Here is a 72,089-nt window from a genome sequence, read left to right as displayed (position 1 = left end):
TATGAACTTAATGCAGCATCCAACAGTGTCTGAGATATCCTATTGTGATGGTCCTGGGGACCTGTGGGAGATCTGTGACATTTAGATGGCAGAAAGGAGCATCCGAAATGTCACTAGCCAGCAACAAGTGGGCAATTGAATCAAGCCTTCAAGATATATCACATTTATCATGTGCAAAATAAATGAACAGTAGACTGGAGAGCAGTCTGAGCTTATGCAACATTCAGCTGACTTTGAAAAGAGTGCAGAAAAAAAATTCAAAATGGGCTTATAGTTTAAAGAATTTCATGTAATGCTAAATAATATAGATATTTCTTTTTATTTTTTTTAAATAAAGCAGTAAAATGTCCTTCATGGAACATGTGCCTTTAGGTTGTGATATTTTTTACACTTTAGTGAAAATAATGCACTTTTTGTCATTTGTAAAAAATGGCAATTACTTGTGGTCAGAACAAAAAAAACCCTCAACGAATAGAAAGACATGACATATTTTAAATATGTTCAAAACATGCTTAAAATTGGTTCTGCAAATACAGTTAGTGAAGTGAATATCTGTCAAAGAAATAGACCTGGCCAAAATATCCATCACCAGTGAACTGAAGCAAAGCACAAACCCTGTGCGAGACCTTTGCTGAACAAGCACTGTAGCTATTAACCCCTTTTCAGAAACTTCAGCTTCACTTGTCTTTCATGTCCAGTTTTTTTGCCTGCTGAAGTCAAAAGCAAACTTTATAGCTAGCAAGAAAGTTTATCTACTATGTAAATTGTTACTATGTACTTGTATTCTCTTTTATTCTCAGCAAAGAAAAAAAAATCAATATTGCACTGATAAAATTAATGATGCTTTTTTTTCCCTTTCTAATTTCTTTCAAGAGGTTTTGAAGAAGTGGAGGATATGAATTGATAATAAAGAAACAAAACTTTTAAAATTCTAGCATGGTCTTACATAATAACAGGTTTACCAAAATGCTGAGGAGAAATCAGAGGTTGGAATGGGAAATTTTATATGTTTAAAAATTTTGCAAATATTTAACACTGTAAAATGCTTAATAATTATGTTACTCAACATGTATAAATTCAGTAAGTGCAATTAGTTCCCTAGCCTTAAAATATTTCTTTAGATTTGAATCATAATTGAAAACATTAATCAATCTTCTAATGAATAGTGTTAGAATAAGCATTAGAATTGTTACAAACAGAAATAAATGAAAAGGTGAAATAACGTAATAAAAACATACAGAATATGCATTCCAGCAACATTTGAACACCTTGATGGTTCAAAATGCAACAAAATGAAAACCACATAATGAAAATGTTCAAGAACATTTTGTGGGTTTTTATGTTTGTTTTCTATTTTCTTATTGGTTTGGTTAATATTAACCTGTTCAAGTAAAATTTATATCTTTGTCATTGCAGAGCAGGGACAATAAACTAATTTTAGGAATAATCCAAAGAGCTCTTACTGTTTCAGTATTTCCTGTTAATTGAAGTAAAAATAAATGTTTAAATAGAAGGTTGCAATGTTAATAGGCCATGCTAAGTTCCAGTTATATTCAGAGTGAAGAAACAGGAAATAAAATGTCATTATCCACTGTTTATAGTTTTTTCATGTTCATTTGTTTATTGCTGTTGTTAGCAAGAGTTTGTTTTGAATTTTGTCTTCATGGTTGCACCCTTATCTTATTTGGCAGTCTCTTAACCCAGACATGTTTTTTTCTCTCTGAGCTGTCTGAGATCTGCTTTGTTTATATGGGCCAGCTACTACAGCAATCACATGGTTTACAGGAATCAGTGAAATTCAGCCTTACTGTGCCCCCAGGAGGAGGGGAGGGAGGCACAGGAGGCCACATGAGCCCTGCCATGCCCATGCTGGACTCCAGAGAGCATCAGAAAATCCACTGTGTCCTGCACAGCCAGGCACAGCCTCAGAGAGGTTAGTGCCACCATGTCACAGCAAAGCATGGCACAGACCTACACAGTGCATAGATTTCTCTTGCTTTTCATTAACCATTTCAAAGGTGTCTCCAAGGAGGTAAAAAGTCCCTTTCCACTAATAAATAAAATTCTACATGTCTGTCTTCATTGTTATCTTCCTGATCCTTACTGGGCTCTGTCAGGTTTTGTTCTTCCTTGATTTTACTAGGCATGCAGAGGAAATGAGAAAGGGTATTTGCTATGTAAGCACTCAGACACAAAGGTGTTAAATTCTCCTCTACTCATATATGCAGATATCACTAGAAAATGTGGTACTTACTTGTTCACTCAAAACAGTTTATGCTTATCTAAATCTCTAGGGTCCACTTTTCTTCCTAAAGAATTTCTGAAAACCTTACTCCTGTTTTGTCAGTGTTTACTGTGAGTTTACTGGGAAGCAATGATAGCAAACGGTACAGGAAATTCATTTCAGTACAAGGAATAAAATAGAGAACATAATGATTTTCATTATACAATGTACATGCAGGAGAGTTTTGTTCAGGTGTATATACCTATAAATGGTGTCTACACAGATAAACATTTTTGTGTGCATACAAATATATATGTGTGCACATGTGTGTAATTTTTTTTTAGTAAGAGTATGAACATGAGTTTTGCTGGTGCCAGAGGAAGGTCCCAGAATGTGGCACAGAGAAATTGTAGATGTGTATCACATCATTTCCAGGAAATTATGACATGATGGTTAAAGGTATTTATTTCATTTAAAGGTATTTATTTCATTTTGATACTTGTCCAGCACAAAATATTAAAATTCATGTATGTACAGTACACTTACAGATGTCTATACATATGCATGCATATGTTCAAAACATGTCCTTTCATTTGGTGTTGAAATTAATTATAACTGAAACTAAATAAGTTACATGACGTTAACTAATCATAATGAAAACAGATTCCTTAGATTCTTTGTGATGTTATCACTCTAGTCACTCCTCCAGGCAGAAGACAATGAAAATTTATAAGAAACAAAGCATCTAGACCCATATCTATGTAGCTCTGCTCCCTACTCTATTTCTTGGTAGGTGCAAACTCTGGTGGTTTTTACACCCACTTGGCAGCTGTGGTTGAGTCCAGAAGTGTCAGATCCTTTGCTGCTCTCATTTCATACTTTTTGTTCAATTTTCTTTCTCATATCATGTTCAACTGTATAATACAGATTTTTAGAAGGATAGTGGAATAATTCCAAAGAGTAATTCCAAGGCTAGAAATGACAAAAACAAAAAAGTATTTTTTTGATACAGAATAATATAACTGTATAACAATTCCACTCTCAAACAAGTGAAGGGCAAAAGAAAGGGGAGAATGGGGAGTCAATAAGCCCAGCAAGTAACTCACTGCCTGTGCTGTGAAATGGAAGAGGTCAAGGAATAATCTTTTTATGTAATTTCTTCACAGATAATAGTGCAAGTATTCCAATGATGTTCTGGAGACTCAGTTTTTAGTACTGGGGACACACATATTTTGGCTGTAGCTCTGCCTCACCCTCCTTGAAATTGCTGCTGTGATCTCTCCTCTAAACATTTTGGTCAGACTAAATCAGGTGACTGCTAACAGCTTAAATAACAGTCAAAACCCCTTAATGTAAAGAGGCTTTGTTAGAGGTTTTTTGTCAGAGACCTTTTGCTCCTGTGCAGAGGAGGCAGTGGCAGCAGCACCTGCTGAGCCCCACCAGCACAGGGAACGAAGCTCTGCTGCTTTCACTGCCTGTCCAGTGAGCTGCTTTGCCCCAAAGTGACACATGAAGGCACCTCCCCTTGTACAAGGCTTATGATAAAACCAGAGGGTGGTCTTAAACCAGATGATCTATATCTTTAGTGACTCTTTTGTTAGAGTTTCTTTACCCATTGTGGGCTCCTCAGACAGTCCCTTGGTGACTGAGGGAGAAGACAGTTCCAAGTGTTTACATATCAATTAATATTTCCTGAATTTCAGAATGAGGTTTGTCTAGTTACACTAGAAAAAAGAACCTTAGAAATTAGGTATTTGGATTATGTTTTATGCTGGATATTTTAATTCAACTCAATCATGCAACATTAAGTTTTAAGATGCATTTTGGTACTGAAAAACACATTTTTCCCACCCTAGTTGCATAGTAGCAACAGTTGATGCCTAACCAAAATGAGGTTAACACCCTATCTGCATATTAAACACAGTTGCTGAAAGCATTAATCCTCTTATTTTATTAAATGTCCATTAAATTGGAATGTTTGATGTGTAATTGTTGAAAAAGCGCAATGGCTAAGACACACACTGTATGTAATTATTCTTTGGGGGTTTTTGTGTAGATTGTCACAACAAAAAAAAAACAAACTAAAAAAAAAATTAAAGCTCCACAAACTCCTAACATGCATGCAGATTCTGTATAAAGGGCTTCATGGATTATTTTTATTCAGTCATTTTCATAATAATGTACTATGCTTTGTGATTTCCATAAAATTACTTCAAACTACAGTGATTGTCCCGCGTGAGTCAGAAGGCTTCTTTGAGGTATGCCTATTGCTCTTTCATTTCATAAAAAAAGCAGGCTGATGCAAAAGAAGGTTAATTTTCTTATTTTGAAAGCTCTGATGCTCTGCCTTCACAATTGTTGTGATCTGAAATTCTGTATAATATGCAGAAAAAATATTGCTTTTTAATTATTACTCTCAAGAAAGCTCGTTGGTCTGATCACTGAGACAAATTTGTCTCTTTAGCATTTTTCATAATGAAGAGACAATTAGATTAATGTCCACTTACATAACATGATTAATGGCATGATCAGAAGTAGCTCATGTTGGAACAGAATGAGTGCAAACCACCTAATCAAACAAAATGATTGGGGGTTTTAATTGTTTATAGCAGTATAAGGTCATACGAAGTCCCTTCTAGTAACTCATCTTTCTCTTCCTGTATTTTAGTTCTCCTTTTCTGTCCCTGAGAATGATGATTAGTTACAATTAAAGGAAAGCAAAGCAGTTAGCTTGACAAGCTCAGGATTTGGGAATTATTACAGTCATTAAAGGACCATCTGATAACCATATTAAACTTCATCATTCACATTCTGTCAGGTTTCTCTCTGTCATACACAATGCAAAGTACATCAAGTACAGCAGTGTTTCAAGAGAGTGGAGCAAATGTATCACCTGATTTAACTTCACTGAAGTGAGAGGAGATAGACTCCAGATTAATTTTGTCCTGTGAATGCTCAATATTAAGATACTTAAGAATGAGACCAAACTGCCTGACTTAGAGGGGTTCTTTGCATTCTTGCCATTGTTAGTGTGTGGTAATCTCATATGACAACCTTAAATGCACCCTTAGAGTTGATTCATTGTTCAGTCTCATGTTCTACTTGGACTTTCTCAGCAGAAAGTTTATAGAAATCTAATTTCAAGGGCCTGTTGCCCTTTTGATGCCACCTGAGTCCCTGGAATTAATTTTTATTTCTTATACCATTTTAGGATCACATCCTAGTCAGGATGAAACATAAATAACTTTTTGAAAAATGAGTAAACATATTCTTGAATCCATATTCATATGTGGGTAATTGTATTTTGTAACATTTCATGATTTTTACTTTTAAAGCTTGCCAATGAAAAGAAATTGTGGCTAAGGCACAAGGAGTAAGTGACCTATTCAGGAACAGTATCTTAACCCTACAAACCCAGGGAGAGACAAAAATTGTTCTTCCTAATACAGCTCTGAACCCCTGACCCAGAAGAGCATAATGCACTATTTTAGCAGATCAATCACACAGCACAGTGTCACTTCACACAGAGCACAGTGGTGGCCTTCAGCATTTGCTTACCTGCGAGCACTCACAGCAGTGGTCAAAGGTTACCAGCAAGATGATTAAAAATGTGCCTGCTAGACATCTTTCAATATGTCACAACATGTCATTTTGTGCTATGCATTTCAGAATGAAGTAGCTTTCTCCTTTTAAGACATTGTCATTTGCTCTGTCAGTTTGCTTTAGACTGCAGAAGCAACCAATTCCTTTTGAAAACAGCTGCCCAAAATGCAGCCATTCTGGAAGCAGACAAAAAAAAATCCTATTTTTTTCATATATTTTCTCTACATCTAAGAATAGTCATTCTGTGAGATTAAAAAACCCAGTATTTTTGGCTTTTAAAAAATATTTAATCAGATATAGTAAGAGTGAACTACAAACACAAATGATACAGTATTTTATTTCTCCTGCTACACAGTAGCACACTACACACTTTCCAAGTACATAATAGAAGGAAAATAAGAGAATGTGATTGTGGCTGTTCAGTCTCAGCTGGAGGTGTCAGGCTAGATTTTGTGTCATTTGTTCATTTTATATAAGGCACTTCCTCCAGATCTGGTTTATGTGTGTGAATTCTGCAGTGTTATGGAGAAAATTCAGGGTTTTTTTGAACTGGATTTTTCTCCCTACAATTTAATCTCAGATGGTTTTTTTTTTTCCTTGCAGCATAATACACTATTTTGGCCTTTCTTGCATCTCCTTTTTCAAAGACCTAATGTTAGGGAAACCTTCTAGATAGCAGTAGGAATTAGAGTCTCTTTCTGGAAGCAGATAAGCCACATAACAAAAGTGCCACATTTTTTTTAACTAGAAGAATTCCTATCAAATTCAATAGGATCTGAAGCCATCCAAACCAGAATTAATCTAGAGAAGCCTGCAAAAAAATTTAAACAAAATAATGGTTCCTTTCCACAGAGAAATGGGAGGGAGACACCTACAGACTCATTAACCCACTAGCTAATGACTGGTATGAAGATTTATAGCCCTTATTAGGTGTGTTACTTCACTTTCCTTGCTGTGCTAGCAAGAGGTTTTCAGGGCTGAGTTTCTGAGGTGGTGACTGGTTTTTGTTTTTCTGTTTGTTTGTTTGCTTTTAATGACTTTGCTTCCTAAGTTTACACACGTGTAAATAGCTGTACACACCTTCATTAGAAGAGCATGGAAGGAAACCTGCATAAAATGTGCACCAGGGAAGGCATTTCAAACCAGAACCACAAAAGGACTTGGGTACTCCCTGTTTGACTTTCAAAATCCATCTCGGGCACCATCTACCCTTTCATAGTAAATGTTTCCTCTTTTCACAGTGGAAGTGTTTTGGATGAAGTGGTTGGAGCCAACAGCTTTGATGTAACCATTCATTCCAAATACAAATGAGCACAGTGGAATTATTCCTGTAATGGGGTGCAATTCACCAGTACAATTTAGCCAGAAATTAGTTTTGTATCATTGACATCAGTGTGAAACAGCAGATGACTAATGAAACAAATGACACAAAACTAATGAAGTAGCATGGTAAATTAATATGCAGACCTTTCTATTTCTATAAGCAGCTAAAAAATACCTCTAATGGCTTTCATTTGTGATTATCTATAGCCAGTATTTTTTAAAGAATCATTGATCATATTCAAGCAAATAAGAACTGAACCCCACTAATGCCTACAAAAGTCTGCCTTGCATCCTAGCATTTGACAAATTGAACATGCCAATTGCCAGTTATGCTAATTTTTAGTGGTAATCTACTGTGCTGTTTATTACTGAACTGTCCAATTTCTTTTTATTAATTTTCTCACTTCATTTTAAAGTGGTAACATTCTCATGTTCTTTGTCTTTGGTCTTATTTATTTCACATGAAGCACATGGAAATTAAGCCTTTTAATTTTTTTTCCCTCTGCTCTATAATGTGAGATGATATTCAAACACCAATATGATCTTTCTTACATTTGTAAGGGTTTGAGAGATAAACTGTCCTGCACAGGGAGTTTTGTTCAGCATTCAACCTGAAGGAAAATTAGTAAACTCATATAACAATGTCAGTGACACAAAATATAGGGCTAAAAATCTTCATAGAGAATGATTTTACCACCATCAAGACAATAAAATTATCTTATAATGTAGCAGCACTTCGTGTACTACCCTGTATTTTTCAGGAAGCTTTTTCACATTTCCTTGAAATACTTAGTAGATGTCCTTGGAATCCTAGAATTTTGAGTATATTAAACTGTCTGACTTGCACTGAATAAATTTCAATGAAACACTTGTGACCTTAAATCAATGAGCTTTGTGGAAGCTTTCTTATGCTGAATTTTTACAAGAAATGTTAATGTGAACTGGAGAAACAAAGAGAAATGAAAGAAACCTTTGATTTTCAGAGCTTTGCAACAAGTACTTTTACATAGATCCTATTCTTAGGGAGAAGGGTTTTTTCATTTCTTCCAAGAAAGCCCATCTAGAAAGTTCTACATTTTTTATATATACTGTATAGATTATTGCATTTGATGCTTTTCTTTATATGTGTTTCAGTATTTCCAAATCCAACCTTTCCAAAAAAAAGAATTACGGAGTTACAAAATCAAAACAGAAAGTCAGCTGTTTTCTTTTTCACATTAAAATAAGGTCTAGGTCTTGGTCAAAAGTCTTCATGGAAGAATTCAAGGGTTTTTTTCTTTCAGTTAACACAGCTCAGATTTACTGACACACAATCTTCACATACATTTGAACATAATTATTCCAGTTCCTCTTGCCTCAATTTGCAGCACTGTCAGAAACACCAAATACGCCATTGTCATCTCGTTGGACTCTATAACTTTTTCATAAATACCTCTTTGTTTCAGAAATGTTTCTTGTAATCCAGACACTAAGTAATCTAGATCATGAGATATCTTCAGCAAGATTAGAAATGTGCAATCCTTGGGGAATGACTTTACTGTGAAATGCTGACATCTGCCAACATAAGCCAGACAGCCTCACAATGACATATAGTGTATTTAATAACCTAAAATTGCAAACAAAAGTAAGACATATTATGGATTAGTTTCTACCTGACACAAGAATAATATGGAATGACTTTAAATAGTAGTCCAAGCAGGTTTTATGCAAATATCCAGCTGGAATTATCCATGATTTTTAGAAAATCATGAAATCATAGAATGTTAAGAGGTAGGAATGGATGTTAAAGAACATCTATTTCTAAACTCTCCTGCCATGTGTAGTGATACCTTCCACTAGATGAGGTTGCTCGTGGCCTTGTCTAACCTGGTATTCCTGGCAAAGAATCCCTCTCCAGCTCCCCAGAAAGTCTTCTTCAGCTACTGGAGAGTTGAAATTACATCTCCATGCAACTCTCTCTTCTCCAGGCTTTACCAGCCTGTCTTCATAGAGGAGGTGCTCTAGTCTCTTACCAGCTTCATGGCCCTCCTCTGGACTTACTCCAAGAGTCTCAAGTACTTCTCATGTTGGGGGCATCAGAACTGTACTCCATACTTCAGGTAGGGTCTCAAAAGGGTAGAGGGGCAGGGTCCCACCCCTGCTGGTCACGGTCCTTTTGAAGCAGCCCAGGATTCCATTGGTTTTCTGGACTGTGAGCACACACCACTGGCTCACATTCAGTTTTTCATCAACCATCACCCCCAAGTTTTTTCTCCACAGGGCTGCTATCAATCACTTTTTTACCCATCCTGTTGATGTGTCTGCGATTGCCACAACCCAGGTGTAAGGCCTTGCTCTTGGCTTTGTTGAACTTCATGAGATTTGCATGGGCCCACTTCTCCATCGTGTCCAGGTCTGTCTGGGTGACATCCCTTCTCTCCAGAGTGTTCACTGCACCACACAGCTCGTTCTTGTCAGCAAACTTGCACTCAGTGCCACTGCCCATGTTACTGATAAGGATGAACAGTATCAGCCCCAGTACTGACCCGAGGAGCCCCACTCATCACTGCTCTCCAGACAGACCCTCTGTGTGCCACTTCCTTATCCACAGAGCTGTCCATTCACCAAATCCACGTCTCTCCAGTTTGGAGACAAGGCAATCATGCAGGACAGTGTCAAACACTTTGCTCGAGTCCAGGTAGATATGTCAGCTGCTCTGGTCCCATCCACCAGTGCTGTAGCCCTGTCACAGGAGGTCACCACGTTTGTCAGGCATGATTTCCCCTCTGTAAAGTCATGCTGGCTGTTGCAAATCACCTCTTTGTTTTCCTTGTTTTGGCATGTTTCCAGGAGGTTCTGCTCCATGGTCTTGCCTGGCACAGAAGTGAGACTGAGTTGTCTGTATTTCCCTGTGACTTCCACTTTCACCTGTTAAATATATTATTCAACAAATTAATTGAGCTTAATAAAACACACCACAAATATTTACATGACTTAAATACAACATGGTACCATCTCATTAATCATTGATGCAGGTATCACAGTCACAGAGCAAAACAATTCTCACCATAACTAAGAACTTACAAATTTCTAATATTTTTTCCCATTTTTCCAAATTTTCTTTCTACATTCTTCTCCTGGGGAATAAAGATACCCAGAAAGCAAACACTGATTCTATCCACCCTTCCTCTGTGAGTAACCCACCTTGTACCAAAAATTTTATTTCGATTTATTTCAGACGAGTGGTGACCTTAGGCATACAAGTAAACTATAATAGACAAGGGAGAGAAGACTTGAACATAGTAAACCCTTCCTGTGAAGCCCATTTCTGGATGAAAAATATCATAGAAAAGACTAGCAGCATGATCCAAAAAGCACAATGAGCTGTAGTAAATGTTGAACTGTTACCAGGAATAAAAATTCAGATTCCTTTAGCTGACCATGAACTGGTAAGATGAAAGATTAAAGATTCACTGTCTCAGAAGAAACAGAAAACAACATCCACAGGGTAAACTTTGACTTCTGCAATACAAAGGAACAGGAATGTAACCCCACAGCTTCTAATTCTGTACTTATACTGAAAGTCTACTCTCAAGAGCAGTAATGAGAAAAATGGTGAAAATGGTTAATTACCTAAAGATTCCTAGCAGCTTCTTTGTAAAAGAGGGATTAAGAAAACATTCAAGGCAAAACATTCACCTTATTTTTTGACACTCTTTGCATCTTAAGGCTTTGTTCTCTTCCAGACATCTGGAATTTCACATTTCTTAATGATTATCCAAAAATTGGTGGTTCGATATTCTGGCTGCTCTGGGCTCTCTTTTCTGTTCTGTTTGTCTCTTAAGAATACAGCTGTCTCAAGCAGAAATAGCAAAGCTGCTTCTGAATTGAAAATTCACTACTCATGTCAGCACAGCATTCCTTATAAGTTAATTCATATTCAGGTGTGGATCTTGTTTATGCATTTACAAATTTGTGATTCCTTTTGTACTGAAATAATAATAAAATAAGCCTAGTCTGGGAATTCTATGCAGTGTTCTGTCTCTGATTACAAATGAAGCTCTTCTGTGTTCTCTGCCACCCCTCTAATCAGGAGTAAATTTATATAATTTTCAGAAATTAGCAATAATTTTTCAGAAACCATACATGTAGAGTCCTATGTCTGAAGACATGCAAGTGATACAGAATTCTAGTCTCATGATTAGCTGTAAAAGTGATAATAATGCTTAAGATCCCATCGCCTTCGAAGTTAGATCAAGGCCAGACATATTTAGACACATTCTTGTTTGAGAGTGATTCCAGTGAATCTTTTAAAAAGATTTGAAGCATTTCATATCCTCATGTGATGAATCTAGTTCAAGAGACCTTAGGGCAGACCTCACAAATGACTGCAGCAGGATGTAGCTATTATAATGCTTAGCTGTAATCTTAGGTTTCTACATCTTAATAATTCCAGCTTGAAACCTGCAATTCCTATTTTTGACCTTTTTCAAAACACAGGGTATTTGTAGAAAAGTGTAAATGCTAGCTTGGGAATACCTAGACTGACATTCATAGATGCTGATAGAACAGAAATGACTAAGCTAGAAGAGAGATATCAACTAGATTTACTAATCTTATAGTTATAAATATGAATTTTGCACCACCACCACCCCAATTCAATTTGAACATACATTGTCTTTTGGTGAAAGTTACAGCATGAGCTTCAGTATTTTTCTAAAATGTATTTCCAGGCAAAGCAGTATCTAACCAGAATATTATCTTGCTTCTTTTCTTCTCTCACTTAAAAATCTTCAAAGATTTTTTTTTTAAATATCAGATACAATGACAGTGATAACAGATCCAGGGCCCTGAAAAATTCACATAAATAAACAGACTCACACTCAAAAATATTTCCATCTCACTTTAATAGATGGTCCAATAAATTGGACCAAATACCACATTCCTGGACTAATGCATTTTGTGTATGAAGTGGAATCATATAACTGATCACTAAATGACAACTTTACTGTAGATATATCAATGGCTCAATGAGCACTTCACTAGGGGCTTGTTATTGTTGGGTTTTTTTGGTTGTTTTCTTAAGGGAAGAAGTCTGATCACGTCAACACATTCCTAACCAAAACTGAGCTTCTGCCTGATGGGCTTGTGCTGAGGATGATTATAGTTTATGGATGGGTACTTTCCACTCAGCAAATCACAGATGGTGGAAAGATAGGCTGAGGGGAAAAAAAATTTTAAAAAAGCAAAACCAAACAATAACAACAAAAGAAAATCACATACTTCACACTGACTACCAAAAGATATTCTGCATGGCTTGAATATATCTAAGAACAGGATAAAAATAAAAATCATTAATACCTTCATTAATATTCTAATTGCCTCAGCATCTATCAAAAGTATAAGTATTAAATAATTCTCAAGAGCATACAAGGCAGAGCTGAGAGAAACCTTTAAAAATCCAGTCTGTAACTGCCCTTCCCCCAGGAACCAAATTATATCTCATGAGAAATGCCTTCCAAATGCAATGCTGATTCTTACCTGGAAGGGTGCCACTTACGTACTCTGGCATATTTAAGGGCAAAACACATTTCAAAAGGAGAAGTTCAGTGCTATCAGAAAAGGAGAGGCTCTGGCAAAGCAATTTACTACAAATGGGTATGCTGGAAAAGATCTTACATTAGAGGGAACGAAAGTGAGCAGAGCAAACTACCAGCAAGCCAGGAGTTTGGGGGTACTATTCCAATATTGCACAGTTTGAACTTCTTTTGCATAACCATTTCTGTAAGATGTTAAAGTTTCTGCCAAGGTCACCTTTATGACAATTAAGTGTAATTTTCACAAGAGGATGTTTGCATAACCCTTGTCTTTCTGTTAGGACTCGCAATACTTTTGGACAAATAAATTCACAGCTAGAAGTGAATTAAAAACCTCTCACCTATGAAAAAAAGACAAACAGATTTTTAGACATGAGAAGCTGATGAAGGACTTCCCTAATGCTCTAGGGTGTTTTGAATGGTATCACAGAAGGATACACTGAGTACAGCTGAAGCTGGTACACAGATCCCTTATTTTGAAGTAACAAGGGATCAAAAATGAAACGATGGTCATTAACAGCAGTTTCAGTGAAATAAGATAAGGTTCTTTCATGATACAAGAAACTGACTCATCTTGTACTTTGCCACAACACCTATTTCCTGACAGAAGTACAGATAGCAAAGGTATTTTTTACATGGTCTGCCCCAGAGACAATTCCTTCTGGAAGGAAATCATCATTCAGTCTCCCGTTCTCAGCTGGACTCACCAGCCTGGCTGTAGCACACAGCAATTTGATCATCTGAAGTGCCACAGACACAACAGGTTCCTAAAGACACTCTGAGAAACTTGTCATTTGTGCATGGAAACGAGTCAGCCCTGGAGCACTCTTTTGGGAGCTGCCATTTCAGAGTCTGTGCCTTACTGGAACTTTGCCTGCTGTGAATTCCCCTGGAAAAAGAGCATTCAAGTTCTTCAGAGTGCAGGATGACAGTTGAGTGGCACCATATGGCAATATTATCTGATAATGACATTTTCCAGGTACAGATAAAGTTTTCTTAACTTCATTGATTTCAGGAGTTGTGATATATGCAAAAGAAGACAAAATCAGTAGTGGAGGGAACATCACTGTATGCAACACCTAATGCAATATAAGCAGAGCTCAGAGAAAGGAGATATCACACATTCTTATTCTAGTACTATACCATTAAATGCAAATGCATTTTGTGTTACCAGAGCAGATGTCATTTTGCATTTCAGTTCAAAAAGAGAATACAGCCAAGGAGGTCACTGTGCTCCCATTTTCTAGTAGAGATTTCAGTTTTGTTTCTTTTTTTTTAATTCTGAAATAAGCTCTTCAAGCAAGAGAAACACACTATTCAGAGAGACAGCGGTAGTGAAAATATCATCACTTCTTACTGGAAAAGCCTTAATATGGAAGACATAGATACCTCTATATACATACATATGTGAGAAGCTATGCTTACAGTGTTCATAGTTTAGTAGATTACATAAATTGTGTTAAAATGCACTTTCTTGAGTCCTTTCTAAGATTTTAATACTGTAATCTTTATCAAAAATTCTAATGAGGGTAAATAATTGAGATTATTAAGGGGAAAATAATCCACACTAACAACAGTAATGGTCATAGTTCTTAAATAATCTAAGATGAGACTGTTTTACTAAACTCTGCACCTATATTTTCTCTGTGCAATGATAATTTCCTCTTTTTCCTCTAAGTAGTAAAAGATTTTTTGAAATAAGATATATATATATATATATATATATATATATATAGCCCTGTCTGCATTTTATTGACTCAACTATTTCAGTCTTATGGCCTTTATGTGTAGGAAGTACATGTTGGCCTTTGTTACTGATCAGTTTTTCCATGCATAAACTAGGGAATATCTTATTTGTATTTCTGACAGAAATTCTACAGTTTGATTTAATGTACTTTGGGCTGTACTCTAAAATCCTAAGTTCATTAAGATCTGGCAAAGTCCACACAGTGTTACTCAGGATTGTGCTGCTCTAAGGATGGGCCAAGGCTTCTTGCACCTCCTGGGATAGCCTATGGAGACATTACACCATGAGGAAAACAGCCAATTTTATAGCATTCCAGGCTTGTGAATGTGTTTGAACTAGTGCAAATGTGACTGAGGCACAGAGCTGCAGTGAAATACAGCACGTTAGGAATGTCACATCAACGAGGAGTCTTCATGATATTTGCCGTTAAATAAATCCAGACGCGTTTTTCGTGTATGAGAAACAAAAATAATTTTCAAGTTTGCTTTCCTTTAAAGCCTGCCAGATTTCAAAGGCTTTGGAAGAAGTGCTGGAAATTTCAGTGATCTTTAAATGAAAGACATCTAGGAGGCGTGTAGACAGAGCTGCTGCTTGTTCTGCTCTGTTATAGAAAAGGATGAAAGGGGGAACTTTCTAGAAGGAGACCAGGCATTGTGCAGCAGATGAATGCTGTATCCAAAATTCTCATTTATCCTGAACAAGAAGGGTTTCCTTTTGACCATGTCATAAACCCTGTTGAATAAAACTGTCCAAAGAAGAATATTTCCTCATAGGAAATCTGAAGATGAACTGTAATCCCAAAAGGATGCTTTAGATTCTGACTTCTTTTTGTATCTAAAAGAAAGTCAATATTTAAGCAATTCTAAAGATTTTCCCCAGCTTTGTGAAAGGTTCCCCCAGACTATGGTGAAAGAAAGTAAGGGAAAGAGATTCTTTAATTTAACTTATCTGATACACATTCACAGTGGAGAGTTTGGTGTGCAATCAAATGCAATTTTCTATTAGTCTATTTAGATTTCCAGTCTTCATAATATTTGAACCATTTACAACCACTGCTCTGTTACTGGGCAGAAAAGCAGATGTTCTTGTTTTTATGATATGGAACACGAGCATGGAGCAGCTCAGAACCAAGTTTTTAGACACTGGGATTTCCAAATTTCATGGATTTTGAAAATGGTGATGAGCCATAAATATTGTCAGGCCTGTGCTGCTTTGGATTCTTGATGACTACATGCCTCCAGTTGTCCCACACTGTATCCAACAGTCCTTCTGCATTGTGTTCATTACTTCAAGGACTCACAAAGTGTCTGGGTGCAGCAGTGTCTGGGACATGCTGGTTTGCAATGTCAATATATTGTATCTGTTGTCAGAATTTAAGCATCATCTAGTTTAGCTGCTTTTACGAATTCAGAACTGTGTATCTCCTGCTCAGCTGTGTATAAATCCATTGACTAATGTATTATCAGATTTTCCAGTTATTGCAATGTGCTCCTGTTTCGTGGAAGAACATTGAAAATTGTGTAGTTTATAAACAGTGTTTATAGTCTCAGGAGCAATGAATATACCAGGTTTCTGTTTTATTTTTTTTCCTTCTCCTGAGTGACTGCAAATGATGGTTTATCAGAAGCTGTTTGTTTTTACCAGAATTTTATATAATCCATTTGCAAATTGGGAAATAAAATATTTTCTCATATCTCTAATAATAATTAGCTTGACACTCAAGGCAATAAAACAAAATCATTTAGATAATTGGAAGCATCTAAGTAACCAATTGTTTGATGATGTCTTTGTGGCTTAAGGAGAACAAATAAGAAAGTAGTTCCCAAGTGAATATCCAGTGCACAGTCTCTGCTAATGTTTCCCATGCAGGCACTATTATGGATGTGTCACTTGCAGTTACTTGCAGAACATTGTCATTTCACATCTGATGATGATGTGGTGAAACAGTGTGCTTCTGCAATGCCATGAGAGGAATGCAGAGCACATGTCTGAAACACCTCTGAAAGTCCCTTCCAGATTCTGGGTCCTGTTGTGACATTCTGCTGAATTCTCAATTGTACCAGCTTCCAAAATTGTCAGGGGATTCACAAAGGCACCAAATGCCCTGCTCTACTGGTCTCCACTGGAACAACAAAAACAAAGTGATATTTTTCCAACTATCTCTCTCTTCAAGTTGGCTTAATTTCACATAAAAAGGTGTAAACAAGTAGAAAAACATTCAGTGATGATTCACTGAATACTTTTGGCTAGGGAGTAACAGGGGTTGTTAACCACTTATTATGCCTCGTAGGCTGTGCCTCAATGAAGCCAATAAATTGTACTTTTCTGAGAACACCCAGCCCTAAATTACACAAATAGTTACTCATATGCTCTGCCAACAGCCCAGCACTCAGGTCAGTAGAATACTGGAATTCATTTTGTGTAGCTTGGCACTTTTCACAGGGATCGATCTTTCTTTCTTCCTTGGCAAAGCTCTCTTCTCGGGGTGATTAACAATAACAACAACAACAAAAAAGCATTATAATCTTCCTGCAAAGGCAGGGTTTTAGCTTCCTGCTGCAGGGTAGTGTCAATTGTCAGCATCTTGTTCGGTTTGTTTAGCTGGCTTTTATTTTTCTCTGACATTTAGAGATTATGTGTTTTCCTTTTCCTCCTCCTCATTGCTGGAGCCATCTGTGGGCCTTTACACAGACACATCCATTAGGAATATCAGATAGACAAAGCTAATGTGCACTGGAGTAAGATGACAAGCTCCTTTTCTTAATTAATGCCATCACTGCTGCTCAAGTGAGGACTGCAAGTTTCTGAAGTAGTCTGAAAATGAATTGTTCTTAATTTCCATGAGCATTTTTCTACATTTAGACTCTTCCATAAATTAAACTGTGAGGGGTCTTGCGATCCTGATCTCCTTAGCCCACCTCTCTCCCTGTGCACTAAGAGTCCTCTGGGATCAATCCTGGGTGCTGGACCCTTGCGGTCTGCCCAGTGCGGCCGTCAGGAGCACACCTGTCGGGCAGTCAGTCTGCTGTGAGTGGTCAGTCTGCAGTGAGCGGTCACTCTGCAGTGTGTGGTCAGTCTGCTGTGAGTGTTCACTCTGCAGTGTGTGGTCACTCTGCAGTGTGTGGTCACTCTGCAGTGAGCGGTCAGTCTGCAGTCAGTGGTCAGTCTGCAGTCAGTGGTCAGTCTGCAGTGAGTGGTCACTGCAGTGAGTGGTCACTGCAGTGAGTGGTCAGTCTGCAGTGAGTGGTCACTGCAGTGAGTGGTCACTGCAGTGAGCGGTCAGTCTGCAGTCAGCGGTCAGTCTGCAGTCAGTGGTCAGTCTGCAGTGAGTGGTCACTGCAGTGAGTGGTCACTGCAGTGAGTGGTCAGTCTGCAGTGAGTGGTCAGTCTGCAGTCAGCGGTCAGTCTGCAGTGAGTGGTCAGTCTGCAGTGAGTGCTCAGTCTGCAGGCGGTGGTCAGTCTGCAGTCAGTGGTCAGTCTGCAGTCAGTGGTCAGTCTGCAGGCGGTGGTCAGTCTGCAGTGAGCAGTCAGTCTGCAGTGAGCGGTCAGTCTGCAGTGAGCGGTCAGTCTGCAGTGAGCAGTCAGTCAGCTGTGAGCGGACACTGCAGTGAGCGGTCAGTCTGCAGTGAGTGGTCAGTCTGCAGTGAGTGGTCAGTCAGCTGTGAGCGGACACTGCAGTGAGCGGTCAGTCTGCAGTGAGTGGTCAGTCTGCAGTGAGTGGTCAGTCAGCTGTGAGCGGACACTGCAGTGAGCGGTCAGTCTGCAGTGAGTTGTCAGTCTGCAGTGAGTTGTCAGTCTGCAGTGAGCGGTCAGTCTGCAGTGAGCGGTCAGTCTGCAGTGAGCGGTCAGTCAGCTGTGAGTGGTCACTGCAGTGAGCGGTCAGTCTGCAGTGAGCGGTCAGTCTGCAGTGAGTGGTCACTGCAGTGAGCGGTCAGTCTGCAGTGAGCGATCAGTCTGCAGTGAGTGGTCACTGCAGTGAGTGCTCACTCTGCAGTGAGCAGTCAGTCAGCTGTGAGTGGTCAGTCTGCAGTGAGTGGTCACTGCAGTGAGTGCTCACTCTGCAGTGAGCAGTCAGTCAGCTGTGAGTGGTCAGTCTGCAGTGAGTGGTCACTCTGCAGCGAGCGGTCAGTCCACCATGGTCACTCCGCCACGCCACCCCGAGGGCCCTGCTCAGGACCTGGCAAGGCCCCTCTGGTCACAAACACTGCGTGAGATCGCTCAGCTCTGGACCGTGAGGGCGCTTGTTGGGGTGTGTGTGACTGCCCAGTGGAGGGATGCCTTGGAACAGCCCTTACTCCATTCATTCCATGCCCTGAGCTTCCTGCTGTGCCAGCTGTAATCAAAGAGGAGTTTAATCCAAGCATGGCAAACTGACTCCAATAAACACTCAGGACCCAGCTGGAACAGGTACCAGAGCCGTGGCCTGGGAATGCTTCACAGCTGCAAATGATCTATGTGTAGCTGAAAGAAGGAGTATGAACATTGAGCACATGGACCCCACATCCCCATCATGTTAAAACCCTTCTGCAGATAGCAGAGATGGGAAAGGGGCTAGTCTGCCTCCATTCCATCTTTATATGGCAGCATTTTCAGCATGAATTAGTGAAGTTGCCAACACCATCTGATGGCTGCATCTCATCATTATTATTAGCAAATATAATTTCAATCAGAGAAACTGAGAATACTTTTTCGTATTCAAATTTTCCTGAATGTTTCCTTACTCCTACCTCCTACTTCCATGCCATTTCAGCTACACTAAATCTTAAAATAAGGTCCTTATAATTTCCTTTCATACCTTGTTTCATTTTTGTATGCAAAGTCTGCTTTTCTCATGTGTATTCTGTCAAAAAATATTTGGAATGTATGATCATTTCTCTTCATCAGCTATCATGTAGGTGGCCAAGTTTTGAAACATTTTTGCTCACTTTTAATGGTGTGCTCCAAGATGATTTCTATGTTTATCTTAGTCTTAATTTCATCAGCTATAGATTTTTTCATCTTAACTTTTTCCCACATTGGTGTGTAAATGCCTGTGCAGTATTTGCATAAACATTTTAAATTATTTTAGAAAACAAAACCCATGGAGTTTTACATTTAGAAGATTTGAACTTTTTACTTCAGACAGACATAGCTTTCAGATTCCCTGTTCCCTTGCATGAACTTTCATAATTTTAATATATACAAATACCAGACTTTAAAGTAATTTAGTCATTGAATTTTATTTCACTTTGCAAAGACGCTCTATGTCTTATTATATTGAAAAAGACTTTAATTTATAAAATTTAATTTTAAAATCTCTCTCATATCTACTTATTTCTTATTACATAGAATTGCAGTTTGGTTGATTCCGGGCAAATACATCTAGAAAAGGAAGTTAATCAAAATTGGGAGATTATTGCTTATAATGTTTTGGCTTCTAAAAACTTCAGCCATGAATCAGATCAAAATATTTCCAGGGATGCAGACTAATGGTGAGAAGATGTTAGGATTCTTTTTTACTAGTTGAAAATGTAATGATTTGTTTAGAGTCTGCTAAAAAAAAAGAATGAAAGTATTTCAGCTGTAATTATATCAAACCTATAACTTTTCTTAGTTCAGAATTAATCTACATCACCATAAAAATGTCATTAAGGTGTCATGTTCCTTTAGTAACACCTCTCTGCTGAGATCCCTGACTAACAACTGTGCTTTATAGTGTGCTATGATCTCTGTCTTCTGGCTCAGATGCTGGAGTGTACAGTGATTAAAACACAGCAGGAATGCCTGTTCCTCATTAAAGAAATTACTGAAAGTCATCCAAACTACAGGACTTTGTAGTGGTTCAGGAGACATCACAGCTATGTCCATGCTAGAAAACTGGTGTTGAATGAAGCTATATGACAGATTTGATTTGAAATTTCTGCATTGCCAGGGAGAGAAAATCATCTACTATGCTATGAAACTAGTTTTGAATTTTGGATTAAATATATGCATTTATTTAATATCTTAAATATATTTATTTTAAAATATATATACGTATATATACATATACATTTATTTTTAAATATATATATGTATATATATATTCAGACTGTATGACTATATGCACTATAAATATATTCAATGTCTGTGAACAGGTCTGTGAACACTCTTAACCTTTTGATAAAATAAAGAAGATTAAACTCTTCACATAGCTTTATGTTGGTTTCAAATCCTTTAATCAGTGTTGTGGATTGTCTCTGAGCTGTTTCCTATTTATCAGCACCATTCTTGAAGCATGTATAACAATTCTAGGCACACAACTCCTGAACCAGCAGCATTACCCGCAGTCATAAAGTGCTGCTGCTGTAAGTATTGTCTCACGTGCAAGAGTGTTAGTCCTTTTAGCCATCACAGTCTGGCAGTTTTAGTGGATGACTGATCATTCAGCTCCATCAGACCCCTCTCTCTGTGTAATTGATCTGCTCAGATTGGACCACCTCCAAACCATCTCTAGGCAGAGTTCAGGTGCTGAGCATGGGCAAGAGTCCATTTTAAATAGGCTTCTCTTTTAATGGAAAGCATACTTTGAAGTCTAGGAATCTTTCATTTTCTATATGAACACAATTGTCTACCCAGATGCCTGAGTCCTTTTCAGAGTAGCTCCTTCTTCATGACTCTTTCATCCCACATTGTCCTTGCTTCTACATACATGATTTTGTCACTGTTCAAACCAACATTTTTGTCTCTGTTGGTGTGTAAATCAATCTAGATTGTCCAGCACTACCAGGTGGGTAAGCTTTTTTTTTTGTTCTTTTAACACTCTTTCAACTTTTTTGCATTTGCAGGATTTACTGGAGATTGTCTTAAGCTTTCTAGATCACAGACAAAATAGCATGGGATGAAAAATTAAAATCTCTGAGAATTTTTCAGAAACATCCACTCACTGATGATTAGTCATTTGCAATTTGATGTAGAGTTCCCTTAATTAACAGGTCTTAATCCTTTTAACATGTTGATAGCATATTGTTCAAGTTCTTTAATCAAAAGGGCATGTGATGTGAAATCAAAAGCATAATCGTATTACATGAACACTATTATCTTTATCAGACAAATATTTAATCTCATCAAAAAAGATATTAAGTTGCTTTGACACGATTTATTTTCCTGAACACATGTTGATTGGCATCAATTATATTTTCCTTAATTCTGTGTTAATTAAAGTCCCATAAATCAAGTCCAGTATCAGACATTCTACCACTACTCACTAAAAAAATATCTCTACTCCTTCAGAATGACTGAAACATGAAAGAATGGACTGTGATCAAAAGTGGTGAATGATATAAGAAGGAATAAGGAAATGGTACATGTTTGTTTCTTTAAAAACACTATAACTATAAGCAGTCACCTAAAATCAGCATTTCCCCAGATTTAGGTTCCCAAATAATAACTTCATCATTATCACTAGTAATCCCTAACGATGAACTTGATTGAAGTGAAGGACTTTTAAAATTGTAGAGCAATACCTAAACTTGTGGCAATGAGAAAATTTTAGCTCAAAATACTTCACTGCAGTTGTATTGTTTTTCAAGTGACCTTATATTCAACTATGTGGGAAATCACTGATATTTAAATTCAATTTTTATTTATTTTATATTTTGATTTTTAAATAAAATGACAAACTCTCTTTTTTTTCTGAATATAACTTTATTTTAATCAGTTCATATTATTCATATTTTAGTTCCGTTCATATTACTTTTTAGAAATTTTTTTTTAGCTAGATATGCCAATTTAGAAAGAAAATAAATTTTTCTTATGGAAAGATTTCCTGATATTTTTGGGGATTTCTTTCTTTTTCAATAGACACCAGCTGTTTCATTTCAAATTAGGCTTAGTTAAATTCCATTTTCATTTTGTGAAAGACTGGGCAAATGTAAAATTCTGTTCCTTTGGGCAAAGAATTAGATAAAATAAGAATGGATATCAAACTCCATTATAACCACAACTTTACAGATGATCAAATGTTGACCTGGCACGACAAAGGCTCACAGAGAAATGCTAATTAATGGTGGAGAAAATGTTAGAGCTATGTGCTGGTTTTGGCTGGAATAAAGTAAACTTCCTTCACAGTAGCGGGTCTGGTGCTGTGTTTTGGATTTGTAGCAAAAGCAGCACTGGCAGCAGAGGGATGTGTTAGATATTGCTGAGCAGAGCCTGCACTGTGTCAAGGCCTCTCTGCCTCTCACCCCACCAGCAAGGAGGCTGGGGGGCACGAGGAATTGGGAAGGGACACAGCTGGGAGAGCTGATCCCACCTGTCTGAAGGGGTGTCCCACACCATATGGCATCGTGCTCAGCATTGGAAGGGGAAGAGGGAAGCAGGGGATGTTCAGAGTGATGGGGTTTGACTTCCCAAGTCACCATTGCATGATGGAGTCCTGCTGTCCGGGGCATGGCTGAACATCTGTCTGCCCATGGGAAATAGGAAATGAATTCCTTGGTTTGGTTTGGTTCTGTGCACTGGTTTTGCTTTACCTATAAAAATGCTTTTATCTGAGCCCACAGGTTTTCTCATTTTTACTCTTCTGGTTATGCCCCCCATCCCACTGCAGATGAGTGAGTGAGCAGCTGTGTGGGACTGAGCTGTTTGCTGGGGTTAAACCATGAAGGCTGGGGGAAAATACCAGGTCAGATGTTAAATTCAGTATTTTACACAACGTGTTCTCATTTATTACTTTTATGAAAAGTAGAATTTGATTGATGAAAGTCTTCTCTTTGAATTTTGACATGTCATTATGCTTCAGGACTTCACATCCAAATTGTCAAATTAGATTCCCTAGATCTGATTCACAAGTCCTTCAAATATTATTGAAGAATACATATCCTTTATAAATAGATTTAGGATTTCAGTAGAAGTTAGTGTTAAAGAAAACAGAAGACAATTATCTGATCTTTTTTGCAGTTGCATTGCTTCCTGAAAAACTTGCTTTCAAAATGTAAAGGAAACAAGACTGTATCCTGCTGAAAAATCAGTAGTGTCAGTATTCATATCATGGTGATTCCACTCACAAAGTCATCTGTTCAAATCCCTTCAAAATACCCACACCTTTGAATCTCTAAGGATTGGAATTTAGTGCATTTAGCTTTCAAAATTCAGAGAAGTAGTTACCTAAAAAAAGTCCCCTGCCGTTGACGCAAATCCTTCCATAGACTTCAAAGGATTTTGGAGTAAGTCCTAACATTACAGATGGTGGATAATTCTCAGTAAATGGCACTTCAGACACAAGTGACCCTTTCTCCCTGCAGGAAACATCAATAAGGTCATTCAAATCCAAAATTGTTAATGCTACAATGATTTTTGAATACTTGATTTTGATTTTTGTATGACATCAAAAGGAAATCTTGTCAAAATACATTAACCATTGACTTGCACCTTTTAAAAATACTGAATAAGAGACACATGTGCCTATTATACATAGGATAATGATGGCTCTATCAACCCTTTAAATAATATAATGTAGACAACTGATACCACCTTCCCCTGGTGGTTTGGAATCATTGTATAAAGGCCATGATGTCACCTTTGAGAATCACTGAGCCTCACTAGGAAGCCCTGAACCTGTGAACAGTCACTTTTTGGTGATTGCCTCCACATTCTCTGAGTACCAATTTAATTGATCAAGGATAATAATTCCTTGATCCTGTGAGAAAAACGTGAATCACTCAACTTCAGCAATATGAACACTCAATTTCAGCAAAATTAATCACTGAGGTCGAGTCTCTAGAGAGAGGATAAGGGATGTGAACAATATTAAAGTAGGAAGAGATTTTAAGAAAGGAGATGTTTTCTGATTCAGCTTCCCTGAACTGATTTAGTTATTCATAAATATCTCAAAAATAGAGACAATGTGAAGAAAGTGACAAAGGAACTGACTAACAGTGTTTTTTACAATACACAGAGTCGAGTCTTTGAAGGAAACTCCTATGAAAAGGCTTTGAAATATAAAGGTGTGTGTCTCCAAGCAGCCTATGGAGACAGACAGAGACCTCTGAGACCTATTGGGTGACCTGAATTTGTACAAGGGGAATTCATCCCAGAATTATAGGCCAATAGCCCTTAACTCCTGTAGTCTGATATAAAAGCTTGAGACTTGATAACAATTTTTTCATCTTTTAACACAGAAATGTGAAAATTAACCATCTTTAATACTTTCCTTACAAAATAGTACTGGATGTGTGCCATAGTTATCACATTTATCTTTTCCAAAGAGTTGAACTGCATAAAGAAAGCAGAATTCTAAAATATGTTTAACCTTTCTGAGTTAGTAAATACTGGTTTAGAACTACTTTCATTACTCTTTCCTCCAAAACGGTATTTTGAAACCCTAAGTGTCTTAGACACAAAAAATTGCCAAGTTGAGTGCAGAAAGGTATTAAAATGCAGTGTATTTTGCAGTCATTCCCAGAAGTAGTTCAAACGGCTCCATCTTCTCTCCAGAGCCAGGGATCAAAGAAGAATTGTTTCAAGTGCAGTGAACTTTGAGCCATTTCTTCAGGCAAGTGATCGATACTTCAGTGTGTAGTAAATGTTAACATATTCCAGGGCTAGGAATAGAACCAGAAACATAATTTTACTAGGCATTCTCCAGACTCATGCTACATTTATTTATCTCTTTTAAAGTATAGGTTTTAAAAGGTAGGGAAATTAAAGTCTGTGTCTTAGGGAAGGTAGTCCTCTCAGTGGTATCAATCAAGGGATGGCAGTTGTATGGCTTAGTTAAAACAAAAGAACTTGTATGTAAAAGCAACCAAATTTCACCTTCTTAAAAGTGATTGGAAATAAGGAGAATATTAAAACAGGCATTCAGTGATAGAGTGAAAGCATAGGGGATTGTTTTAAAGATTAATATACTATTAGTGTTCTTGTTTACAGGAAGAAACCTACATAACTTGAAAGAAGACAGTTATAGGAAAGGAGCTTTATAAGCAAGAGGGTGTGTGACCTTTGAAAATCAGAAAAACTTTTAAGCAAAATCTTCTAGGTCCATTTGTGATGCTTGCATGCATTCTCACTGGAGTTCAACAATTTTTGGTAATAAAAATAATTCAAATATAATAATAAATAAAACAAGCTATCACCTAAAGTCAGATTCAACAATCAGAATTCTTTTTGTGCTGGCCTCCAGAGGGCAATGGGACTTTTTCTGTCTGATGTATGTTTTTCTTATACTTTTATAGAAAGAAACAGACCACTTGCCAAATTTCCATGTCATCACAACTCTTGCTTGGTAAATACTTGATCTAGATAAAACTAGCTAACAGTAAGAAAGGATATAAATTCTTGATTAGTACTGTAGAATGTATTTCAAAGACTTTAGCAAATAAACTTCATATTCTGGAGAAATATTTCAGTTGGAATTCTTTGCCATATCTGAACCTCTAAAATGTACAGGTAGTAAACATAAATTTTTCCAACACCAAAAAATATTTAGTGAAGATTGGAGGGTTTTTGACCACAAGATTTAAATAGGTCTTTTTAATGCTCTCTAACCTGCTAGGTTGGTATCATAACCTAATGTTGGTACAAAACCTGTTGTCTAATATCTGAGTTTTCAAAGGCCATCTTGTTCTAATTTATTTTAATGTTGTAAGGAAATTAATTCACTCTTTCTACTATAATTTACTGATATATAGCCTTTTCTTTTGTATACAACTCACCCTACTTTGTCTTCTCTACAATTTCTCTTATGCTCAAAGTCATCCTGAGGGACTTATTTGCCAACAGTGCATGGGGAACATTGAAGGGCACTTCCTATGCTAGAAAGATGTTGGCATAGTCAACAATCAAAGTCAGGACAGTGACAAAGTATTGTAATTTTTTTATTGTATTTTTCTTTCTTTCCAGAATTTGCATCTCTCATGACTGTGATGGTGATTAAATACTATATAGGAGTGAAAGAATTCGCATGATAAAAGTCTCTGGAATAATCACAGAAAAATATTAAATGCAAAGAAAGATTTTGCTGATGCGCTAATCTTTAGTTAGGTTTATAAATGAGACATCAGAATCAGACTTTTTACAATAGTCCTTATTGTTCTTTTGTCTTTTGGCTTTTCAGTTGCTAATCCAGGAAGAATCTGCTTTTACAGTGGACTAAGAAAAAGAACACTGTGAAAAATAAGCTGCAAATCACACCTGATAGTCCAACCAAACAACCACAAAGTACTTTCATCTTATTTTAAATTTGATTGTTCTAGATTGTTTGGATTCATGAAAATGTCTGTTATTTTTAAAATTAAGCATATTCCAAAATAATATGCAAGATAAAACCTCTTCAGCTGATTTGTCATCCAAACAACATACAGTCCATCTTAGATTGCACAGTAAATCAAATTATATTCCTAAATACCACTTTATTAAGCATTCTGGTTGTTTTACTGACCATCTTTCACGACGGTCACTGATTTGTATTTTTATCTGAGCTATTCCAGTTACTAAATTAAAAGAACATGAGAAAATAATACTAAGGATACCTCTTTACTTTGAGATTCTAAACCAGCTTTTGAAAAATGAACAGTATTCATTTTTTTCTAGGAAATAAATACCAGACTCTGTTAAAACTATTGAAATCTGTAAGGTAGTCAGTTCTCTACGTATAAATAATATCACTTCTTACCAGAGCATCTGTTTCCTTCTCAAGAATAACCTTATGGACTAAAAACTGTGCCATGGATCATCAAGAGAAAAAATAAAAAGGTACTGGCACAAGCAAAATTGCATTAAAAATAAATTTTAAAAGCTCCACAGATTTTAGTTTACCTTAGGATTTGCTCCAATTTTATCCTGCAAGATTATCACACTTGCATTTATTTTAAGATTTTTTTCCAGTCTGTGAGCCACAAACCTACTTGATTCAAAATAAGTTCAAAGAATACTCTAAGCTCAAAATATCCATTTAAATGAAATCAGCCTACTCATCATCACAATTCTCTTAATCACTATCATCATCATTACCATCATCTTCTAATTCTCTCTAGCGTATGGATTTCTCCATTAATAAAGTGTCTTTTGAGTGTCAGATGTAATTCCCTCTGTCAGAGCCTGGTGCAGTCTCATTTCAAACAATCTCAAACTCACTCAAATGTGAAACTTCCCTTGACATAAAACCTGGAAGCAAGGTGAGATATTAACTGTTCCAAGACAGAAGTATTTTCTTGATGAGTACGTTTTCTGCAGATCAAGGTGCCAGAAAGCTTGTGCAATGACATTTACAGTATGTGGAGGCTGTGCTCCATGTAGAATCCCCTAGATGACAAGATATGGAAAAATGTGGCTCTGTAGTGAACTCAGACCAAAGCCACTGTGATCTTTGTGCTGACTAAATTTTGGAAAGAGATATTTTCTTTTCTCTCTTCACATGGTTCAATCTCAAATAACCAGCTCCTTCATCTTATCCAGCAAACTCTTTTCCAGGAACTCATTTCAAATGTGGTAAGTCACTTGTTAAATTCCTACTGGGAATTTAAGGAAATACAATAGGAGAAAAAGGAAACAAATGATTAAAACTTGGCAATTCAAAATTCTTTGAATCTCAGATTTGTGAGGTATAATCTTCTTCAGTCTTTACTCTGAAGTCAGGATGGTTCTTGCCTCACTGGCTGAGGATTCCAGTTTCACTTCAATTTTTTATATTTTTTCTTTCATAGCAGGAGTAGATAATGTAATTTAATGTAAACACAGGAACTAAACCTTTCCATTCAAAGAGGAATAGTTTCCCTGATGTCCAATGCAATAAATAGGCTACATCTCTAGGGGAGATTTGTCATAACCTTCCACATGCATACTAAATTTGGGATTAAAATATTGAATGAAAAGGATTGGAAACTTAATAAAGGCATGTCCTTTATTAAATATGTTTGTTTAAGTTTAAGTTAAACTAAAATTTTATTAATTGCATGTTTATATTTCTAATTGTAATACCTTTATGTTGGTTATAACATTTTTTAGAGCTATAAGAGCTAAGTTCCACCATTCAGACCCATCAGGACAAAAGGCATCTGGCTCTTATATACAACGGGAGTTTGATTTTGGCTGATAAATATCACACACAGCTGAGAAGATCCAGTTAACCAACTGTCTTGTCTCTGGGAGTGGCCGTCAGCAGACACTTGTGGAAGGAAAGCAGAACTCTTCCAAAGCATTTTCCATTTTCCACCTTCAAGACCTGCTGAGTCACAGATGGTGTAATTGTACCTAATATTTTCCATCTTTTTTTTTCCTTCAGTCAATTTTTGATTGATTTTCCAACTGATATAAAACTTTTATGTGAACAAAATCACGGCAAAATAAATTCCTCATTTTAATTATGTGTGTAATAAGATTTGTGCTTATTTTAAACCTGATCCATTTAGTGCCTTGGTTCTTTAACTGAAGGCACATAAAAAGCACCCTGCTCACTTGTAGCTATCTCTGCACACAATAAAAAATGAGTTAGCTCACATTAATATCATGTCAGTATCATTACTCCATGCTGCTTTAATATTTTGTGATTTACTCTAAACCCACATGGTTTTCTTAAGTAACACATATTAAATTACCATGAAGCATTTCTGGATTCTGTTATCTTTCTCTGCAGTCCAAACCACATCTTTGCCAATACTCCAGATTCCTTATTAAATATATTTTTATATTATACAGGATAAGAAGGGCTCTTGGAGTTTCATATATTAAACAGGTGGCCTTAATTGACACAGCATGCTGTCTCACACTACACAGTAAGTTTAATATCTCATGCCATGGTTTAGTTTGCTCTTTGCTGCTATAAGGTGTGAAATGTACATTCACTCAGAGGATGGAAAGCCAGTGTGTGTGGAGATGAGAGGGGCAAGGTCCTCTTACAAATGTCCAACTTGGCAAGGGTGTCCTTTCTGCTGTTTATATAGCTCATTCACAAAGCATCCCAATCTGTGTGAACAGAAGATCCAGCTCTTCCTGTAGAATTAAAAGATTCATTCCAAGTTAATTGGGAGGGGGGTTTTGTTGTTGTTTTATGGGTTGATTTGGATAAGTAAGCTGCAGGGATGTGAAACAACAATTTAGTCCCTCATGCCTCAGCTATCAGGAAGAGTGACAGCATCACTGGGGCTCACAGGTGCTCTGGAGTTTGCTCTCAAAATGTTCTCAATATTTGCTCTATTCTCAGGCACCTTGCAGCCATTTTCTGCTCACTGCAGCTGTCTGAAACAGGAGGGATTTCCTTCAAAGTCTCAAAGCTAGTTAAGAGTTGAACCAAAACCTGAACTATTTGTTGACTACATAGATTGACTCTCTAGAGCCGTACAACACCACAAGGAATTGCTTGTCTCACAGCCTGTGCACACCTTCTCAGCACTTCTTCTTTGTTCACCCCTCCCATAAAACAAAAGGACAGTGCAGTTGGCCTGCTTGAACACACTTGACTAGCTTAACATTTTCCCTCAAATGAGCATCCTCACATAAACACCTTAATCAACAAGTAGCCACAGAGGAGCTGAGTCAATGCTACCCATCCCATACCCATGAGTTTTCCTCAGCCCCCTGAAGTTTCCTAGCCTTTACACTCACTCCATATGCTGACTGTAATCAGAAATACAGAAATCTTTTAAAGGGGTCAGCCTAATCCTTTCCTGCAAACTACTGCTGTAATTGAAGTGCCATCACTTAAGGCTCTGAGGTGTTCTATATCTTTTCAAATTTAAAAATTCTAGACAACAGATGCAGCCATTTGCTCACAGCCTCAGCACATTAGCAGGTTTCAAATTTTAAAAAAAAATACTTAACAAAATATACTGTCTCTGATGTATGGCTAAAAGACATGTTGATTTCATCCTTTTCTTTAGTTATACCAATTCCTCGGCATTATTCTTGCAGAAGCAGCAGGGGAAAAAAAATAATGACTGGGTCAAATGCTGAAGGAAGAATTTGCAGCCTTTTTACAGAAATCTGGCTGCACGCAGACTCAGCATGATGAAAACCATTGAATTTTTTCTATGCCTAACTGGTGTTTTCATGACTGCATTTCTATAGCAATGCTTTCCATCTCTACCTTCATACATGCCTACTGTCCCATTTTCATCTAGACAATTCTCATTATTCTTATCTGGTTTTGGCTGTCACATGCTTTATCTGTCTTGTTTTGTTTGCCCATGCACATTACAGCAGCTGAGGCAGTTACCAGCCACACTTCTGAGTGTGGTCTGGATTACTGGAGGGTGCTGGGTTTGGAGCAGGCTGAGTTAACACGAGCACTGTTTAATCTGTTCAGTTTGAAGGTGCAGGGTGGCTAGATCTTCAGTCTTGTGGTTTTTAGCACTGTACTAAAGACAGCTTCAAAGCAAAGTAAAACCTCATGGCATACTCTGTGCACAGCCTTCGTGTAATATAAGTTGAAAAGAAATATTTATGTATTCATACAATGGTACTTCCTTGTTGTATAAAACATCAGAGCCCTTTCTCATATATGACGTTCTGATGCTTAAATCGCAATCAAATCAATCCTTTAAAGCACAAATAAGTACAATCATTTTTTGTGCCCCTTTTTCTTCTTTCAAAAATAAATGCTGATTAAATAGATTTTGGGACAAAAATAAATGAGATGAGAGGCCTGAAAATCTCCTTTGATACCTCTCAGCTCCATTTTTGAAGCCAGATTTTCAAGTGGCTAAGTTAAAGTCCAGTACTTTAATTATCTTCACCTGTTGAACAAATAGCACTTTATGTAATTGCCTTTTTAAATGAGACACAGAGAGAGAGAGAGAGAGGGAGGGAGAAAGAGAATTCCAGATTTCCTGGCACAAATAATCCCATTGATTTTGGGATATAATTTGTGACCTTCCAATGCAATGATATGAGGATTTTTTGATGTTTCTTTCTTCTTTATATGTCCTGCTAAGCAGAGAGATCTGACATGAATAACCAGCCTCAAAGGGTCTGTGTGGATTTCTTGTATGGAATATTAGCAAAAGGATAAAATTAACAACAATAATAATAATAGAGAGACTCTGTTAACTGTTAAATAACCTGATAGGGCTTTCAGTGTCAGGCATCATAGCAAGAGGGTGATTCACACAGCACACATGAATGCTTGTCATCCTTAGGGGCAAACTAGAGCAAGTCCTATTAATGATTCATAGGGTGGAGTTTTGTGGTAGAGCTGCATGTTCCAGCTTAGCAGACTGACTTTAACATTATCACTAGATCAACAGCATTCAAATAAATGCTGAACTCAATCACAGGCAAAAATTCCAAAGGAATACCAGTTAGATGCATGGCACAAATGAAGGGAAGGAATAATTAAAGCCACTGGAAGCAAAAATAAAGGGATCTTAGCTATACTTTCATCATACCCAATATATATTATTGGCATATATGAGACTTATTATATTTATATCTGGTCAAAAACACCAGGAATGTACTGAGACAAAATATTCAAGGGACATAGGCATATGTCCAGCAGCACAAATAGGGCAAAATGGACCAACCCCACATTTTATTTTATATGGATGGTTTTGATGACATCCCATGAAAATGCCAGCTGTTTCCAGTATCAATGTGCCTGCTGTCCTGGCAGGCTGCTGGGACATCATGAACTTACATTTCCTAGTCAGATATGCCAGTCAGATTTACTTTAGCCAACAAACCCCTCCTGGCAAAGGACTGACCTACTGGAAGCAGCCACAGAGCTGATTTCCAGGGACTGAGGACTGTCTCCTCCCCTGGTTGCTCTCCTGGAGCAGGGAGCCTGAAGTGGAAGCTCATACCAGGACAGCTGTGTGGGGTTTGACCCGGGCTGGTGACACAGCTCGGGTCCACTCCAGCAATTGCCACAAATCTGCCAGGACTGCTGCACTCCTGCCCTCTGTTAGATCATCATTTGAGCTTCAGAAGGCTCCCATCAAGACTGTTTCTGGTCCCAAGTTTCTCAGACCAGTTCTATCGTTTTTTCAGGCTTTTTTTTTCTTTTCTGAAGAAGAAAAAGGTGGAATAGGAAATAGAAAGGAAGAAATTAGGTTGCTCTTAAATTAAAACCTTTTTAAAATTCATTTCTGTACAAAATGTCAGGATTTTACTGTTTGTATACCAGCCCAGACTAAAAGCTTTGAAAAATACCAAAATATCCTACACATCACCAAATCAGCATTTGACCTACTCCAGTTATAGTCACATGGAATCATCTTAATGAAAAAGGTCTGTTGCAGAGGGATCTATTATTAGTATGGTTTCCATCTGTCTGCATTTATTCATAATGGAACATGCAGTCGTTTTCAAATATTTTTAGCAATAAAACATATCAGCATTCTGTGAATTAGTGGCATTATGGTGAGGGATATTTTGCTTTTAAGAGATTGATGGCTCAGGAGACCAGCAGATAAACAGACAGATGACTAGAATGCTCCCTGCTCTGAAGTTTACAGCAAAAGCATGTAACTCTACTTGTCTACTTTGAAGCCAGACTTCAAAGTAGTCATGTGTTAAAATGTACACAATATGACTATTTACCATATTAATGAGAGAAGATGGCAATGCTCTCTTATTAGAAAAAAGTATTTGTGTCACTTCTTTTCTTTTGAAGTCAGCTGTTGATTTTAAATCAAGCAGTTAACCTAAGTTTTGTCAGTCCCATTCTGGATGTATGTGGGTCACTGTGTTTGCATTAAGTGTCAGGATGGGGAGCTGCCTTCATGGGAAGCTTTCATGTGCTCAGTTTGAAAGATATTCATCCCTGCATTACTCATGTTTCCTCATTCCATCGGAGAATGATGACATTCAAGAGCAGGTAGTCACACATACAAAGGGTGGCACTTGCAGCCCATCTATCTTGCTTGGAGGAAAATTCAGAGGCCTAATTCATTACAGTTCTTTGAAACTGTAAGATGAAGACACTATAGAATTGCAAAGTACTTTTATTATTCAGGGAGCAGGGGAAAATTTCACCTTTTAAAATTCAAAATAAAACAGAGAAAATCATCCCCCAGGAAACTGCACTGGCTCAATCTGCTTCACTCATCATCATTTTTAACCTCAGTACATACCTTAACCTCCATTTTCACCACCACTCCCCACAAACACCTCCCTGCTCTGTTCTTCATCTTTCTTCATTTGAAGTTTCTCTGTACAGTCTACATTTTGACACTGTCTTTGATGCTTAGAAGGGTGAGAAAACTCCCCTACCAGATGTTTATCTAAACCTGTTTTGACAAAATTCCCAAGGAGAGGAATCCACCACCTCTCCAGCCAGTTTGTTCAAATTATGCTCATAATAAAACACAGAAATATAATGCTTTCTCTTATGCTTAAACTGAGCCCTTTTTATTGTAACCACATATTTGGAAAAATAACTGTCTCTTCATTTTTAATCCACATAGGTGAAGGTTTCTAAGACTTTTGGAATTTCTTTTGCTGTTCAGTTTAATTTCAGGGAGGGGTTATAATGTTCTTAAATAGAATTTCCTACCACATCACATATACATATTTTAATAAAGTCAAGCTTTATTATTTGCTTTGTCTTTTCTGTGCCACTTCAAATCAGAAACAGAAATCACAACCAGCTAAAACAACCTGTGCCTACCCACACAAGTCCAGTTGGCTGAATGTTTGCTTCAGCAATTCCGTTTACACCCCTTCTTTAACAACACAGCTATTGGAAAATGGCTGGGATTTGCTTGTGCTGCTGAGATAAACTGTACATCACAGAGCTCCCACTCTTTCATATTGCTGCATGCCAGGCTCTGTGCACAAAGCCAGCACACATTCTATTTCCTCCCACTTGAACACACTGTTGTAATTAGGTGCAAGTCGCAGAGAGCATTGCTTTATTTCCTTGTCCTTAAAATCACAGATCACAGCTAGAGTTGCAGAGTAGAAAGCTAATTTCTTATTTCAGTCTTGTTTCCTTTCTGGATATTCTTGCTGCAAAAGTCAAAGACTATATAAAGGAATTGAAATCATTGAAATGCTATCAAAAGGATTTTCTAAATATAGTTTCAAGCACAAATTATTTTTTTCTGTTTACCCTTAGTTCTGGTCCTCTTGAGCAAGAAGACCCAGAAGACCAGGCAGGGAATCTGAAAACTCAAAGATGGAAGAGAATTATTACACTTCTGGGATCAAGAAAGGTGTTCAGACACTGGCCTGGCAGGATTCTTTCCCCACCAGGCCATTTCTGCCATCCCCAGAGATAGGGACAGAAGGGAGTACAGGAATCAGTGCTAGAGCATGAACTCTACAGAGATTTCAATCTTCATTATTGCACTTCAGAAATTTTAATGTTGCTAAAATTTAGTTGATTCCTGAAAAAACACTGAGAGCGGAAGAATGCTATGGAATCCTAAGACCAGTACATTTCATTTGGAAGTTTGCATTCTGCTTCTTTGATTTTACTCTATTAAGAAGTCCAGTGATAAATGCCTTGTGCTACCTACCATGTCCAGATTTTGACTGATTCCCCCCATTCCTTATATTCCATCGTAAAGACCAGCTAGGCTGTCTTCAGTTAACACCAGCTCCCTTGGAAACAAGAAAGGAAGTTTATGTAAATTATGTATGTCTGAAAAAATTCTGTATGAGTAGCCAGTAAGGGTTTAGTGTTCAGATAGCTTCAGATCTGACTAAATATCTAATACGACAGAATACTAAACTTCACAAGATGTAATTCAGTTGCTGTCACTGCCCTAGAATTGTTGAGATCTTTAATCCTTCAAACATAAAATTATTCTTTCAGAGCTCACAGCAGGGGATTGCAGAGAAAGTCTGTACAGTATTTACGTTTTTAAATGCATATTTTTCTATGCAGTATTAAGAAAAAAAAAGGTGGTGGATGCACAGCAAAAACCCAGCACAGACTTGATTTCATTTCTTTAGCTAGAGTATCAGAGGTGATACAATCTGATATCCCACTCAAATATAACTCTTCCCTCACATATCTACAGCTGCAACCCACTAGAGAAAAAGATTAGGTGGAAGGAAATTTAAGCCACAGTAGGCCCAGCAAGTCACCTGCTAAAGGCTCTGGATGAGAGTCGAGGGGTTAGCTGAATTCCCAGTTAAGTCATTCTGTATTCTCTGAAAACATCTGTGCTGAGGAATGGGATGGCAATGCATACATATGGACATTTTAAATTTCTTGTGCTTAGCTAAACGTATCTGCAGAATGATGATGCTTTGCAGATTGTACAGATTTGTTTACCTCTTTCTGAGAAGCACGGATATAAATTTTTTCCTTGATATGCTATTTCATGTAAACCACTTACATGCAGTTCTTTGAACATGACCCCAACAGGTAAATGAATAAAGATGAAAAGGCTAAATTCAACTGTATTACTGCACAATCTTATTTCCACTGTTTCCCTCATCAGACATCAAGTTCTTGAATCTTTCAGTCTGTAATGGAACAATTAAAAAAACAACAACAACAACAACAACAACAAAAACAACAACAACAACAACAAAAAAAACACCACACCCAGAAGTGTATGAAGGTGTATTTTTTCCTTGTATTTCATGTATTTATTTCATTTCCTCAGGTAGCCTACAATTAAATATGACAAGAAAATGAAAATCCCTCTGAAAACGAAATAATTTATTTTACTAGGTGATAGTGTAGTCAAAGGAGGAGTGGGCCACAGACTAGAAAGTGTATTTGCTTTTGTTCAAATATAGTTCTAGTCTAGGAGATAAATTACCATACAAGCCCATGTCTGCCAACAATGGAGTGCATAATTTACCTCTGGCTGTCACTGGTCCTTTCTCTACCTGTATTTTTGGTGCCATTTTGATGCTGGAATGAAACATTCCCTCTATGTCTTTAGGGAAGCAAAAATCCCACTTAATTATTATATTGGTTTTAAGTCTTCTTTGTTTTAGCAAAAAAGCTGTGAGAAGGCTTTAGAAGTTCAATAAACCTTACTGATTCGAAGATGAGACTGCAGCATCGTCTTTTGTTTCCCTTTCCTTATATTTCTGTTAGGACTCTGTCAAATTCAGTCTTTTCTTCTGAAATTTTTCTTGTTTCACAGTAAATTCTGGAGTCTTTTCCAGTAGGAACATGGGACTGTACAAGGCCATGAGGAACTTACATATTAATGCCCTTGAATCACAAGAAATGCTGTGCTTGATATCCAGTTCCAAGGGATCCAAATAGTTTCTGCAGGACATGTTCCTATGCAGTATCCTTTCCACTATCCATTTAAAAATATGAAACCTCTAATGAAAGATCAAAAAGAAATATAATTTCCCATGGAAACGGAGCAGGAAGGAAGAAGAAGGAAGCTCCCAGGGCTAAGAAAGTTTGGTATGGAAAAAAGGGCAATGGGTCCAGGGAAAACTATTAGGATCACTTACATTTCTGTGGCAACCCAACCAAACAAATACCCAGAGTCCCCTCCAATGTGACCTAGTCTTGTGCTCAGTTAAATTTTGATTATACAAGGAAAATATGATACCTAAGTTTTGAGAAATTGTAATTCTCCTTGTTATCCCTTCACACCTTGCTTCATGTCCCTTTGTGTCATGGCATATCTCTGCCCTACAGGAAGGCACAAAAGCCACAAAATTTGGAGTTGCCAGAAGGCTTCCTCCCTCCTCAGCCATTAGACCCCACTGGAAGCCCCAGAGCGTGGGATTAATGTAATTTAAGAGCAGAGAAAACAAACAGTGATCCTGTTACACCCAGCCACATCCTCTTTCTGTAGGGCAGGGAGATCATGGTAAAGCTAAAAATGTAACCTTTTTGTGTGAACAGACAACAAGAAAAAGACCTAGAGAGTCATTCCTTCCTTGGGAATGGGGCAGTTATAACATCTGTGCTTACAGAGGCTGCCTCCTGTGGGATGACAGCACAAAGGTGAATACACAGAGCTCCTCCTCTTGGAAATCAGAACACATAGTAACACATTGGTTTTAAAAAAGAAAGTAAAAATAATTTTCAAGTACCTTCTGCACAATATTCAAGTCACCGAATTCTTTTTTCAGCACAAAAAATACACATTTTCCATTTTTCATATGCTACCCAATGTTCTTCAGGCTGCAATTTCCACCAGAACAGAGTGCAAACCATGGTTACAGTTTTAGTGATGGGAAAGATCCTTAAAATTTTCACAAGAGTTAAGAGGAAATAGTGCTACAATGTACCACGCACAGTGAGATGTAAAGCAAGATAATCAGCTTTGTCTGGCACTCGTTTCACCTTTATACCCATTATTTGTCTTAGATCTATTTTTGTCCAAGGGCCAAAATTATCACCAGATGTAAAAAAAGTACTTCTTTTTAACTCAGTGGAGTTGTAGCAAATAAAATTGATAAGCATGTCTCTTTCATTTAAATCAATCAGATCAGATGTTAATAGGATAAATTAAGTGTTTTAAAACTAAAAGACTTAACCTTTTTAATGCCATGTTTAGTATTTTATTTATTGATATTACTACTGAGAAAGAAATTTTCAGATATGCTTCAAGATGTAATTTAGCCCACACCAGGATGTCCAAAACATGTTAGATGTCTATGCAAAAATTTCTTTTGTCAGAGCAAAAAGTGTTTATTTAGATCCATACAGGTAGTTTGGATCTTCAAACAAGGACAAAAATGGCTCTACTGTGAACAGTTGGTTTGCATATTTATTTCTTATGAACTGTGATGAAAATAGCTGCTTTGCAAGCTGTACCATAACATCATTATGAAGATGTGAAAGGGCTCTGGTGAAAACACAGTGAATAGAACCATGCATTTCTATTCAGCTAAAAGATGTGATGGATTCAAATGCTGGCATAGATCACTGCAGAGGAAAAGAAGGTTGAAAAGCAGTTGTGAAGGGATAAACAGTCAATATCCACATGAAACTGATTGAATTGCCTCAACACAATTTCTGGTAGTACACTCTGCTGGGATGGTAGTGCTGCCAGTACCTCAGCCATGGGGAGATTCCTGCTCTGATTCTGGCCAGGACAGGGCTAATTTTTGCAGCCTCCAGGAGGGGCAGAGGCAGGACCTTGGGGCTGTTCATGTCACCTCACACCAAGCCCAGGGGGAGTACAGGGACGTGTTCTTTCCAGTTTGCTGGGGGATGTGGTCAGGGAGTGCCGTGTTCTGCTGGGTGAGCAATTGCCTGTGAAATGTTCCCCAGCCTTGGGCACTCTCTTACTAGCACTGCTATCATCACTGTTTTCTTATCTCATTGCTGTTTCTGGTAAATTGTTCTTATTTCAGCTCCCCCCACCCTTTATTTTTGTTCCTCCAATTATCGTCTTCACTCTGCAACAAGGCAGCGAAGTGAGTGAGCAGTGTTTCAACAAGAACAGTAATTTGGGATACCATACCCAAACTATGAAAAGATTTTAAATATCTCATGATTATTAAACATGGAGAGATAATTCTTGTGGGATGGATAAGGCACCAGATTTGACTGTATAATGAAATAAAAGGAGGAAAAAAAGTAAAAAGGTCAAAAAGTGAAGGCTTCATTTATTTGGAACCAGGTTATAGGAATGAGACGTTATCAGCTAAGTGAAAATCTTGTGTATAAGGCAAAAACATCTCTTCAGAACCTGTTCTAAGCAATTAGGCCAAATCTTGGATGATACTGACAGGTTCACAAGCAGAAATCCAACAGGATACAAATACTGACAGATCCTGCCACCTTAGTAGAAGACTGAAGTAAGGATCAGAAAATGCTGCCCAGCACAATTATAAATTAATCATGTGTTCTAAAAAAAGTAAAAAAGATGATATAAATACTGCTTGGTGAGCAAGTTGGTTAGTACAATACCAGCACTAGAAGGAAAATTAAAACCTTTAGCAACAGAAATCTCAAGAGATGTCAGTGATTTAAGCGACATCTCCTAGTGGTATTTTTCTTCTTGTCATTGTACAGCGCAGGCAACTCCAGCCAGAAACTGTCCTGGAAAATAAAAAAAATCTGGTCAGAACCTAGATCTCTTAAAAGTTCCCAACTTTCTCTTAAGTAGGACTAGTGTGGACAGTAAATGTACTATTTATAAAATAATACATTTTGATATATCATGGCAAAAAATCAGCTTAGGAAGAAATGCTACGTCACAGTTGTTTTGTAAATAAAATATGGTTTTCCTCTCTAACACAATCAGTTTATTAATGTGGAGGTTTTTGTTTTGGCTTTTTTTTGTTTCATTCTGGGACAGAAATAATTTCTTCTTTCTCAGGAGAATGGAAGTCTAGACCACACTAGCAAGTGTGGTCTTCTATGGCATTGCCATAGAACTCTATAGTTATAAAGAACAGCAAAAGATCCAATTTATTTTCAAATTAAAATGAAAAAATAGTCAGAAAGTATTAGCATGAAATAGTCTTCTTAGATTGTATGTAGCTATGTAGTGGAACTAATCAGATAGACTGATGTATTTATTTAATTAATTGTTATTTATTAGATTATTGCAGTTTCCATTCATGTAACAACATTAGCTTTCATAAAGCTGTAAAAGCTTTAAGTCCTACTGGGTAAAATACTGTAAATATAATTCATTTCTTAGAAGCACAATCTATTAACTTTGTTTTCTGATAGTGTTAACTGTGTAACAGATTTCCAGTGTTCTTCTAACCCCTCAGGGCGTCTAAAGAACTCCAGGAAACAAAGGTATCTTTCAGCACCTTCTGTTGTTTCTACAAGCATTTAATATTTGATGTAATATACATGCCCTAATAGCACATGAAACACCATAGCCTGGTGTGATCACGGCATATTCCACATACACACTGCAGCCTCCTGTTTTTTCCTATTTTGTTTTTCTATTTGGTATGCAAATCCACTCCGTGGTAACCTTATCCATGTGCTGCTTGTTCTGCTCATGCAAATCTTTGTAGATACCCTGGATTCTGATGCCATCTGCATCTGCTTACATTCCTTGCCTTTAACAAAGAATCAGAAGTTAGCTAGACAGATGGCAAAGCAAAACTATTATCAGAGATTATCAGGAAAATATGCTATTTTAAAGACTTTAAAACATGTAATCACCCTTATTCAGGATGCCATTAATACAGTAACATATTGTGCAATTACTGTCAGAGTTCCATTGCTTCTGTACAGCCTGCCTTACAGCAGGGTGGGAAGGAAAGATTTTTAGCTTTTTATGACATTCTCAATGGCCCTGTTTACAGCAGTTCTACCATTGATGGATTGCAGTTATATTCAACTGATTTTGTTTAGTAATAACTGCACCACCTACTTAAAATCTCCTTTTGTGAGACTACTAAATGGTGCTTAGTTGACACTAACTGAGCATTACTTACTGGACTCTGGTTCTGTTAAGAATCCCATTTCCCCACCAGTTGCTGAGAGGAGAGGCATCACCCATGCAAATTCTCAGGTTAGTTGACCTGTGGTCAAATGCCCTGTGGAAGTGAGCAGCTGCAGCCTAAATTTACAGCTGTGAAGAAGCATTTCAAGACAGACCTCGTGCCAAAGAATTAATCTTTAATATCTGATTTCTAAATGGTATATTTCAAAATCTGCATTAGTCAGCCTTGGGCCTCTAAATGGTCATTGAGAAGAAATAGACATTTGAGACTGACGCATCAGACCTGTCTCACATAACTGTATTGAAATGAATCAGTGTGGGACCCCATTGCTGTCCACTGATGATAAGAAGTGCCTTTGTAGAATTGTTAATCTAGTATTAGACACTTTGGTAAAAAATATATTGATGGTCTACCTGAGACATCTAAAATTTCAGTACCAAGATGAATGTCCTTTCCATATTTCAAAAACTAGATGTTTTAAAATACAACATATAGATGTATACATGTAATCCAAGGAAGTTGGAAAGGCTGGCATGAGATTCCTCACACCTCCTAGACCACTGCATGACTTAAATGTTAGTCTCATTTTCCTTTCATATAAATCCCTGTGTTGACTCAGTTGATGACTTGGTGTGTGCACCAGGACAAAGGTATGCAGCTTTTGCAATTTGTCTTGTCTTGTAATTATAATCCTGAACATGATGGACAACATATCCCTTACGGTGTTTTCATTTTTAGGCAGAAGGCTACTGCATGCTTTATAGTAAGCACTGCATATCATGAACTAACAGCAAGTATTTTTCTAAAAGAATAAAAATGAAAGAAAATACACACCTCAAAATGCATTCTTCTGAAGTTTTTGACCCAGCAAAGATAGAACAAAAATATCAAAGATCATATTCTCTGTTGGACTTTAGCTTTTGTGCTCTGTCGGACTTTTAATGTATCCTCATTCATTTAATTATCCAAGTTGTATAAAATGCTTAGATGGACAGGATAAATTCAGTTCAAATGAGTAAAAGAATTACCCAAACAAGGTACAGAAGTGAGAAAACAAATCAGAACTCCCGTAAGAACAGCTGTAGCCATCTGTCTTTACAGAATTACAGAACAAGTCAGATCCTGTAACTTGACAAGGAAATCACAGAGAGAGGTATCAAGGAATGAGAAGTATATTATGAAGGTTAGGCTATTTGGAAAATGGTGTACAAGTCACCAAGCTGTCAGCTGACAGATACCAGTGCAGTTTTACTGCAGTCAATGACCTCACACTAATTTATCCTAACTCAGAACATCCTAGAGTAAATCTGAATTCAGTAATTAAAAATATAATTTAATAGTTTATCAAATTCTCCTCTTTTTTTTTCTTAATTATTCTCCTGGTATAGACAAGTTAACAGAAAAAAGCCATTACCACAAGTCTTTTGGAGTTGTAATTAATTTATTTCCCCCAGCGTATTACTAAACCCATTTTCTCTAATACTTCTTTAGCCCTCTTACATTTCAAAGGCCTTTCTCATTGTCCTTCTGCTGGCAAAGATGCCTCTCTTGGCTCTTTTTACTGTTTGCCTTCAATCATTTTCTTAGTTTCTCACCCCTTCCTCTTTTTTTTTTCTTTTTTTTTTTCTCCTCTACTCTTTGCAGAATAATTGATTCTGTTTTGCACATCAGAAGTACATTTCAAATAATTTCACTTCAACCTATTTTTCTTCCTGGTTAGTTAAAGCTCATTGAATATATTCAGTGTTTGTGACCTCAGAAAACAGTACCTCATCTTAAATGGAGCTGATGGCTCTTACAGGTTGTATCTCAGACCCTGCCAATCCTAGAGAAGTGAAACTAATTGTACAGCAGACACATGTGAGCCAGTTACACCTTTGCTTAAATAACTTTCACATAACCTGGTGATTTTAATTTGGAAAAGGATTCAACTGCTACAAGTGCTGAGTTTGTATGGATTTGACTGCATTTACATCAGCTTATTTAAATAAGTACTTTTTGAATAAAGAAAATAAATTGAGCTTTTTAGTGTTATTGTTCTGCAGTACTGATTGTCTCCCTGCTTTTAACTTTATGTAGTGTGACAAGAATGTCTTAGGAGAATTACATAATTTCATTAATTCATATTAGGTCTTGCAATTTCTTATCCATAAATAAATAAATGACAGTTGTGTCTCTTCTTAAGGGCAATGTTTCATGTATATTATCCCTACACTTCCAGATAGACATCTATTTTTTTTAATGGAAACCAAATGTTTTTAAATGTCCATGGCCTTGCTAAATCTGCTATCAGTAAGTTAGATTGTTATTTCCTATGGATTTGTAGTCATAACACTGAGTGATGGAATAAAACTCAATTGTATCAGGGTTTAATCATAACAAAATTTCATCTCCCCAAGTTGAACAGAAGGGCCAACACACAGAGAAGTCAGAAATGTATGTTTAGTTTGATTTAATTCTGTTATTTCTATTAAATGAGCTTAGCAGATCATGTTTAGGGATCTTCGTAATTAATATGGCTTTGGAAGAATGGCATCAATGTATTTTAAATTAAAACCACATTTTTTGTGCTTATCCTTAAAATGTATTTAATTGCTGCTCCATTTTGTTCTGTCATCATTCAAGTGTTACCTCAAGAGTGCTAACTCAAAGCTCTTGAGTTACTTACCACCATCTAAAGTCATACAGCTTTAGGGAACAAAATCATTCTGTTTATCAGAAAGAAGTGTTTTCAAAATTTTTAGGCAGAAAAAAGTAAACATCAAAGCATAGAGGTGAGAGACGGAAAAAGACCTATTAAACATATTCTCACTCTCTATCAGTGCAATGTTTTCCCCTACAGTCTTTTATTTTATCTTGTTTAGCCTTAAGTCTTTTAAGGCTTCATATTCAATTTTCACTGGGAAACTATTTCAGTGTCAATCTGCACCTCAGGAAATTTTCTCCACTGTTCCACTTATGTTTACATTACATAAAATGACAAATATAAAATGCTTTTTGGTAAGCAACTTACATATGTTATTTTCTTAATCTTATTCAGACATTGCTGGAAGAGATGGTTGAATGGGGAAAAAATATTCATGAGCATGATTCCTAACACTGATTAAATTATTGCACATTTGTGTCTCTTTGTATAAGAGTTTTCATAAAGATAGGGTTGATATTTTCTATTTTGATATTTGTGGTTGGAAGCTGGAATATTAGTTGACAGAAAGAAGGCACAGGGTATGAGACTGAGGAAACCAAGGATCTGCAGTGTGATACCCTGAGTGTCATTTTCTGCAGAAATAGTTTTGTGAAGGAGTAGGCCAGACAGAAGAAGCTGATGCAGTGGGAGGCAAGCCCATATGTGTAGCCTACTACAGCAATGCTTCATGTGCATAAGGAAAAGGAAGCAAATGAACAAAGCTCAGGGGAAAAAGGGACATTTTGCTGAAGAAATATTCCCCTTTTATACTCAAAAACCTTGAAAATTCAGAATGCTTTAAAAAGTAACATTCTAATCTTTCAATTTCTATGATTTATTTGCCACCTAATTTCTTAATTGAAAGCTGAAGTTTTATGTGAAACTTTGATAATCAAAGCAGTTAACAAAACCTAAAGAATATTTAATTTGGATAACATGCCATGATGAATTAACTGTAGCTTTCACCTGACAGGTCAGTACATGAAATACATCTTGATGGCACATATGATCTGGTGAATTATTAAAAAAATTCACCCATAAAAATTGTGCTGGTTGTAGTAAAACTTGCTGTAGTTCAGCTGTCCATTGTTTCTTGTGAGCAAACTAGCCAGCTCTCAGATTGATAATGTGGCTATGCATTTATAAAGTTGTATACTATTTGCCATAAATTCTGGATAGATGTAATATGTAACTACAAATCCTTATATGTAGACTGATGATGTAAGTTAATATTCAAGCTGTCTGCTGTTATTTTTAGCATCATAGATTATAGCTGTTAGAAGCAGGTATGCAGCAAAGTGCAAAGGAACCCAATCACAACTTTATGCAGAAATGATTTAAAGAGGAAAATTCCAAGCTTTTTGTTCTGTTTGCATTCTATTTTTAGGGTTGATTTAGTTACACGACAAAATGGACACCTGCTTTGGAAAAAGTCTTTGTGTAATTCTAGAGTGTAGGAATGGAACAGCTGTGTTGACTGTACTGAAAAAAGTAGGACATCCAAGAACATTTCAGGTAGATTTATACTTTGCACTTGATTTGTTTTTTGAAACCCAGGTTTAGAAACTTTAAACTTCAAATAACTTTAATGCTACATAAAGCTGCCATGCAGTGCAATACTAGCAGTTATTAATGTTCAGGAATGTTACAGTCCTCTGCAGGTATTGAAAGGTGAGGAATTCATGCAAAAGATGCCAGATTTCCTGTAAACAAATTAAAAGAGGTTTACTTTCAAAGCAGGAAGAGAGTACAAACGAGAGCTGTGAGAAAAGGAATCAGTGAGTCTCAGAGCTCCATGTCTAATTGCCCGTGCTGATCTGTGACCAATGGGTGAAGCACAGCTGGTGAAAAGCATAAAACAGATTTGTTACCAGTGGTCAGTCATTCAGACATCTAAGGCTGCCATAAATGCAGCAACTGTCCATCCAGGTGACTCCCTGAAAACCTGACATCAGTTGTAGACTGCACAAAGCTCATGTCTCTTCTGACCTCAAAAAATATTAGCAAAAGGAAATCTGAATTCAGAGTAGCCTTGCGTACATCAAACTGTAACGTGCCGTGACTGGGCTGTTATGCACTGCTCACTCCCCTTTCTGCTGTGCTGAATTCCATCCTTTGACATGACATATTGGCAGATATTCCACTGTTCAACCAAGAACTTAATGTACCATTCAAATTTCTATTCAAATGAGGTTGAATTAGAAGATGAATATGTATTTCCATGGAAAAAAATGTCCCCCCTTAGTCCAACAGCTGGACAGAAACTACAGCTATAGTTGCCCAATGACAGAACTTTACACAGAAAATTCTAGATATTCTCACTTTACTGACTGGAAAGACATGAGTGACTTTAAATTTCCAGCTATTTCCCTAAAGATGAACACATGCAGTATAAGACTCATAAGTACAATGAATGTTCTACACTCAAATATTTTCCTATGGCTTTGTTGGTGTCAAGTATTTCACAAACAGGTCACGTAGGGAATTCTACATAGGCACCAGACATCTGGTTCATCTGAAACTGGAGTGTTCTGAAAGTTGTATTCACCAGGAATTTTACATCAGTCAATTAACTTGCAACTGCTGTCTTAGTAAATGCTCTTAATAAAAGTGTGTGCATATTTTTCATGGACTTTTTTTTTCCTTTTTTTTTTTTTTAGGCTGAAAGCAGTTTATATAATGAAATGTTTTGTTTCCATGAAAGTAAATCTGCCTGTAAGATTTTCAAAAATACTCTTTCTAACAGAAAAAAACCAAAAGAAACCCAAAACAACTCAATAACCCCCATAAAAATCACACAAAAAAAAAACCTCAGAAAAATTCAAAACTAAAGCTTTCAGGGAGAACAGATTTATTTTGTATCACTTCATGTATGAATTGTTGTTTGATTTTGGGAAGATCTTTGATCATATTCTCTCCTTTATCAAAATAAAGTTTTCACCCTGAACTCTTGAAGGTTGGAAGCTGGACTTCTCACATCACGTACTCCTCAAAAAAATTAATTACGGAACAAGTCATGCTTGGGTCTGATAAATCCAGAGCATAAATGTAATAAATCACACTTTGAATATTTAAAGATCAAATAAAATGGAATATCCAAACACATATTTGTAGATATTTGGGTGGTTGTATGAGAGGAACACTTCCATTTCTTGCCCACACACTTTTATGTGTTTCTTCTGCATGAGAAGAGCTGGGACTGAATGCCCATCCCACATCTTCCCTGACCTCGCAGAGCTTTGGCTTCAGCTTCTTAATCTTTCTGCTGCAAAAGCAAAAAGTTCCCTGAGGAGCTGGAACTGGATAGCAGAAAATCTTCTTTGACCTTCAGTGTCTTAGGTCTCAGTGGATACTGTGCCTGTTTGTATGTTCTCTCTGTACAGAGTAGGATCTCATGATTCAAACCAACTCTAATTATTTTACTATTATCACCATATATATTGACAGAATACATTAGTAAAAAGTGTTGCTAATCATTGCTAGTCCTTAATCTCACTAGAGGAATAGTTCCCACCTGAGCATTATTCCTACTGTTTATCATCAATGTAAATGTATTTTTATTTTTGTACCTCTACCCCTCTGAAAAGTGATGTGAACAGATTTTTAAAATCTCAATTATGTGTATAAATTAAAAAATAAGTAATACCACTGAATTTCCTCTGGAAGGATGAGTTGGCCTGCCTGTTCAGGAAAGACTGTCCTTCCAGTCCCTCAAAGTGATTGTCTGTGTGCTCCTTATCATTTCTTGCAGAAAAAGAAAAACCTCACTGTATACAGCTGGGATGCCAAGTTAGAGAATATCACAAGTTGGTAGATCAATTCCAGCAGATGCATATACCTTCTCAGATTAGCACTGTTCTCAGTTTCAAACTGAACACTGTACCTGAAATGACTAACAAGGCAGAAATGAAAATCACTTAAAGAAAATACTCTGTAGTGTGCTCTCTATTGCTTCTGAACTACACCAGGCTCTCTTCCCTTACTGCACTCTATCTTTCATAATCCCCCTTAGATCAAGTTTTTAAAGGATATTGTGTGTTTAGAAGGAAGGCTTCTAAAATTTAATAAATGTTGCTGGGCTTTTTGTAAATCTAATATCATCTGTTATCTCTACTTCAAAGGGCAGAAAGAAAAGCTGCTGTTACCAGCTGGAATCTCTGACTTTTAAAACTAAAAGGAAACTGAGCTCACATTCCTTATACAGGTCAGGGAAACGGGATACTATTGTAACTCTGCTTAAAAAGCATCAGAGAGGGAACTGAAGAGGCACCAAGTGAATTTTTCCTACATTTTTTCGTTAACTGTCAAAGTGATTTGTAACAATTCAGACAATGACAGTCTTCCTCATTAAACTAAGCAGTGGACTCCGTCAAAAATACCCTGCCTTTACTATTATTCTCCATGCTATGGTCAGTGTTTTCCAAGTCAAAAGATATAACTAAAACAAGGTTTGCAAAAAGAAGTAATGCCTTTTAGGAAGCTGACTGAAATGTTACAATACTTGTTCTTTCAAATCATTGTAGTGACTGCAGCATTTCTATCACTACTGTGATAGTGAAGGATACCACACAAAAGATTCCTCCCAAATGAAAGTTGTAATGACAGACCAATGACTGCTTTAGAAAGAGACTTTTGAGGTATTTTGTGCATGTATTCTGACTTTCTGGACTGTATTAAAATATGAATACGAAAAACATGATTAAGTTTTACTATTCTAAAGTTCCTTCCAGATTCCTATTGTGACAGAAACATTTGCAGAGCCTTAGGCATGCTCTTGTCCAGACAAAGCGATGTGCTGTACTGAACTGACAAAACCACCTCAGTAAATACATTTTCATGGGCCTTAGCAGAGCTTGCAGTATAAACCACCTAGAGCTTCCCTACTGAACTCAGAGCTCCTGTGAGATGATCCTGTAATCATTCATATTTTCAGAGAGTGAAAGGAAAATAGGGATAATGAGGATGGGTTACATTTCTGCATTAATCATCAGAACATCTCAAGCTTCTTCAAAACTCTGTGGAGAAACAGGAACAGGAATCTGGAAGGTCCACAGACAGTGTCTAAAAATGATAACAGATTCTCCCTCTAGAACAGTTTCATTCTAATCCTATTGGTAATTGAAGACCATAGAAAACAAGTTCAAAGATTTTAGAGCCTAATTTAAGTGAGAGATGTTCTAACCAAACATAAGTCATTGTAGTTCTATCCTGTATAACTATTTCTTTCAAAATCTAAGTTTTATAATAATTTATGTTTTAAATCTATTTTTAATGCAAACCAGTCTCCCATTGAAATGCTTGTCCCAGTTTTTGAAGCCCTGCAGTTGATTTTTGAAAGGTTCAGTCACCACCAAGAATTTCTCATTTTATGCTTTGGACATTTATTCTTCCTTTACACAGTTTCTTACTATAAGAAATAATTGTCCTGCATTGCACATGAATTTCCACTAGAAAACTTGACTTAGGCTCTCACCTCTCTGCTCTGCATTTAAGCTACCTAAAGATAATGGAATCTGTCTAAAAAGAGGATGTCAGCCCTTTTAATACTATTGAATGATGTGTTTGGCCTTTGTCTAAGAATCTTGGACTTAGTTGATGTGGTTGTTCCTAAGAGTGGTTTGCATCCAAATGTTGACCCCATACAGCCTTTCTTAGCTTGCGAATTGACAAGATCGTAGTACATGATTGTATGGCTCCTCTTAATTAATTTGCCATTATATTTCCACAGTTTTGAGATAGAAAGCGATTTTTAGTTCTTTATTCATTTTCTAATGTCTGTCCCTTGGCTGCAGTCCTGAAGCTCACTAATAATGTGTTCTTTGTCTGCCCAGTTACCAGGGTCACCCTTTTTCAGGAGGTCTCCAGAATGCAGAAATGATTCTTCAGTCACTTCTTTTCTTTTTAACAGAGACCTTTTCTTTGTTCTTTTTTCCTTTGTAGCCTACAGCTCAGATGTTTTGCTCTGCCAATTTTTTATTTGCTGTGCAATTTGATTCTTCAGTCATTAGAGAGTGAACTTTGTGTTTGATTGTTTTAACAGACAAAGTCACAGTAGAAACTGATATAAATAATCCTAACCAGAGGATTATTTATAATCCTAATCTTGATCTGACTTTAGTTTAAGCATAAAACCCAAAATATTTAAATTACATTGCTGTCAGTTGCAAGGAGATTAGGATGAGTATGGGTTTATAAAAAAGAAAAGAAATTACAACTAAAACCGTTACCCAGAATGAAGTGTTCTGGTTATCTCAGTGGAGAAGAGATATAAATAAATGTTTGTTTTCAGTAGAATATTGAGATTTTTTTCTTATTTTTTCCATTTAAAAAAAACCCCCTACATATCTTTTTTTATCCAGGAACTGAAATATTCTAAATTTTGTACATAGTTGGAAAACTAAAGGAGTGAGAGCATAAAAAGGAAACAGTTCTTTAGATTTCACAACCAGGCTTTGGGCTCTGTGATGGCAATCTGTATGGTTTCACTCAATGTTGTACTAAGATGGAAGAAAAAGATCTTGAAGTGGGGTCTGAAAAAACCCTAGTTATGGAAATAAATATTTGTTTCAATAGGCTGAAGAAGACTGTAATCCATTCGTAAAGGAAATGTTTCGTTTTTCAAATACAGTGGATATATTTACCTTTCTAAAACAGCCTTTTTTCATCCACCGAGCTATTCTGTTCACCTTTAAAAACAAAATGTCCACAATGATTTTTCTTAAATTCAAAATGTAGCATATCAAAATTTATAAAATAATTATACATTTCCCATGGTATGAGTTATGCCTGTCATTTGGTGATGAAGAGTCCAAGAGAAATTCACATCTTCAGACAATCATAAAAGAAAAAAATACAGGGGTTCTGGAGTTCAGCGTTACAACTTGGTAAGAAAAAGAATTATTTCCACATGGCAAGGACCTGAAGTCCTACTCACAGGTTTCCTACTGGGGTGTATTCAAAAGGCTTCAGAGTACTTCATGAACTTTAAATTTCAGCTGACCTACATCTCTGCATTAAATGCCCTTGATCTTTTAAAAGCTTCCCATTCCCTTTTATTATAAAACCCCACCAATCTACTGGACATATCTATCCTTTCCATAAAGTAGCATAATTTAAAATATGCACCAGTAGCCTGCTAAATTCAAAGAATCACAGATTCAAAGATTTATTTGAATTGGAAGGGACCTTAAAGATCATCTTGTTCCATGCCATGACCAAGGAGTAACACCTTCCACTGGACCAGATTGTTCAAAACCCCATCCAACCTGGCCTTGAGGACTGACAGGAATTGGACATGCACAAGTGATCCACAAATTCAAGTTAAATCTGACCCACTTTAGAAAAAACCTAATTCATCTCCTACAAATAAACTGGTGAAGTTTGTGTAAGGTAAATATGAAACTGAGTCATGTTGAGGATTGCTTCAGGTACTGAGGTATTTGGCAAGCACTCTGAAATAATTTTAAATGTTAATCCAGTTACATTATTGACATATTTTACATTCTGTTCTTAGATAAAAACATACACAGGTATTCAGCCATTCAAAATCTGGTCATCTGTTATTTCAAGTCTGATATGATTTATCTACCTTTCTAAAAGTACTAAGAAAGCCTACTTCTTCACATTCTATATTTTCAAGAGAGTTTACGGTTTATGCAGGCTGGTCACAGTTGAGTATAATATATCTATGTGTCAGAAATTGGAACAGGCAGTAGACATTATAGATGAATTGCCAGGAAATTACCCCAGTGTGCTGACTTCCCAAATTCCTTCAAATGACTTAACAGGCTTGACATGGCAGCTCAGTGTTCAGTTTGCTTAGGGGACTTTAGGAGAATCAGTGGTTCCAATCCATTGCTAAGGTTTGAGTTTTTCACATTTACATAGCAATAAGGAGCTTAGGGAATCTGTAACCAGCAAAGAAAAAAGCATTTAAGGCAGTATTATTGCCAATAACAGTGTTTAAGTGCATGGTACAATTAAAATTAAAAGCCTTTATTTTTCTAAAAAAATTAAATCAGCAGATGATATTGCTATTGCTGAATTGTTGATAAGCAGCAGCACCTTTGATCTGAGCAGCTTTTGGATCATGGCAGAGCTGGCAGTAGCAGACACACTCATTTTTGATGAGACAATGAAGTGTGTAGGGGTGACAGGCTTTATGGCAAAAGGCATCACATATCTTCCACAAATCACTCATTTGTCTAGTTTGGGATGGTATAATCCTGTGACCTATGAAATTAAAAGCACAAACACTGATTTTCTCTTTCTATAGCTCATTGCATCATCCAGGATAGAGAATGACTGTCAGGCTCTCATTGCTAACATGAAATTACGGGCATTTTGCAAGCATAGCACAATTCTGCTGAGATTAGGGAATTCCCCTCAAATGTAACACACTGTGGTCTAACATTTTGGAATTTACACAGAAAGCTATGAGGTTGATAAAATAAATTTTCTTGTTTATAATAAATTTGGTCTTGCTATGTTTTCTGCTATCATTTCAAAGAATCTTTAAATTAGCAGAAAGCTGAAGCTAATAAGGGTTGCACAGACCTAGTGAGTGATGGGAAAATGGCCTCCAATGAGATTCTTCTAATAATAGTTGAACGTAAGGTGTGTCAAACTGTTGTTAATGCTACAACTAAAATATACATGTTGTTAGAGCTTGGCTGATTTCCAAAACAACCATAGTCTAAACATAAAAGAAAACTAAACTAAAAACTTATTGAAAAATTGTACCACATTAAATAGACCAATAAAGATAGCAGGAGGTAATTGTTTTGACTATACCAACGTCCCTTTTTTACTATGATATAACTGTACAGCAATTAGGTTATTCTTGTAAATTGTGTGGTGACTACAGCTGCAAAAAGGCATCACTGCCATCTTCTGGTAATAGCTCATTCAGCTTGCCAGCATGTGAGTTTTCATTTATTTATTTCTCTTTTTATAGAACACTACACAGGCAATTAGCGTTTTTTGTTTACAAGACCAGGGAATTGGAAGTATTGTGCTTTAGCATTCAGATTTTTTTTGATCAATAATTTCATACTGTTCCAGGATTCCTGCACTGATATGTGACTCCTACTGGTGAAATATTCTTGAGACTCATTTTCATTTGAGGATGAATACACCACAAGTCCAGAAATTTGCATTCCATAGCACAACCTTGTATTATAGTTTTATCCCACAGTGTGAGTTACCTGATGGCTGAATGTATGGAAATAGAAATGCTATGTGTCATGAAGACCAAGTTCAACTGAAAGTCAATGATGCTGGCATGTTCACCCTCATTTATATTTGCTGAGAGTCTAAATCTCTTAAGCAGGTGAAAGTTAAGTATTTATCAGTGTGACAAAACTCCACTTTCTGCTTCCTCCAGAACCTTTAGTGCCTCAGCTTTACCTCTGATCACTTGGTTCTATTTATTGCTGATCATCAAACAAAGAAATTGATCATCATCAAAGAAAAAAATAGCAGCAATCTCTCTTGCTCCAGGAGATGTAGCTTGATTTGGGACATGATCTTTACTCACCTTAGCATCAAACATAATTGCTACTAATAGGTAATAATACTGCTATTAATAATTAATTCTAATCTTACTTGAAATGCATTCACAATGTCCCCTCCTGGACATGAACTATGGCATGTAATGCAATTACTTTATAAAATGTAATACTCATTCCCCTAAGTATTTGTTTGGAAACAATTTGTCATAACTTTGGAATTTCCTCAGATAGTAATTTAAAATGCAAATGCTTTTATTTATTTTTTTCTTCACATTCTTACCATTGCTTGGTTTATGAAAAATTAGTAATTATATACACACAAAGTTTTGTGTGTGAACGTAGAAATAGGACAGAAGAATATGTACTGGTTTTGGACAATGATTCATGTGTGTGAGTTTCTGTGTCCTCACACAGCAGCAGTAGAGGATTTCAATTCTTCCATGCAAAGCTTTATGTACAGTCCTGACTGAGGTAGTCAGAGACAATGGACATTCAATGACAGATCCACCTGGCTCTAAGCAAATCAGTACTTTAGACACTCCAAAGTAGGCAGTGGAGATGAGAACTTGCTGGCCTTGCTGGATGCGCAGCAAAGGCAGCCAGAGGGGTTTCATTGATTTCTGAAGTTATCCTATTGGCAAGAATGATAAGTTACTCCCACAGTTCTTATGGCTCTTCAGCAGCCTGATTTTTGCCTTATTGCTTTCTACCCAATTAGGAACTGGACAAAATTTTGCCCAAAAGTGTCTACGTATGCAAGAAGTAACTTTTATGTAGATGTTGCCACGATCAGCATGCCTTGAGGCTTGTTTCTGTAATAAAAAAGCATTTGGGCCAGCGGTCTGCTGACCACAGAGGAGTCTTTGTTTCTGGCTCCAACTCAACATGCACAGAACAGGGTGAGCAAATGTGGCAGATCCTGCCAAGCATCCTCTGCTTTCTCTGGCTTACTCTTCATTGAGCCCAGCCCCACCACCAGCATCTCTGCTTGACTGGTTTTTCAGAAGGGAAAATATATTTCCCTTGTACTTTCTCTGTATTGCAAGCCTAGCCTTGATTTGCAGTCTGTATATTTAAGCATAAATCTTGCATTCAAGTCCTCACAGCCACTGTGAGAGTCATATCACTCTTGGAGATATTTTCCTTCCAAAGCAGCCAGCCTGCCCTCAGAAGAGATCCGAGATAGTAAATTTCTCTAAATCACTTTTTATTGGAAGCAGAGCTGTTCTCCATAAATGCAGGAGCCAACCATCTCTAAGACCAGAGCTGGATAGTGGGCTTGCACTGTCCATTCTTGCCAGTAACAGATGCCTGGCAATCAGGGGCTGCTTGTCAGCTCCCAGACAGGAGGTGTAGAACACACACTTGTGTTCAAAGAGCAGAAAGCTGTTGTTAACAGAAGCTTTTACCATGAGGATAGAACAGGCTGTCACCAGCAGCCCTCAGACCTTTCCACTGTGGCGCATCCCCCAGCTGTGAGCAGCTGTGACCGTGAGGGAGCTGCACGGTCTGATGGATGGCCGTGAGGGTTGGTTTGGATTTCAAAGTGCAAAAACAGGCAAAGACAACTCAGTTTAACCAAAATCAATGAATCTCATTGATACCCACAATGTGTGATAGAGGAAAAAGGAAAGAAAGAGGGAGAGAGTGAAGAGAAAAGAGAGAAGAGGGGGTTATAGCTACCAGTGGGAGATGTGAGTCCTCGTAAGGCTGAGCCAACAGACCACCTTTGCAGTCCTCGTGGCGTGCATCAATAGATCTGTCTTGTCCACCAGGGAAATCTCTAAAGGGCCTTTTTTGGGGTGCTTATTATACTCCATTTTGAGGTGAGGGGCAGCTCGCCAGGAGGGATGGCAGATCTCATGAGTGGTGCCTTCTTGCTTAACGAGGGGGCAAGACAGGCTGGTCTCTGCAGTGGGTACAGCACAGTTAGTTTGGAGCAAACACAGCCCAGGCACTCATGATGAATCCATTGTTCTCCCCATGGACCAGTGGGCACACCTGCAGGGCTCTGGCACGTTTCCACCCCAGCCTGTGCCAAGCCAGCAGAACTGAGTCTGGGGTCTCTATGGTGTCAGCCCCCTTTCCCCTCCTGTCCTTCTGCGGCCATCGGGAGGCAGCCAAAGGGTCTTTGGACTGACTGTCTCAGGAGGAAACAGGGGTACAGTAAAATACTTCTCCTTGTAAGCAACTTTGCAAAAATGTAGTTGCAGCTTTAAAGAACCCTCCTAAGGCAGACATCTCTTTGCCTTACCAGCTGGCTTTTCCTCATTTGATCAGTCTGCTGTTATTTGGCAATTTGTTATTACACAGTGACTTTCTGCACGCTGATTTAAAAGCAAACTGAATAAGGAGATGCAAAGAAAGGATTACAGAACAGGCTTCATTTTGCAGCTGATCGGCCCAAGCTAGTTTTATGGTTACTAATCACTACTTTCCAGGGCTTCCAGAAAACCATCGTAAAAATCATGGGAAGCCGTTCTTGTCACTCACCCATAAGCAGTGGGTTTAAATCAAATCCAGTCCCATCAATCAACCCTTCAGAAGTACCTTGCTGCTAGTAGGTTTCTGTGCTCAATTGAGCATTTTTGAAAATATATCAAAAACTTAAGTAAACCTCTTTTTTGTTGTTTTTTAAGATTCACTCTGAACCTAAATTTCAAAATACAATGCAGTACATTGTAATCAATAGTGGTGAAATGGGGGAAGAAACTGTAGCAAGGAATAATTGGTGACAAAGGAACTGAAGAAGTACTGGACGGCCCTTTATTCCTACACTTTTTTCTTGGTTTAGTGATCTTTATAAGTGAATGAAATTAAATAAAATGAAACAAAATTATGGATCAGCAGCATGTAGGAAAACATGCAGTAGCCATTACACCATAATGTCATTTATGTTAGTCCTTTCTGCACATTTCTTTTTGTAAGCTGTTTTGTATCTTCATTCTGCCTAGAAGTTGGCCTGGATTGCAGCCCATTCCCAGGAATTCCTTAAGAATTTCAATAGTTATTTTTATCATATTAACCTTAATAACTCATTAAAAATTTTGTCTTCCTCCGGTGGTTTACAGCTTCTTCCTTCTCTTTACAACTAGTCCTAGTAGATTGGCAGCTGATATCGTGCATAGGAATACTAAAATTTCTGATTTTCTGAGTTGTTAATCAATAAAAACACCACTGTACCAATGCCATCTTGGGCCACAGTTTTTCAGAAATTGACTGTCAGTAGTGAAATTAATGTGGATTTGTACTGGTAAAATTCAGTTTTTATTTGTACATTATTTGTGTCCTGTGTTAGCTTTATTTTGAAGTTAGCTATCAAATGCTGCTTTGTTTATTGCATTAAAGGTACTCTTTGAGTAAATCTCAAACATTTACTCACAATTTTCAGTGGGGAAATTCATAAAAATTGACATATAAATTAACTATTTTAATAGTAATATATAACATTTGCTTATAGAAGAATCATGAAGTAAGCATAATAAATCATGGTAGAGGTCTTGATGATTCTCCTGGTTATGTATGATCACAAGCATTTTATGATTGTTAGTGACTGAAATACTCTAAACTTTCTTTGTAATCCAGATCATCAGGTTATGTGAATGACTGTAACCCCAGTCTAGAATTCTCTGCCTCCTTTCAGTTTTTTTCCTTTCCTGGTTAATTCATATGTAGATCAGTGCTACACAGGACATGAAATAAAGCCCAGGGTCGCTGTCCCTCTGTATCACAGTCCAAAAAAGCATTTATGAGAATACTCATATAACAGCAGTTGTCGTAGTTGTTTGATAAAGCTTAAAACATGCTCTAAACTCCTTCTGAGCTAAGTACCAATCCCCACAGACTCTGGAAAGAAGAAGAAGATAGGGATATTAGAAAGCCTTTGCAATAACAATCATTTTAGAAGCCTGCAGAGCTCCTTCTTCAGGTGGTAGTTTTTTGTTCTATATATTCTAAAACCTAACAGAATTTGTGATAGATCTTCTCCTGTATCTGCAAGCTAATAGGATGGGAATTCTCAGGAACCAACTGTGGTTGTCTGCTACTGGGAACCATTGTTTGCTGGTGCTGGCGAGAATTGTAGGCATCTGATAAAACCATAGTACTGGGTCTTTCTTTCTTGCCTTGAAATATTATTCCATGATTAATAGGATATTATTCCTTTCAAGTGTGGAACGCCAGCACCTTTCCAAAGACTGTTCAGATCTGGCATGTGTGATGCAGTGCTGCTCTGCACGTCTGGCTGAGAGAGACATGATGTCAGCTTCAGTAATACCTTCCAGCCACGTTATCTCGCTGCTTGTATTTTCTGCACCCAGACATTTGGAATTCCGCATCAACCACTAAAACACAGCGTTCACGTTGGAGACCCATTGATCATTTTAACTGCTTGAGTGGCCAGAAGTCACCCTTGTTAATCGTTTCTGCCTTTAATCACCATCATTGCACTAATTACAGGCTGATAGTCTCGAACTTCCCGAAAATGCTGAATGGTTGAAAGTGAAAATAATACAATGCAAGCAAATCTGATTCTCAAAATTTCCCTTATTCAGTAAGAGCCACAAGAAGCTCCAAGAATGCCAATAAATTTACGCCACCCTAAAAATGTTTGCTGTAAAAAATAGAAACAACAAATAAAAAAATAGAACCCCCCACTTCTATTTCACAATTTTTTTCCATAATTAAAAGCCTTCAGATTTTTTTTCCAAAATAGAGTTTCTGGTAATGGTCCCTGTTACAGATATTTTCTTTAAAAATGCATTTCAGCAATTCTGACATTTATATAAAAGACATAAAGATTCCAAGCCCCTCAGTGCATATACTTACATTTTTTCAACTTTTACAAATGTTAAGCAGATTTAGGAAGTGGGAAGTGACTACTGTTTGTTATGAACTGTATTCATAAATCTGCCTTGGATGAACCTAAAGTAGATATGAGTAAATGACTAATGGACCTGAATTATTGAACTGTTACTTGCAGTTCATAAATAACACAGTTTTCCTTAAAGCTGCCTATATTTTGTATTGTGAACTTAGGATTTAAAAGCTGCTGCATCAGAGTGAGTTTGGACTAAGAAGCTTTTTCAGAAACTGCCAGAGCAGGAGATGTCATATATTAAAAAGGAAGCAGCATTTCTGTGCCACAAGGAATAGGCACATTCCTTTTGACATGTTTATCTCTAAAATATAGTTATATGGCATTTACTATGTCTCTTCCAGACTTGTTTCACAAGTCCACTGGACTGGAGGACAAACAATTTCAAAGAGTATTGCTTGATAAGAATAGAGAATAATATTTCAATATATGCCTCTCTTTTTCCACTGCTCATCTTCAAGAATCGATCAAATAATACATAAACCTCAAAAAAACTTATTAAAGCTGGGTATTACATGCAGGGAACATTTTGCTTACAATGAAATGCAGTAGCCTCTCTAGTAAGCATTTTTTATTTTTATAATTTTAAGAAAACCATGGTATGAAATATATTTGTAACTTGTTTCTTCTTAATAATTCATTTCCTTCTCTAATAACTTAAGCTTGTGCTATAAACAGTTGTGTAAAAATTGTTGTAATGCACTATAGCTGTTTCTATATAACCAGCCCTGTAATCTTTTATCTGTATAAGACTGCATAGAGCTTTAGATAATTGTTTGATTTAGCAAAACTTTTTTATTCCAACTCTGTTTGTTTCTAAAACTGTCCTCCAAGTTGCAGCAAGGCAGATTTCTTGATATTTATTGTTTGAACTTTCATTAGTGGGAGAATTGTTTCCAATTAGAGCTTATTGTAAAAGGTACAGACAGTCCTTGCAATGGTGTCACTCATGTTTTTGCTCATTCTTTTTTAACTACTGTCTGATAATTCCTACAAACTCTGAGCATTCCTAGTTGCTGTGTGCGTAAACAGTGCCTATGAGTTCTCTGTTAACAACCAAATTGCAGGAATAGTTTTGCAAGGGACAATTATGTAAGCTTCACTCAAGAAGTAAGCTACCACTGGACCATTAAAACAGCATTTTTGAAAGACATGTACAAAATTGAATTTACAGTTGGTCTCTACAACTATTTTCTCCCCTGCTTTTCCATACACATTAATCCATTCCAGATTTATTATCAATGCACTTCCCAAAGGTCATTAGCTCTGTTTAGAGGTGATGAAACCTGAAAAGTGTTCTTGCACATATATCTTATTCTCTTCATCCAGTACATTTTCTGATTTTGTCAGATAAAGAAATGTGTGATTTTTAGGCACTACCATTTTAAGGTTCATGATTCTGTTACCTTCTGCTGCTAACATGCATTTTTATGAGGAAATAACAAAATGTTTTCATCTCTCAGATGTTAAGAAGTACGCATTTACAAGTTTGCCTGAAAATGTTTCTAAAAATATATTTTGTTTCCACCTTTTTGTGGAGCTTTCACTGGTGGCTCTGACAGTAACTACCAAGAGAGTGAAATATCCACGATGGACATTTGTACACATTTTAAGCCCTTCTGGGGTAGGATCCTCTCTTAAGAGTCAAAGGAATATTGGTATAGTGCTTATGAACTATTTTATGACTGAGCTGATTCAAGAAGCTCTGCATGTGGTTTAAAGTTTACTTTGGATGTTCCTCTCAGGATAAGAAAACAATATTCTGAAATTTTTACAAAATAGTGTTCTGTTAGAATAAAATTTTCTGTTGAAAATTTTCTTTAAATCATTTCCTAATGTGAATCAATATTACTGTTCTTTTGTATCTGAGGAATAGAGAAATTTTATACAATGAATGCTCCATTTCAAACTAATTTTAACAGGAAGATTTTCCTTTTCTCTTCTTAACTTCTTATTATACTATATATTAATTTTATTTAAAATACAAAATAACTTTTTAAACTTTGTTAGACAAATTTTAACTTCTCTATTTATCCCATCAGAGTGAGAGTTTTGACACTGACACTGTTTCCTCAGCTCATGATGAAACCTGCCTGTTTCATCCAAGCTTGGGAGAGCACCAGGCATGTAGTCTTGGACACAAGCCCTTTTAAATATAAGTATTATGTAAGTAGTTGTACCCTGAACATGCTAGAGCCTAGAAGACTCCTGTTTGCTTATTCCAGTGTCTCTTCTCTGTCACCCATAAGAGCAGGATCAGATCAGAAGATCTTTTGCATGTAATTACCCACAAACAGTTAATCTGGATTTAGCACAGGAATTCGGGAAAAAAAGTGATAAATGATTAGAGATATTCAGGATATAGTTCAGTGAAAAGACATATTAAAAATTTATATTAAGCATGGGATGCTGGTAAAGGCACTATTTGCTTAAATCCTGGCTGTGGTAAATTGCAGTTAAGTTTTCCATCTGAATCAAGCTATAGTGAGTCAGAATTACAAAGAAAACTATTTTGGCATCACAGCTGATCAAAAGCAAAGTATGACATTACTTTTTTACACTAAATTTTAAAAATTACAATATTAGCACAGCACACACTTAACAGATACGAGTTATTAACAAATAAAATACATCAGAATAGCTCAAGTACTGGGATTCAGAATAGAAGAAGAACTAATCAAAGCCAGGATCTTCGGCACTGCACCAAACCCCAGTGACTCAGCTCACAGCTCTGAAAATCATGCATGGAGAAAAGCTACCCTCCCATCCTGCAGGAAACAAAAATAAAACAGGGCTCTTCTGTAATAATTACTCCAGCACAGTGCCCAGATTTCAACTCCATGGACACCCCATTTGACAATCATACAAACAAACAATTTATCTGGCTCCATGCTTCTGATTTCCCTTCAGTGGTCTGCATTCATGACAGTAAAATTGTCTGACAGTGTAGACATGATATAATTCAAGTTTTCTACCCAGTATTTTTCCTGGGTGCCTTCCCTTTGCTGTCATCTGCCAGATCTGCAACAAAGATAAAAAGTCAAAGCCTGCTACTCCTGCTTCTGGTTTCAAGTCAAAGAAAACTAAGAAATTTTCTTCCCTAGGAACAAACTAATACAGAAGACATCTTTATTTAAAAACTTAAAGTAAAAATTATCAGGAAATCTATTTCCTTTGCAATCCTTCTCACACAGTCAGAGGCTCCCCAAGGGTGGGAGGTCTCTGTCCCTCAGGGAAGCACAGCAATGCTGCTGGGGAGGGAGGGTGTTTGTGGGGAACAAATAGCTGGAGAAACAATTGAAGATGTTCAGTTATTACTCCTAGAAGAAAAATCCAGGCACAGAGGATCCTTTAGGATCAAGTAAGTCAAATGAAGGCATTTTGGCCAAATGAACTTTGTATTAACCTATCTATGGGGCAGAGTTTAGTGTTTAATTTTTCTAGAAGTTTGCAAACATGGGGTTTTCATGACTCATTGTCTAAACTATGAAGTACTTTGTCTTCTTAATAGCTTAAGCATATCCCAAACAATCCTCTTTGATTTTGGTCAAAATTCAGAACATCACAGCTTAGTCTATACAAACTGAATATTTTATATTATTGAATTTTCTTCTGCTATCTATACTCCCCCCAGATTTCCTTTCACTGTTTAAATTGCTGGCCTGTTTTTCTGGAGTGAATAATACAAGAAACTGAGTGAGAAGAAAAACAAATTTTTAGAGCCTTTGTACATGTTTCTTTTTTAAAGTTTCCTGTTGGCTTAGGCACATTGTGTTCCTCTGTATCACATCCTTTTAGAGCCATATGTGGAAGTAATAAAGTGTATCCTTGCCTTCAGAGATATGGAGTATTTGTTTAGCCAACTGACTAAGGAAAATACTATGAACCCATTAACAAATATGGTTTATGTGGTCAATTAATCACAGAGAACAGGCTGCAGAGCACAACTCAGGAAATATTAGTCAGCACAGGCAATGGGTATCTGTCAGTTACTGATCCCAGGATTTCTGCCAGGGGAAGGCAGACAGCACGTTAGCAACAAAACACACCAAGTCTGCCAGCACTTTCCATTCAGATCAGATTTCCAGCCCTAGAAATGCTTGCAGATATAGGCGATGATAGCTGGTGAAATTCAAAAGGAAAGTTTTCTTCCTCAAACCAAAGATGCACCCATTAGTCACAGCCCCTTTCCTCTCCATATTACCTCAGTCAAAAATGAAGGAGTGTTTTCATCACCATGCAAATGTACAATGTGCACTGAAGAAAGACTGTGAGGTGCACATGCCTTGGACACTTCACAACCAAAACACTTGAAGATAATACCTTTTTTTTTCTTTTTAATAAAGGATTTATGTTTTCCTGACAGATGTTGTCCTGTATAGGTTATGCCTGAAGATGATTGCATTATCAGGCCAAAAGATTTGCCTGTCCTGTGGGAGAGAGAAAGTTCAAGAGGAAAACAAGTAATAGCCCAATTATGCTATAGAAGAAAGGCTTAGAAGGAAGCAGCCTTTTTCAGACTTGGATGAAATTCACAGAAACAGCATCTGATTTTAGAATTCTATTATTTTTGCAAGTGAAATCAGAAAGAATTCCATTAAACATTGAATATGATTGTGTTTTTGTTATGTCTGCTTTTTTAGGAACAGAGTTTTATGAGTTTTGAAAGATTTGAAAATATCTGTGATATCTTTGTCTTCTCAACCTCTAAGATTTGACAAAACTGATTTTTTTTCTCTAGGTACCTTCTCAATATCTTGTGTTAGACTGGCAATTTTCAATCTCTGACCTAACTCAACAGTTACATCACAGTAGGAATTGTCCATGTGTAGGAGCTGCAGCTCCTTACCCCACTGCTTTGATACCCACCTCCTGGCATGGGCATTCCTTCTGTGCCACATCCCCTCAGAGGGCTGACAAGCTGTACAAAGCCTGTAAAACTTCAGATTTATTTGCTACAGAAGCTGGAACCTGTTGATGAGTGAATTCAGGAAGAGAACACTGGGTCCCACAGCCAAGTCATAAAAGTATAAACCCCAGGGATCAGCTACTGTACTCATAAATCTCCATGTGAAGATGTGCACGTTACCAAGTCTACAATTCAACTTGATATATAAATGTGATTATTCAGACTAAATAGAGAAGTCTACAAAGTAGCTTGCCTCCACTGTCAACAGAGATATAGTCAATATAATCAGTGGAGTATCAGAAAGTTAATCTCATTTTAAAGATGCTAAAATTTGCCAAAATGATTAGCCTTTAACTGCACATTATATTTTCTTCTGTTGACATAAAGGCAGACAGCTCAAAATGGAAAACCCAAGTTCAAACAGAATAACCGTAACATCTAAAAAAGGATACAATCTGGCACCTTGAAAGTATTCTCAGCATTGATAGGCATTACCAGTTAACGGTGCTATTAAAAGCACTTATTTATCAGAGTTAATACTTTGTTTTTAATTCCCATCTTTCTCTGCCCCAATGACTATAGGCAGTGTCACTGAAGCACATCAGAGAGTTGGCGTTTCATTCACTATCCTTACCACAGGACTCAAAGCTATAATTAAATCCAAAGAATGCCATGAAGAAATAGATCATTCTGTGTCTGGGGTTGTATTCAGAAGATTTGTGGTGAATATAAAAAAGGTTACAGAGGTACAGCTGCCCAAGAGCAAGAGATCATCTTTCTTGAACTGAACCAGGAAGGCCTTATGGAAACAAAAGCTTCACATACATACATCCTTGTATTTTATATCTTCTAACACTTACAGTTTCTCCAAACTCAGCTGAGGACAAATTGTCATTCTGTTATTTTAACAAAACCTTGTTATTTGTCATTACAGATTGCTTTAAGTGTGGCAACACTGCTGAGTCTGAACAAGGATGCCTATTCCATGATATACTGGGTTTTTTGGATGACCTTGTCTGTTCAGCTGCTGTACTTGCTCAGCAGCTGCTCTGTCACTAAAAAGGACTGTCACTGGTTCCATTATAAAGTGCAGATAGTGTGATAGAAACACACACCAGTAACTCTTCTACAAAGATTTTAAAAGATCTCATCTCTTGTATTATTTTACACTACAAATGAAATTTTATAGATCATTAGTCCAGAATGTGAGCTAGTTGTTTGACAAAATGGATTTAAAAGTCTAGGATTATTTCATGTAGAAAAGTATGGTCTGCACATGTGCCATAATTATTTTCTGTAGAAATTCATAAACACTACTGTATCTGCAGACTTTCACTGAATAATTAAAGATTCTGTATGTGGTGCTGTGGGGACATTAGTGCTATGCAGCCTAAAAACTCTAAATTAGCTCTTGAAATATAATGAATATAGGACAGATGAAAAGAGTTCTGCAAAAACAGAAAGCTGCTCAAACACCTGCTGTTGCCAAAATACAGCAAGCTTCTTACCAAGGAATTCCATCTTATGTTAAACTGTACAATGTCCTTGTACTGGATAAGGTAAATAGAGAAGTTATCTTTACAGCTATGAAAATCAACTCTGAATTTCAAAATATTTACAGATAGAATTAAGTATCATTTTATTTCATTAGAAGGCCCGTTATATATATATTACATAAATTTCTGTTATGAGAGAGCAAGAGGTCATTTATGACTTCTAAATTTAGATGTTATTGTCCACCATGTTGAACTCAGTCCTTAATACTTATAACTTACAGAAGTCAATCCAAGTACTCTGTCTGACATATACAATCCTGGCTGTTTATTTACACATCTTTCCAAAGCAAATTAAATATGTATTTTTCTTTTCCCATTCCTCCCTTCTACCCAGTAGTACCCAGACGTGAGCTAACTAGGTTTGAATAGTGAGAACTGCTCTTGCCACTCTTGCCAATAGCAAAACATTCCCTTTATCTTCAAAGGTGTACAAAAGACAATTTTTAGCTCAAGAGGAGGATGTGAACTTCTCTCTATCAGCAAAAAGCCACAAAAAATTGAGTGCCTTTGAGAAAAAAATCTTTTAAGCATAATCTAAAAATAAAATTATTGTATTTCAGCTTCTTTTGCTTTCACTTTCAGTACATTATTGAGGTTGTCCTTACAAAATGCTGAGGCAGTAGAAAAAAATATTTTCCTTTAAGATTTAAAATCCCTGTTGTAGCATAGCAGGGCATTTAAGAAATAATTCATAATTATAGGCAGCTTTCATTAAACAAAATCCACAATGAACCCACACTGCCCATGATTTCTAGGAATGAACAGTATGTGTATGTATGTGTTTTCTGAGTAGGACACTTATTAAGATTTTAATTTGCTGTCAAGGACAACTTACCATATCAAGATGAATCTTTTATGTTTCATTTGCCAAGTGTGACAGAGGCAACTGACATTAATTTAATCTGTGATTGTGAGCATTAGTATTCATAAAGGATCAGAAGCACAAATAGAATCATTTAGTCATTCTTTTCTTCCAAAGAGTTGGGTTTACATTGTGTAGTGAAGATCACATTGAGTTGTAGACTTTCAAAAAATGTTGAAATAGAAATATTGAACTGAAATAATAATACTTGGAAAGATTTAGGGCTGCTCCTTAGAGATAGACTGGAGTGAAATACTGTAAAAAATATGGACAAATTTAATATTTACTCCCAAAAAGCACTGTTTAACCTCAACAGTCCTTCTCATTTCTCATTTGGCCCAGGAATTAATTTTTGGGGGATTTCTAACCTTGATTTAGAATGAATTGAGAAACGGATGGGAAATAGTCAACATAAAGTAAACTTTCATTTTTTTATATCCTATATTCTCCAGAACATAAAAGCAAGACCAAGCACATTTTGCCAAATCGATAGTGAATAAAAAAACCCTATGTTTCATAAAAGCAAGATAACATCTTTGCAAAGTACACATGAAACTACAATGTGTTTAGGGTTAAATTGGTCACAGGAGCATAGCTAATCCAGATCTGAAAATAAAATGTATTAGTTAGGCTTCCCTAACAACTTCTCCCTAAGTGGGAATGCAAAGGGAGGAAGGACATTATCAACCAAAATACCACTTCCATTGGCTGTCCACAGGGCTTTGAACTCCAGCCACCTCTGTACGTCAGAGATTTAGAGGGGAGAATAAAGTGCTCTGCCTGTGCATGTGCTCAGCACAAAGCCTGGCAGCGCTCTGGCTGCCACTCTGAACCACAGCATTGTCCCCAAAGGGCTGGGGCTGGCCTGTCCAAGGAAACACCAAGGGACAGATGTTGTTGTTGATTGTGTGATCTGCACATTGATGCAACTTCTGTGAACTTAAGATTTCTCCTGACTCCTACAAGTGTGATTGGAGAAAATCTGTCAGCAAGGGGACTGGTCAAGGAAACTATTCAGAGAAGAGAAGTGTACAGAGCACCTACTGAGGACTTGCCCAAAGACCCTGGTCTCATATAGGTCATCAAGTAACAGACTAATGCCTGTTAAATATGCCTTAGTTAAATAATGCCTTAGTTAAATAATGCCTTCAGGTGCCAGCAAATAAGAGATGTAACAATTTAAGCTGCAGAGGAAGTAGAAATCCAAGGAATGTCTAGAACCTAGAGAATTTATAGATTTCAACAAGACACACATTCAATGATATAATGATTTAATCACTTCATATTTGATCTAAGGTTAATCTTTTGTTCCAGTACCAACTTGGCATTTCAATCTAGACAACCTACATCAGCTGCATGTATTTTTTTCAGTTCTGGCTCACAAAATAGTAGAATGATTTTGAAATTAATCTGCCTGGGAATACAAATTTTGAGAGTTGCTGGCTGTGTAAGGCCAGCTAATTAAGTAAAATACTGATTCTTTCATTTCCATAGACATAGCCATATGACACTAACAATAGCTTAGAGACAGGAGATGGTACAGAAGACAGTGAAGAAATTTCTAAGCTGAAAAGTGAAATACATGAGATTGTTTAAGAGAAACTCTTAATCGTCTGGGTGTACTGAAACAACCAAAGAATATTTTTGTTGCGTTCATACTCCTTTAAAGGAAATAATAGAATGAATCTCTACAGCAATGGGTTAACAGATTAATTCCATTGAAAATATTTCACAGATAAATTAAGTATGCCTAATTCTCTCCACATTACATACATTAATCCTAGCCTACAAAAAAAATTCTACCTTTTACAGTTCACAGTTTATAGTGGGATCTCTTTTTTCCTTATATTCATTCTAATACTCCCTATATATAATACAACTTCAGCTAAAGCACAAATCTGAATTCACAAAGTAGGAAACCTATATTTAAAGAAAATGAGCCTAATTACTTCTTTGTTCTTTCCATATGTAAATACATAAAATTGTATATTATAACAATATCGGGAATTATGAGGAACTCATGGCTCAAACTTTTGCATGAAATAGAACATAGGGTGAATTACTGAATTAATTCCTGATTATAGCAAACAATAGGAGAAGGAAATAATCCATGTCAGGAAGAATGTTTTCGCCTAAAGTGTTGTCAAGTATCTGAATGGGCTGCTTAGCAAAGTGTGGAATCACCACCCTTAGCAGTGTTCAAAAATCGAGGTGACATTTAGTGCTGTGGTTTAGTTGATATGGTGGTGTTTGGTCAAAGATTGAGCTTGATGATCTTGGAAGTCTTTTCCAACCTAAATTATCCTATGATTCTGTGATCTTGATTTTACATTTCTTTTTAAGTGACGGGGTTTTTCCCAAATACATCACCACCAAAAAGAGGATTTGCATTGTCATTTTGAAATTAACATTTAACAGCTGCAGCAGGATGAATCACCCAGCCCTTGCTTTGCCTTCCTTTCATCTGTTTCAGTTAGCAAACTTCTGCAGGACTTGCATGTATAGAACAAAAGCCAGCAGTGCCCAGCTGTCACACATTGGCAGGATTCATTGATGTGAGTAGAAAAAGTTTAGAGTTTAGAGTTCAAACCAGCAGTCACCTTCATATATTTAAAGGCTTACATCCCCTTTTTAAGGATCAACATCCAGACTTCACTGAAATTAGGACTGAAATGTCCTCTTGAACTGGGACCAAAGCAGCCTGAATAGTGAGATAACAAAAATGAGTGTGGTTTTCTGCTGCATAACAGCACTAAGGCACTTCAAACTACCACACGATAATGGTAGATTCCTTTAAAAGAATGAAGTAATGCAGCTTGTCAGCCTAAGGCTGATCCTAAATTTTAGGTTGGATTTTGGGGGTGTAGACTGATATTTTTATTTGATTTGGAGACATTTTAGCTAAAATAAATTATCCAGTCATAAGCACTGTCAACAGATTGGAGATTCTGGCCTGAGGTTAATCTGCCAGAAATGAAAACAATGCCTCTGCTATGTGGGGAAGGAGCGAAATCTGTCTCACAAATATCTTCAAAAATCTTTCCATTAATGCCTCTACTATTTATGATGGAATAGTCATTGAATTTTGAACCTCAGAAACATCTGCCAAGAGTTCTGGTTTTATAGTATTGCACATAAATGGGAAAATGACACTGGAAAGCCCAAAGCAGTTGGGTGCCTTCATCTGAAGCCTTTTTTCCATCATCCTTATTGCAATGTTCTCTATAAATATTATTTGTGGAAAACTGTTTAGTGTAGTGTTCTTCCATTGCTCTCAATTCATCAATATGTGTGCTTCCTTTTCACCTGGGACCAAAGCATTCTATGCCATTCCCAATGTAATATTCCACACCTAACACAAATCTTCACCAAACTCCAAAAACCTGACATTGTAAAATCCTAAAAAACCAAAAAAAAACCAAAAAAAAAAACCCAAAAAAACCCAATAAAAACAAACAAAAAAAAAAGAAAACCAAAACACTTGAAGAGCAACAGCATAAATATAAACATAGATAAACATGATCTCATAACTTCAGAGAGGCTGTGCCACAGTATATGAGATTTCACTGTACTGTACCAAGAGTACTGTACCAAGAAAGGGATATAATTTTTAATTCTTTTATTACTTTGTGTTACACACCTGACAGTGACTGGAAATATAGGAAAAAACCCCACAGCACTGACATGCTGAATTGACTGCATAGTTATCAAAAAATGAAGCTTTTTCCCAAGCACACCACGTACTTCCAGTTTTCCATTGCTGACAGCAGCGTTGCCATGTAGTCAGAGGGAGGGGTGAGCCACGATGTGGTGACTTCAGTGGTTCCTTTCTGATCCTTTCCAAATTTCTCAAACATACAGACCAAACAATATTCTCTAAATTTTTGCTTTTCTCCAGGCTTGTTCCATACCCTTTTACCCAAAGCATAAATAAGTTTTCTCTTAAAAAAAATTTAAAAATTTAAATGTAGTATTCCCCTTGGCCATTTTGCCTTTACATAGTTTTTAGTCTAGACATATTCTATAAATGTCTATTTACTTTGGACCATGTTATGATGCTCCAGTTCAATAATACTTTACATCAAGAGTGAAATTTTGACACCTTTCTAAAGTTTTTGCAGCTTACTTCACTTTTTGAAGAAAATCAATGAGGCAATACAAATATACTGTTGTATGAGGGCACAGGGTCTGGATAAACCTTCCTGATACAGTTTAGAGGTCCAGACCCTTGCAATCCTGATCCACCAAAATAATTCATATACATGTTAGTTTTGTGGTATTTACAGAAAAGAGTGCAAACCTGAGAAACCAAAGTCTGTGGTAGATTATTTAAATAAATCCAGTGTAATTCCAGGCAGTTAGTAATTTGGTGATTAAGTCCTTTAGGGACCACCATAACTTTCAAAGAATGTAAGTGAAATTGTCATCTCATGATGGAAAAAATCTCACTCCACACATATTTCAGACAACGCAGAATCTCATATTTCCATATTTGCTCTAGGTAATAAAGGTTCTGAACATTATTAACTGCTAAACCATCTTATTGAAGCATCTTCTTATTACTGTTGCCACCCACTTCATTTGTTTGCAGCATTTCCAGAAGATGAACTTTGCACCCTGAGTCAGTTCAGATGTGTCTGGACTCACAAGTTACCTTGTACACAGTAAAAGCCACAATTATAATAGAATTGCTGCCACAAGTCTAAGTTCCAAATATTACTCAGCTCTGAGTGATAAAGCATTATGCATTTACACGTGTCCTGATTATAAACTTTCTGCACCTATGTTTTTGTTAGCTATGTTTGGATTATTTTAGAATGTTGCTCATTTCCCTTTCTATTCCCTTCCAGACAACATGCAGTTGATGATTATGTCTGACAGTTTATGATTTTGTCTTACAGCTTTAATCTTGATATTTGAGATCCCTAAGTCAGCAGAAGTCTTAAGCCCATACATAAGTTTGTATATGTAAATTTTTATAAATTTTTACATCTTACTTTACTATTTTTTTACATTACTGATTTTTTCATCTGTCTAACTGTGAGGTTTGTCCTAAATATTGCATGTATTCAACTTTTCAAAGGGAAATGGATTTGAATATGTGTATTGTGTAGGTTGTCGATTTCTAGGTAATCTCTGGAATTCAATTCCTTAGGCCACGCAATCCTGTAATTTTGTTCTTGCTGCTAAAGAATTCTTTGAGTAAGTTGGTTACATGTCAAGAGTGATGCTTCAGATTTTAACTCCAGGTTTCTATAAGCATCCACACTGAGAAGAATAATACTACCTGAAATCAAATGGATTTATTTCTCCTTTTGCAAATTTGTATTCTGAAACTCAGCATGAGAGCTGCAAGTGTGTTCTGCGTCAGGGTGAGAAAGGGGCCAAAAAATATTTCAGGGTCATTAAAATTCAACAAAACTTCCCTTTTGCACAAGGAGCAGAGCAGTGTTGGGTGTGTATTCACACACCAGGTACACTGTCAGCTCTGCAGAGGCTCAGAAGGCTCTGGCTGCAGTAGGACTGTCACCAGCATTACTTTGGGCAGATGCTGGCAAAAGCAGTGCTGCACAGCCAGACCCATGCTGAGCAGGACGTGGGGAGGCATCCCAGATCTGCTCATAAAACAAATAGAAATTGTATTTCAGTGGAATGACAGAGGCAGAAAAAGATAAATACTTCTCAGAAATGAAAAATTAGGAGGAACTGTTGTAAAAGTTTAAAATACTCAAAATTAAGTTCAAAGATGTAAAGGTGAGACTGGAATTGGACATAAACTGAAGAGAGCTATCAGCTTTTTCCACACAAATTGCAGGGATCGTATGACACAGCACTGAAGACACATGGGTGTAATAAGGAAAGATGATGTAACTGGGGGTAACTGAAAGTTGGCCATATTAGGAAACTAACTGGGTTATATAAATACTCCAGAGCCATTAAGTTTATAGAAAGGATAGTTTATATAATGGGAAATATTTATAGACCTAGACCTCCTGGTTATGTAGAAAGAACCAGACGGAAAGTATTGCAAGTGTCAGCCATACCTAACCTTTACACAAAGCAGTGTAAAATTTTGTATCAGCCCAAAATATCTCCAGTCTTAAAGTACAAAAGGGTTGCTTCAAAGAATGCTAAGAAATTGTGCCCTGATGGTATAATTTATTTTTAGCACAGTATTTTAATTGTTTTCCAGTTTTATCTGGTAACTCATTTTCTCTGAAAAGTGTAAGGTTTTTACGATAATATGTTTTCTTACTTCCTAATGAAAAATGCCCGGACTAACTGTCTTATTTTCATAAACACATACAGCCATAGAATTGTAGAATGGTTTGAGTTGGAAGAAATCCTTACGGTCTCTAGAATTATCCCTTGCACTTCTGTTCATTGAGAATTAAATTCTTATTCCTTAGGGGCTGAATGTAAGGATTCAGGGGTGAGATAGGGTGAAGTAGGTTAATTACTGCAGCTTTACATGTAAGTCTGCATTTACTATACTGTGGCTTTGTTATTCAAAGCAGATCTGCTTCATCATGATAAAATTCTCAATAAATGCATGGAAGTGTTAAAAAATATGTAGATGTGATTCTTCAGAACACAGTTTAGTGATGGACTTTGCAGTGTTAAGCTGATGGCTGGATTCAATGATCTTAGACTTTTCTTCCAGATTAAATGAATCTTTAACTTTATGACCCTGTGTGGCTCAGATGTCTCTCCAAAGTCTTAATGAAACCTAAACCCTCAAATGGATTGAACATATAATTTGACCACGATTCAGCAATTGTTCAGATGTCTACAGAAATCTCATGAGTAACTCACCTGTCACATAAGCCTTAACCCAGGGCAGGTTTCCTATCCAGCAAGCACAAACTGACATGTGTAAGTCTCCCTGAAGAGAGTAGATATTGACCTTCCTCTTGGGATTGCCAAGAACTTCTTAGACATTGACCAATGTGCTT

At 36.9% G+C, this 72,089-nt stretch overlaps 1 long non-coding RNA gene across 2 annotated transcripts; it reads right to left on the bottom strand.

Moving 5' to 3' along the window:
- Positions 1-20,676: 20,676 nt before the first annotated feature.
- Positions 20,677-54,755, bottom strand: LOC134559958 (uncharacterized). 2 transcript variants are annotated; one of them, XR_010082648.1, is made up of 4 exons: positions 54,614-54,755; positions 34,891-34,975; positions 34,482-34,540; positions 20,677-25,035 (listed from the first exon to the last, which is right to left on the bottom strand). It is a non-coding gene; the product is annotated as an uncharacterized LOC134559958 (long non-coding RNA). The 2 variants fall into 2 exon arrangements; XR_010082649.1 differs by lacking the exon at positions 34,482-34,540.
- Between the last annotated feature and the right edge of the window lie 17,334 nt (positions 54,756-72,089).

Source organism: Prinia subflava, chromosome 1 (genome assembly GCF_021018805.1).
Source record: "Prinia subflava isolate CZ2003 ecotype Zambia chromosome 1, Cam_Psub_1.2, whole genome shotgun sequence".
Classification (NCBI taxonomy): domain Eukaryota; kingdom Metazoa; phylum Chordata; class Aves; order Passeriformes; family Cisticolidae; genus Prinia; species Prinia subflava.
Note: the sequence above shows the minus strand (reverse complement) of the source record. Positions and strands in the feature narration are given on the sequence as shown.